The 60,948-nt window shown below is 39.0% G+C and overlaps 5 protein-coding genes across 10 annotated transcripts in view; 1 reads left to right on the forward strand and 4 right to left on the reverse strand.

Moving 5' to 3' along the window:
* The window catches only part of snx27a (sorting nexin 27a), a 17,891-nt gene extending 13,105 nt beyond the window's left edge, over positions 1 to 4,786 (reverse strand). The window contains exon 1 of the mRNA XM_084738503.1: positions 4,277 to 4,786. Coding sequence (XP_084594629.1) covers positions 4,277 to 4,587 — 311 coding nt within the window. The 5' untranslated portion in view covers positions 4,588 to 4,786. The remainder of the gene's footprint in view (positions 1 to 4,276) is intronic.
* A 3,768-nt stretch (positions 4,787 to 8,554) lies between these two features.
* On the reverse strand, positions 8,555 to 10,671 carry LOC146313352 (ictacalcin-like). Of its 2 annotated transcripts, XM_084738698.1 has the most exons (4): positions 10,569 to 10,611; positions 10,081 to 10,121; positions 9,046 to 9,191; positions 8,555 to 8,877 (listed from the first exon to the last, which is right to left on the reverse strand). In XM_084738698.1, the coding sequence occupies exons 3-4, from the start codon at positions 9,181 to 9,183 to the stop codon at positions 8,737 to 8,739; spliced, it is 279 nt and encodes a 92-aa protein (XP_084594824.1). In that variant the 5' UTR covers positions 9,184 to 9,191; positions 10,081 to 10,121; positions 10,569 to 10,611; the 3' UTR covers positions 8,555 to 8,736. The 2 variants fall into 2 exon arrangements, with proteins under 2 accessions (XP_084594824.1, XP_084594823.1); XM_084738697.1 differs by lacking the exon at positions 10,081 to 10,121 and having other exon boundaries at positions 10,569 to 10,671.
* A 6,051-nt stretch (positions 10,672 to 16,722) lies between these two features.
* Positions 16,723 to 19,632, reverse strand: LOC146313353 (protein S100-A1-like). Its single transcript, XM_084739213.1, has 3 exons — positions 19,474 to 19,632; positions 17,086 to 17,245; positions 16,723 to 16,980 (listed from the first exon to the last, which is right to left on the reverse strand). The coding sequence occupies exons 2-3, from the start codon at positions 17,224 to 17,226 to the stop codon at positions 16,819 to 16,821; spliced, it is 303 nt and encodes a 100-aa protein (XP_084595339.1). The 5' UTR covers positions 17,227 to 17,245; positions 19,474 to 19,632; the 3' UTR covers positions 16,723 to 16,818.
* A 6,074-nt stretch (positions 19,633 to 25,706) lies between these two features.
* LOC146313354 (polyhomeotic-like protein 1) lies at positions 25,707 to 44,994 on the forward strand. 5 transcript variants are annotated; one of them, XM_084738908.1, is made up of 15 exons: positions 25,707 to 25,990; positions 27,823 to 27,947; positions 30,493 to 30,609; positions 31,808 to 31,879; positions 32,055 to 32,183; positions 32,467 to 32,631; positions 32,741 to 32,822; positions 34,176 to 35,155; positions 36,813 to 36,948; positions 37,102 to 37,274; positions 37,372 to 37,462; positions 38,724 to 38,811; positions 40,374 to 40,587; positions 41,176 to 41,383; positions 42,207 to 44,994. In XM_084738908.1, the coding sequence occupies exons 2-15, from the start codon at positions 27,825 to 27,827 to the stop codon at positions 42,356 to 42,358; spliced, it is 2,730 nt and encodes a 909-aa protein (XP_084595034.1). In that variant the 5' UTR covers positions 25,707 to 25,990; positions 27,823 to 27,824; the 3' UTR covers positions 42,359 to 44,994. The 5 variants fall into 5 exon arrangements, with proteins under 5 accessions (XP_084595034.1, XP_084595033.1, XP_084595036.1 ...); XM_084738907.1 differs by having other exon boundaries at positions 25,708 to 25,990; positions 27,820 to 27,947; XM_084738910.1 differs by having other exon boundaries at positions 25,708 to 25,990; positions 27,820 to 27,947; positions 40,392 to 40,587.
* A 1,277-nt stretch (positions 44,995 to 46,271) lies between these two features.
* styk1a (serine/threonine/tyrosine kinase 1a) lies at positions 46,272 to 59,086 on the reverse strand. The gene is made up of 10 exons (XM_084738949.1): positions 58,836 to 59,086; positions 54,790 to 54,845; positions 51,185 to 51,388; positions 50,810 to 51,046; positions 50,247 to 50,428; positions 48,848 to 48,928; positions 48,216 to 48,430; positions 47,695 to 47,735; positions 47,190 to 47,286; positions 46,272 to 46,657 (listed from the first exon to the last, which is right to left on the reverse strand). The coding sequence occupies exons 2-10, from the start codon at positions 54,842 to 54,844 to the stop codon at positions 46,462 to 46,464; spliced, it is 1,308 nt and encodes a 435-aa protein (XP_084595075.1). The 5' UTR covers position 54,845; positions 58,836 to 59,086; the 3' UTR covers positions 46,272 to 46,461.
* Between the last annotated feature and the right edge of the window lie 1,862 nt (positions 59,087 to 60,948).

The raw sequence follows: 60,948 nt of genomic DNA on the forward strand, positions 1-60,948 counted from the left end.
TATTAATGATTAATAAATTGTTAACATGTTCAACTATCAGCGAGGGAAAAGGCACAACATTTTAGCCAGCTATGATCTAAAATGCAAATTTTTGCCTGAATTGTCTCTGACAGGAAATGCTTGAAGTATGTACGTACAGTTATAAACAATTCAGCAGTCAGTAGCAGTGTTTTATAAAATAAAATAAAAATAAAATAATTAACCACATAATATCACAGTAGATATCATCACAGTCCAGTATGGTATTTTTTTGCGATATTCAATATATTGTTACACCCCCAATAATAATTATGAAACAGTAAGTTCACTGCTGCTGCATCCTGTTCATTTTCCTGTGATGGTGTGTGTGTTAATGTCAGTGCATTTTGTCCTCCATTGATAAACACAGTTTTGGGAGTACTCTGACTAACCAGGTCATTTCTACTGTCTCCCTTTCCTTTGGTGTTGCGAGACACCTCCCTTCTTGGCTTTGCTGAGGCCAGATGGCACCAGCATCAGGTGTCTCAGCTAATCTTCCTATGAGAAACAGCAGGACAGACACAGGAGAGGAGGGAGCGAGCACAGATCTGTCCACTGCATGCCACGTCTCTATTATTGTTTATAAATCTGTACTGTATCATGGATCAAAGTGAGAATGAAGAAATGGATAGAGGCAGCGAAAAAGAAAGTCAACAATTAGAGAATGGGCAGAAATTATCCACTGTAGGAGCAGGGACTGACATGGCAGCACTCCTCTGAGTTGTTCAACTGACCAGCAAAATTGGGGGTAGGAAGTGACCAAAAAGGAAGAGAGAAAGAGAGTTCACATGTCAACACTCTGGTCGCACTATCCTCTAATCAGAGAAACAAGACAAAGCCTGCCAGAAAGACGTCTCAAAGGGGGTTGTATGAATGTGAATTAGGCTAAGACAGAAATTAAACAATATTAACACAGAGGTAGGGCAGCAATTATTTAGTCATCAGCTATTTTCATTATCAATTAATGTAGTGAAAATGTTTTGATGTAATATATATCCCAGATCACATACACTAGCAGGTTCCTGTAATAATTTACCAGAGACTAAAGTGATGCCTAACATAAAAAAATGAAAACATTAATATGAACATGAGATAACAAGCAGCTGTTCACACTGACAGCTTGAAATTTTAAGATACTTTCACTGAATAAAAGGCTTTGTTTATGATGATAAACATGATTAATGGGCTACTACTAACTTCAACCTAACAGCATTATTGTCTCCTGTAGACATGCAAGAGCAAAGCAATTTCATATTTTCATTAAATTTCTTTATAAAGGTGGTAATCTGATATTGTACACAAACTATACTCAGGCAGCAGTCAGTCATAACACGTATCACCAATGAGGAAGCATTCTTCCCTTGCTCATAAAACTTTGAAGTAAAATGCTGACATACAGCATACTTAACAGGATGATGCTTTTGAGGTTTTGCGAAATGGTCAAGCTGGTTAATAAGTCACATGATTAGCAGTGGTCCTGCCATATGACCAGAGAGTGATTTCAAATGGAGAAAAAACAGGTTAAGTAAAACTTTTTTGATGCCTCAGCAAGTAGAAGCAGGCAAGTGTTGTTCCTGATTTTGTGTTTCTCTTCTCCCTTATTCCAACTTTAACCTAGATTTAAGCACACAGAAGTCTGTGATCATGTTTTAATGCTCTAATCCTGACCATACGGCTTCAGCTAGGACACAAATATACATGGAAATCTAAGACAGATTCCTACATAACTGTAGAAATTGTGCTTTTAAAAAAACCCAAAAACTAATAAGGCTTGATTCCTTTTGGTTTCCAGTATTTACCCTTTACTAGGACCAAGGCTTACAGCCATGGTGGCAGAATAATCACAGATATTACATTATTAGAAATCTGCAACATTGATTCCCAAAAACCTTGTGAGGATGTGTAAAACGTAAATAAGAGAATTCTGTTAGTTGAACATCCTTTCAACTTATATTCAATTATATACAGACAAGACAAGATATTTAATGTTCAAACTGATAAATGTAATTGCTTATTGTAAATAAACACTCATTCTGAATTTGATGCATTCTGTTTTTAATAACATTTAACACAGTGTTGCAACTTTTTTGGATTTGGGGTTGTATCTATCTACAGATCTGAACTCTGTGGAAAATTCCTCTCTCTTGAAACTGACTGTTATATCAGCGAAAAGTTAAGGGCTAAAATGGACTTTTGATAATTAAGTTATTTTCAACAAACTCTCTCTGGGGGACGGACTGGCTGTTCCGTTTGTCCCCAACTTTTCCTGACATGACAGAAAGAGTCTGACCAGACAAAAAAACAATTCTACAAGATATCTCCGGAACTGAGCAATATATCAAAACCACTCAAGTGCACTGATCAAGATACAGGGCAAATACAACAGACAGCACCCAATACTGTCCCATGTAAACAACTGTTGTGAAGGACAGTCTGTCTCTTTAAGACAACAAGTGCACACACTCACACTATAAGATATTGAATTCAGGTGGCAACACATGGCTTTCCACTGTCTTTGGGGCGAGTCAAAATACACATCCCTACTATTATGCTTACAACAATGCAATGTCAACAAGGATGTTGATTCAATTCTGTCCTCACAACCATGCTGAAGAAGTCACTGTGCAACGAGCCAGCTCAGAGGCGTCTAATGTACAGCCCACAGGCCAGAAGCAGCCCTCGGGTCCAGTGAAAACTTACTGTGATCATATTCAAATATAATGAACAATAACAGCTTGCAAAATATTGTCAATCAGCAGCAAATGCAAAATAAGGTTGTCAAAAGTATCAAAATGTCAATACTTTTTAACACGTTTAAAACAATACAACACTAACATTTGATAGAACTGAATATACTGATGCTCTAAAAAAGAAAATAGTCAAGTGCTCATTCAAGACCTCAGCTCAGTTTAGCCTCCATTTTCCTACCTGAAATTTGTCTCAAAGCATATCAAAACCAGACAGTGTTCGGTGACTTTTTCCTGTACTAGCACTGTGTGCAAGTTGTTAATAAAAAAAAAAAAAAAAAAAGAAGAAGAAGCTTTCTGTGTGCCTAGGGCATCTTTCTGTTTGCTGTGGTATCAAGTATTGTTTTATTACACTAGTATGGTACCAAAGTTTAAAATGCTGGTATTGTGACAACCCTAGTACAAAATAATCTTTTACAGACTCGTTCTTGGCTGATTCCTGTTACAAAGGCGCTGCCAAAACGTTTCATTTTACATGGTTTGTAAGGGATAACTTCAACTTCTTCCTCATTAAGTTGGCGCTGTGTGGAAATGTTGGGAAAATTATAAGAATTTCTAGATCTCGCCAAGTTGTTTGAATCATAATTAAGTAAAATACCATATTGTTCAGTTCGAAAACGTGCAATTGAAGATCCGCTGTATTTTGTATGTTATGAACATGTAATGACAGTGGACTGACTGAGATGATGATGAAACTGAAGTTATATCTCAGGCTGTTCATCATCTGTTTTGGTCATTGATTGTGAACGTTTGGGGAATGTACTTCCTTTCACTAAATTTCGAGTTGCTGTTATTTATAGGTTGTTATGCAATGTTTTTACCGCTCCGGCCCACTTGAAATCAAATTAGGCAGTATGTGGCCCGTGAACACTCATGGGCCAGCAATACAAGACGTTAGCTACCTGGCTAGCTTGCTAGCTAAAGCTAATCAACATGCACAGGCTGTTGTCCAACTTATGTAAGCTGGTTAGCTTTCTAGTTATAGCTAACTCACTAGCGTTAGCTTGAGGTAGCTAGCTACATCATCAAATGTTTAGATAGGAGCAATTATCATAAACTGGTCAAATAACTAGCTAGCTAGATAAACGGCCACTTTTGTTTTCATAACAGACAGGTGACGTAGCGTTACATCTTTAAGATGGCTAATGACAACACATGCTTGAAATTAGATCAACAAGGGCTAAACGAGATAGCTAATGGTCGTGTCTGGAAGGGAACCCGACACGCGCGACAGACCACGCGAGAATGATTATTAAAAACAAAACCACACTCTTTCCCTAATCCTAACAAAGTATTTTCTGTCCCTAAAGATACCCTAAACGTAAACACAGCGATGTCACATTGCAAAACATATTTTTTCGTACAAGGTGCACGTCGAAAATAAAACAAAAATTAAAAAGCATGCAAATCTCGCGAGAGTTCCTCAAATCAAGGGTTCCCCTGAAGACAAGACCAAGCTAGCCGTTGTTGCTAACTTCCTGGCTCACTTGAACGGATAGAAGCGTACTTACACTTCAAGGATCCTGTCGCCTTTTGCTATCCCAGCTCGGTCTGCCGCGCCGCCGGGCAGAACGGCGCTGACATGCTGAAGAGGAGCGTATAGTTCCCCGTTGATGCTCCGGAGTTGTCCTCCTTCGCTAACTTGACCGCGAACATTGAAACCGTAGCCGCTCTCCGACTTGACGATCCTGACCATCCGTGGACCTGACGTTACCATAGGTGCGTTCTGGCCCGCGGTGCTCGCAGACGAACCGACAACCGGACCGTTACGGGATGCCGAAGGGAGAGTCGACCGAGTTTCATCGTCTCCTACATCCGCCATCTTATCCACAGGCCCGAGCCCCCACTTCCAGTCGGTGTCTTCTAGCAAATTCAAAACAACACTTGTGCAGTGTCCCTCCGTAACGTTAGCCCCACAGACCGACTCTGTTGTTGATAACCCGCCCCTCGGTAGCGTCACGAGACACGGACACACAACGTGACCTCCCGGAGGCGTCACCCAAAGTCTAGTCTGTTTTGTAGAAGTGTCTAGAAGGGAACCCTCGATTTGTAGAATTCTCGCGAGATTTATAAGCGGTGTTTCTTTATTGTGCATGTTGAATAAAATAATCATGCGAGAAGGCTGTGCGTAAGATCTAAGTAGGTTTAGGGACATAAAATACTCGGTTAATGTAAGAGAAAAGTCATGGTTTGGGTTAAAATTTTCATTATCACGACATCTTTCGCAGGTCTGGGGTTACCTTCTAGCCACAACCTGTTGTATGTGATGAGAAGTAACTTGTCAACGTCAAATTACTTGGCATTCGTTGTTGCTTTAATTATCTACCTGACACAATTTTATCCATGAGCAACTTCTAATTTTAACTTTTAAAAATTTAAGAGGTTACAGAAAATGTAGTATACCCTAAAATCATTTTAATAGTGTAGAATTACATATTTTAAAATGGTAGAATATTAGAAATATTTAAATAAAATACTTAACTAAAATGGCATTCTGTTCTTCTCTACAGATAGTGTTAAATGTATCCATCTAGATTGTCGTAATAAGCAGTTTCATGTAGGAATGATTTTCTTCCCCAACTGTGACATACTTAATGGATATTTCATGTTACATTCAATGGTTAATAGTTACAATACACAATAACTGATAAACTGTTCGATTAACCCAAATGGTGAATGCAATAACTGCAGGAAGTTTGATTTGGGTGAAATTTGACTGACTTCTTATTGCATCAGAGGTGAGTTTTCCTGATATTTTTTAACAACTTTTTATACAATTATCTGTCTATATTCTGCATTTTTTATTTTTATTATTTTTTTTAAATATATATATTAAGTATAATTATAGCTGGGGGTGCTCCAGAGGTTTTAAACTACTCTCTGTCTGTTGTTCTCTCTTTCTTATTTTCCTCACTGATTTGCTACCTTGTGACACTGTTTAGAAATGATGCCAAACACTGGTATTATTGTGCCTCGTTTAATCTATCTACAGTAAACAGGGAAGGGCAATCATGTGTGGTGGAGATACTGATTGCTAATTTTAAATCCAAGAGGTTCGAAGTAAGCTGTGAAGTGTTTGTTTGGAATGAAAACTTGCAGGTTGTCAGCCCCTGAGGCGCATGATGACTCATTAAGCCCGTCACTGCCACAGTGACACACGTCTCCAACATGGAACCCAGATCAGCGTCCAAAAAAAAAAAAAAATTATGCTGATTAAAGGAGCTGCAAGGACAAAAGTGATCAGTAAAATTTTTAAATCGGTGGAAACTCTTTTTAAACTAAATACTCAATTTAAAGCTAGTCTCATTCATGAAAACTATAGCAGGAAACTACAGCACCTTTAATAAAGGTTCCACTTGCAACACTTTCTGAGAGTTCTACCAAGAACCCAGTATAAAGGGTTATGCCTAAGAGCTTCTATGAAAAGTTTCACCCAGAACCCCTTATGAGAGGTTCTATGGAGAACCTTTCTATGGTGTAATGGTTTCACCCAAGAGTTTTATGTAGAAATCATGCAGGGGGGTTCAACTGAGAATCCTTCTATTTTCCAAGGATTTTTACCCAGAAATGACCCAGGGGGTTCTACCAAGATCTCTTATATATATTTCAAAGCTTTTACCTAGAACCCACCCTGGGGGTTCTATTGAGAACCCTTTTATATTCCATGGGTTTTACCTTGAACCCACCCTGGAAGTTCTATTGAGAACCCTTTTATATTCCAAGGGTTTTACCTTGAACCCACCCTGGAAGTTCTATTGAGAACCCTTTTATATTCCAAGGGTTTTATCTTGTCTGCATCCATTTCAACAATCCTTGAAGAACTCTCTGTCAAAAATGTTCTTTGGATGAAAAGGATTATAAATCAAACCCTTAGTTTTACAAAGATCCCTCAATGAACCTTTTCTTCAAAAAAAAAAAAGGGTTCTTCAGAAGCAGCTGGCTCTGGGTAGAGCTTTAGCCCTTCAGGAAGAACCTTTGTGGAACCCTTATTTCTAAGAGCGCAGGCTCACGAGGTTAACACATACAGACAACTACATTCACAGTCACACCCAAAGGCGATTTAGAAATAGCAGTTTATCTAACCTGCATGTCTTTAGACTGTGCACAGAAAGTCACACACAGAAAACATGCAGACAGAAAAAGTCCAGTCCAGTTCAGGTTTGAACCAACAGGATCTTCCTCAGCTGTGGGATGTAAGAGCCAACCGACGAGCCATGCAGCTCACCCAACACATCATATTTGATTTATTTGTATTGTTTATTCTACGTTTTGCTTGTAAAAACTCATTTTGCAAAATAGCTACCAAAAAGCCATTATATGAATGTAGTAATGTCTAACAAAACACAAACATTTAGGAAAACAAGGTTTTCTTTCCTTGGTACAAAATCTAACATTTAAAGCAGGAGTCTTAAACAGAAATGAGCCCCTCTCCCCGTCCCTCCAGCCCATGACATAATATCAAAAATATAACATAAACCTGCCAGCAAAATTACTTTATTGATTTATTTTTTCTACTTGTTTCATGTCAATTTAAACTACCCCTCAACTAAATACATCTGAAACTAGCCAGACAGCAGATAGTGAAGCACCTGCTGCAATGCCACAACAACTGCCAGATGCAGCTAGTGGAGATTTGTAAAGTTCTGCCAACACTAACATGACCTCCACAAACGTTGTCCCGAGCTGGAACAAGATTTCAAACTGAAGCAGTTGTTGATCACTTGTGGCCCCTAGTGGCCAGTTAAGAAGAGTGAGAAGTGAGCTGTCAGTGGTTGTATAAAACAGAGCCTTCAAAAAATAGAAGTACTGCCTCACAGTTGTTTTTCTCCACCAACCAGTCAAGTTACAGTTTACATCCATGTCTGTCCACACTCATATAATGTCTGTAGTGAAGATTTTCAAATAATTTAACATGGATCTTATCAATATATGGATCTGTAACTTTGAACAAATTTAATATAAGGTATTCAATGTTTTTTCTTTTTCTGGATCTGACAGACAGCTGAACATTATGATTTCACAGTGAAAGTTACCTTTGACCTCTTGGATATAAAATTTCATCACCTCATCATTTTATCCTATTAGATATTTGTGTGAAATTAACATATGAGATCTTGAGTTACGGCAAAAAAAGTGTTTAGTAAGGTCACTGTGACCTTTGACCCCCAAAATGTAATCAGTTCATCTTTGAGTCCAAGTTAACATTTTTGTCAAGCTTGAAGAGATTCCCTCGAGTTGTTCTTGAGATATCGCTTTCACAAGAAAGGGAAGACCTGAAAACATCATGCGTCATTTTCATTTGCATCATGCAATCAAAATAAATGTTTTCATTGTTCTATTATATTATTATATTATTCTGAAACACACATTGCACAGATGAAAGCTAGCTATTTAATGACTAAAGTCAAAGTGACAGAAGAGTTGCTGAGTTTGTGTCCAGTGAATGCTTATAAATAGAAATATAAAACTGCTGTTTATGGGTTTTATTAAGTATGAAAATATTGTAATGAAAACAAAAAAAGTAAATCTTCAGAAATATTGCACTTTCTTGCAGTGCTTGAATGTAGAAATGCCTCCCCTATGAAATGACAATTTGAGTCTGAGACCCCTGATCTAAAGTACGTTTACATTGTCCACCATCATAACCTGCATTAAAGCTTAGGGTCAACAAATCTTAACCACTTCAAGTGTTACTGAGAAACATTACAGGTATCATAAGCGCACTATGGTGCTGACATGGCTATAATCATCCAATATTGCTCCCCTTCATCAAAATGAACAAATCGAGCTTTTTTCAAACAACAAGAACTTTATTTCATTGTGCGTTAGAATATAATTTGTTGTGACTTCGTAGTAATTTAGTAAGTAGTAGTAAATATTCACTCCTTCTTCAGAAGAGCTGTCTTGAGACACTCTTCTCATTCACAGGAAGGCAGCACTCCTTTGTGGCCTCAAGGTGGCGCCTGTATTCCTACTTTTGGGTGAAAAAGTCGTTACACACCATAGTGAGGGATGCAACCAAACGGATGTACTCATTGAAGTCCACAGTGCCGTCCGCATTTGCATCCAGCTCGTTGAAGATTTTGTCCACGGCTGTCTTATCAGTGGCTTTCTGCAGGCGAGAAAATTTTTTTAGTAAACATGCAGACTTTGGCTACACAACTTTGAGACACTGCACAAGATTATGTTTTGTAGGTGGTCATTTTAAGACATTTGTTGTAGTTCAGCTCTCATAAATTCAAAGGACTGGCGTCAGAGAGAGAGGTCAGACATCACTCACCCCAAACAGAGCTCCAAGTTCACTCTGAAGCAGCTCTTTTAGCTCTGCCTTAGTCAGGGTGAACTTGTCCCCCTCTTTGCCAGAGTAGTTATGGAAGGCTGTGATGAGCATGCACATAGCCTTCTCGACGTCAGTCATGATGATAGCTGTTCAAGAGGACAGAAAGAAAAATATTGACAAACTAATTTTTTCCTTGCAATAGTTCTCATCAGAGCATTTATACATTTTGACTGAATGAGTTCAGGTCAGACTGGCCTTGTGTTTTCATGAAATACCTTCAGGTGACTAAGTAAAGAAGTTTAATACTGCTGTGACTCCATCTAGAGGCAAAGTCTATCACTGTCGGTCTGTTAACTTTCACTGGTGCATAGTAAACCGGATCATGTGGCATTGTGGTCAGATGTGGCAAAGTTAACAAAGATTTATGTCCACAACTTGAGGGAATAGGTGCAGGCGAAGGAATGGAGAGAGGCATCTGAGTTCACGTCTGAGACGAGTGCAGAGTTTTAGATCATTGAGCATTGATCTTTAAATTCTGGCATTGCAGTTGTAAGTCTGCCTCAGTATTGTGCCAATTGTTTTTTCCTCTTGCTGCAGTTTAGGTGGCTAATTTCTATAAGTCCTGTAATTATAGACACAAAATACATACATATAATTTATACAGAGAGGATCATTAGCAGCTAGCAGTGGCTGACATCATTGCTTTTGTCTCTGCCAGTGTTTTTCTCTGCATTTTCCGTGGAGCAGGAGATAAAAATAAGCCCTGGGTCTCCACCGGGGCTCAGCCACTCTTATTTCCCCCGTCACCGGTCTCTAACGCAGCGTCTCTGCCGAGTGACACAGGGCATTGTTATGGCAACAGTTTAATCTCTCCAGGTAACTCAGTATAACTAGGTAAGGAAGCAGGTCAAGACTTGATTCAAGTCCCAGTAGTGAGGTTCTGTCCTCTTAACGCTGTATATCTGAAATCTATGTTTTTTTTCCACTGACTCCATGAACCCCAAGAGAGTCCGTTCTGGTGGCTCTCTGACTCACATGGTGCTGCTCCCTCTCTGGGGTGTGGTAAGCTGAGGAAACTGGCAGCAGACGTGTTGAAAACAAAAGGAAATTGTGAGGGAAGAGAGCACAAAACTAATACCACACTGCTGTTTTCCGATGAGTAATTTGGTTTTAAAGTAAGAATGAAAGCTTGATGATAACTTCTGAGTGTATAATCCATCAATAAAAGGACACCACAGGCTAAGCTTTGCCAAATAACCGGCATCTGTGCAAAATGAGGAATATCTGCTGCAACATTAAGCTGTGCAATCAGTGACAAGAACTCATAGTTGTCCCAAAAACACAAAATGCACACTGATCTTGTAACTTTGCTGTTGTATTTTACACTAGTAAAACTCACTGAAATGACATTAAAGTTATTGCATTTAAAAGTATTTCCTCTCGGAAAAAGTTTTGGGGCATTTTTTTTTTAAGTCAGTAAGTAAAACGACAAAAAAGTAACAGTTTTCAGATTTTCTACTCACCAAAGTTGATTTGTAGATATTTGAAGAGATAAGAGAGGTGAAGTCAGTAGTGGAGGAGCTGCAGTGATGGAGAAATGGATGCAAAGGATGCTTTATACATCACCACACCCTTCATCCCTCCCTCCATAATGCCCCTTTCATCTCCAACCACTCCTACTTCTCCTCTCGTGACCTGTTAGTTTCTTTTATCCTGCAAGTTATTTTAAAAAAAAAAACATTTGATTTGTGAATTGTTGCCTAGAAAACCATCAACAAACTGCTGATGATTATTCATGCTGGTTGTAAGGAAGTCTGCTGATTCTTTTTTTTTTTTTTTTTGCAGTATAGCCTTTAGTACCTGTGCCTTCAGGAAGGATGTTAAAAATGCTAAAAAAAAAATGTTAATAATGTTATGCATTGCATTTGAACCTTCAGTTATTGCTATTAAGACGGTCGACAGCATGAGACATGAAGAAGAAGTGGAGCAGTGTGCTGTGTCTTTAAGACAACATGCCTTTTTCGAAGCAGTGATATATTTTTGCACTACTTCACGGTTGTTACGGCTGCAATATAATTTAATCCAATGTAGTCATGTAACAGCCTCCTGTTTTCACTCACTGATGGAATGTATTACAGGAGTTTCACTGTTCGTTCATGTTCTGTCTGTGAACATGAAGTAACTTTTAAGGAAATGGTTTAAGGAATGTATGTTGGGGACATCTCCAAAACTATATTTGCATTTCCCTTGTTCACTGAAGGTTGAAGAGGATGTTATCCAACTGATAAAGGGATTGATAAAGCAATTACAATCTGAATGCAATTCTTTGCACATGCCTTGTGAATCAAAATTTCATTTCTCCCTCTCTTTCTGAGTTTACTTTTTTGTCATACTGTTTATGCTTCTGCAGCCGCACTACAGAAACTCCCAATCTCGAGTCTGAAGTTAATAAAGAGTCTATGATAGGATATTCATTCTGTCTTACGTCAGATTACAAAATCATGGGCACTTAATTTCTCGACAGACAAGTCAGAAGTTTGTTTTTATTTTGTTATGTTGTTTTTGGAAAATTTACAACAATGCTAACTTGGGAGATAAGTGGGCTATCATATGCAGCATCCATTGGGTAAAAACAATAAAAGAGCAGCATACGGATTAAACAAGTAAGCTAACATTACAGTTAGCTTCCTTTAGCTAACACTACCATTATCATTAGCTACTGTTAGCAAACAGTACTGTTACTTTCTGTTAGCCAACACTACCATTTGGTACTCATAGTGAACACTACCATCAGTTGCTGGTAGTTAACATTCATTACTGTTAGCTATTTGTAGCTAACACTACTGTGAGCTACTGTTATCGGACAGTACCGTTAGCTTGTTAGTAAGCTACTTAGCTATTACTACAGGTGGAAAAGTAAAAATTAGGACAGCTTAAGGGTTATCTTAAAGGAGCGATATGTAACAACTGCATGCCCAGAATGAGTACAGCTGTCTAAATAGCGAGTGTGAGCCATAGATGGTATATTAAATCACTTGAAATCCTGTTTAATGTACAGTAAATGGTTAAAGTGAGTGAGTTGTTTTCCCTCTACCCACTCCTGCTCAGAGTCGAGGAAGCTCAGGCAGGCTGCAGGAACACAGCGGGAGTGCAAGACGAGCACACCACTGTAATTTGTTGCCAGGATGAGTCCTACACTGTAGACTGATCAGCTGTTTATAACTGATAGTTGTCTGTTGATGTAAAGCTTGTTATCCTGAAAACAAAAGCCCACTGACTGCATTAACATATTGCTCAATTTAACCGTTATAAACATCTTCTACTTGCAAAGCATTATTGATCACTTCTTATAACTCATAAATGGACACTTACTCATTCAGCAAACATTCGGCGTTAATTTAAACTCTAGTTAACACGAAATGGGCAAATTAAAATAGTCATTCTAGCCATAGCATTTCTGTCAAGTTTCAACTTAACATGTTTCAGATGGCATATAATGTTCATTTTATGATTTATGACAGTAATTATGTTACAAACTTCTTTAAAGTTAGGAGAGTTTATTTTAGATTTCAGGAAGTTAGACATTTCCTGTCTTAATCACATCCTAACCCTAATTTTCAGGGTTACCAAACAGTTGAGATAGGATCTGCAGCTTTCGAAGTTTCTTTCCAACGAATAAAAAAAAGATGAAGACCAAATGTAACAAGACTCCTGCTGCAAAACTGAACCGTTGTGTATGTTTTCAATTAAGTGATTTTTATTTTCTGTTCAAATGTGTATCAGAGGACACCTTCACATGTATATTTAACTAACAAATTTCTGTTGTTTTATGTGTATATAATTTACTTTTGATCTTTTTCATTTACTTGTTTGAGATGCACATGACTCTAAACTTTGGACACAGTGACTCAATAAGCGGTGATTGTTATGGTCCTGAGTGGGTCCTCTCTTCTTTGCAATTTTGTGGTGGAGGCTGTGACACAGAGTCATGTCCCTGAAGCTCATGACTCATCCTGCAGGGACCATAAATCAGAGCCATGAAAATCAGCACTGTGGCAACTCTGTGTGCATGTTTGTGTCTATGTGTGCGGTCTGTTGTATGACTTTGACTTAGATATCAAAGGTCTTTTCCTGACTCGCCTCTTTGGGGGTATAATTGTTTTGGTCTCTAATCAACAACTTTGGTCAAAGTCCAGCAAAGGACAGATCATAGGCTAGAAGTCAAGTCACTTTCACCAACATTCATTCTGCATCTGAATTTACAATGTGAATGCAATCTGAGATCTGAGTGGGGTTTTTTTTTCACGATGTGGAAAACATTAGTCAAACTTTTTTCCTGCCTTCTTTCTTCTCCATCTTACTCACTTAGATACACCAAATAAGGGAGGCTGTTTCCATGGAAACCATATTCTGGATTATATCCATCTGTGATTCATATGAAACTATTCACAGTACAGCTGGAGCAGTTTTAACAAACTCATCAAATGGTCACATCCAACATTAAGACTGTAGTTATACTCTTGTGCCATCTAGTGGTCTGGCAGAAGTACAGCAAAAAGAAATCATATTTTCACTTGTTGCAACCAAAACAATTTGATGCTCCAAGCAAACCCCAAACGCCCCATATCACCACCAACAGCGCTTTTCAATTAAACATCCATCCACGGCTGTGTGGCACTCAAGAGTCTCCTCACTACACTGCACACTGCCCTCAGGAAATGTTGAATTTTGACTATACATAATATTTGGATTTCAACTAAGGACAAAAATATTTTTGGCTGCCTTTTATGCTTTTATTAGCAAGACACAGCTGAAAAGTGATGGGGAATGGAGAGAAAATGACAAGCAACAAAAATCCCTAACTGCACACAAAAACTTCAGTTTACCAGTTGGAAACGGTTTTAACTTTTGTAATTAAAAGGCCCATCCGAAGTTACTGTGACCCACCCAAAACTGAAATCCTGGCACCTGCTTGCAGACAGTAAAAACTCTGAGAAATACTGATGCAGATTATCTAACTAGTTAGCTAGAACTTTGCTAACATTAGCTGCCAGATGTAATTAGCTAGCTAATGACTGAAGTAGGTTACTGCTAGCTAGTTAGGTAGTGTTTTGCTCATAGACACCTGACGCAAAGAGGGCGCCCATTCAGTTAAATCAGACTTGCTCGCCTGGTGCATATGCCAAAAACTTTTCTAGCTTCCGGGTTTAGGGGAGAGGGGAGAGTCACCTTAATTGTAATGTGTTACAGTTTGTCTTCAAGGATGGGGCCAAGCCAGGATGGGACCCGATGAAGGGAACCCACCCAAAAATGGTCATTATCTACTCATCCTCATGCCGATTGAGCATCAGCTTTATTTTGTTAGTCTACAAATCAGTGCTGAAGTTTCACAGGAAAACAGTGTTGTAGAATCTCCCAAACAGTTGAAGTGAATTGTGACCAGTTTTCAAATATAAAAAAACAGCAGAATAAAAACATAAAATGCCTTTATAGTGCTCGTCTAGTGTAATTCAACTCTCTTAAAGCCCCGACATGCCCTTTGCACACTGTCACAACACACACCCCCAGTTCAGATGGTGTGCATGTGAACATGGCTCCAAGCTAAGGATCTACACTGAAGATCCAGGCTAAAAACATGGTGTAAATAAAAATTTTTTTTTAGTCAACTTGGCATGTTGGGGCTTTCGGGAGACTTGGACTAATGAGCAGTATGGGGGCATTTTATTTTGGCTCATTTGTTTTTTAATGTTTGAAAACTGGTCACCACTGACTTAAATTGTTCGGGAGATTCTGCAACACTGTTTTCCTGTGAAACTCCAGCAGTGTTTTGTGGACTAAAAAACTAAATCTGACCTTAAGTCAGCACGAGGGTGAGTAGATAATGACTCACTTTTCATTTCCAGTTGAACTATCCCTTTTAACTGTTACACGGTGGGGGAAAGAAAACACTGTGCATATCCTCTCAGCTGTGACAACTAACAAAGCGTTGGCTTGCATTTACGTGTCAGCAAAAACGAAACAAACAGACATGGAGCACATCAACATTTTTATAAGCTGTATCATCATCTATAACAACATCACAATGGTCTGAGCTCATTTCCCATGGCAACAGCGACAAACCGGATGTTGGAAGGGGTGGTAAGGTCAGATCAACTGTGTTATTATTTAACAACTGAAACTGTGCAAAGACAGGGGCTTTGCTGCCTGTGTGAGCGTGTGTGTGTGTGTGTCCAAGAAAGGTGTGGTGTGTATTAGTGAATGTTTGCTCAAGTCACACCAATTCACTGTGTCCGCTGAGAAATCGTATATTTTGCAGTATGTTGACAAATGTATGTATGATCTCAGGATTAGTAAGACTCCTTACTGAGGGAACAAGCTTTGGTGTGTTCACTGACCTCACAGATCTGTTGCTTCATACTCGGAGACAGTTATTCGTCTTCAAAAATAATGATTGCATTGTTTTAGACCACATGATAAACATACAGTGTGTATATATATCTATGATTGGCGTGATGCCTCCTTCTACTAGAAAAAAAAAATCAACTGAACAAAAGCGATATTGAGGAAACAGTCAGCAAAGTAGGAATTCCCAACTGTAAATTCAGCTGTGGGTCACATGGGTGTGGTGATTGTGTAAACTGAGGGGTGAACACAAACTCTTGCTACCCACACACATACAGACACACACACACACACACACACACACACACACACACTCAGAGCGTCGTAACCTGGCAACTTGAGTGTTTGCACTGTAACCATGAACAGTGGTAGACCACAGAGTGAAGCCCAGCCCGAGGAGGCGTGTCAGAGATCTTCTTTGCCCTGAGTTTACCCTTGCAGGCAGGCCTTCCTCAGTTAAGGATCAGCCTGCTTCACTAGGATTAGCAGACCCTGACCACAAGTGGCTCTGAACCCTGAATTATAGAAATCCCATCTATGCCAGTCACGACTAAAGCATTTGCTTGTGAAGAAGTGCTGCCTTGGAGACTGAATTTTGGAGCAAAAAGAGTGTCTCTTCTGTTCGGGGTGAGTGAGGAGGAGGTTATCCTGTTCAGCCTCTCCTCCCCTGTGTGATCCAACTTTGACCAGACATGAAACACAATGAAAAGAATTTCATGGAAAAACAGTGGTGTGGTCATTCGCTATGCCCTGTGACTTTTTTTTCTCACTGCCAAGGGCTGTCTTGCTTAATGAAATCAAACTAATTTGAATGCAGCAAACTTTATTCAGTTATGAAGCCCCCTGTCACCCAATTTATCTGTTCGTGAATGTGTCATAATTCAGAGTTGCAACATGATTTTCACACAGAGGTGTGTTCGTGCCTGGAACATTCTGCAGATTCCTCACAGCAGTGATAAGCAGGGTTTAATCACAGATAGAGGGAGAGGTTCGTCTGCCCTTTCACACTCAGGGAAGCATAAAATACAGGTGGGGATTACATCATAATACCTAATCTTGGTGGTAAACCTGCCAAGGGAGTGAGTGCACTGTGATCTGGACAGAAATTAGCACAAACTAATGGCTGGGAAATAGCTTTGATTTGTCGCTTTGTGTCCATTTTAATATTTATACAAGTAAATACTCAATGAATCAGAGGTGCTTTTATGTTTAATTGAGAGAAAATGTATGATAACTTGCAGGCAAACACAGGCAATAACCAGCAGACACAGCAGGTTTGAAATTCATCAGTGTATTTAATGGACAAAACTATGTTTATTACAAAAATTGAAATGCTTTTTGGTCTCTTCTAGTCTCCTCTGCGGTCATCTTTTACTTCTTTCCAGTCTTCTTCATGTGCATCTGATAGCACTGCTCACAGGCAATGGAAAGTCCAACAACCAGAGAAACAAACTCCTCGAAGTCCACCTGGCCATCGCCATTGGTGTCCAGGTCCTTCATGATTTTGTCCACGGCAGCGGGATCCTTCTGAGACTGTGGGGAGTTCGGGAGAACAAGAAAACTTTAGGTTCAACTGTATTATGTGATAAGTGATGCATACACTGTGATTGCAAACTTGACGTGTTGCTCTCGTCTCACCATAAGGAAGCCGGACAGCTCGTTCTCCATCAGCTCTCTGAGCTCTCGTCGGCTGAGTGTGCCGCTCCGGCCCTCTTTAGAGGCATAACGGTGGAACACCTTGATGAGTGACTCCATGGCGGTCTCCAGTTCTGAAGGCATGATTGCTGAGGTCTTTAGACTGAAAAACAAAGTTCACAAAGAGAATAAATTATTGAGTATAATAACTGAAAGCCTACAGTTTATCTTAATTAACCTTTCCCAAGTCCTGCCTGTTTTTGCTCTGGGCTCCAATTCACCATATTCATGTGGCAGCTATTTTCCTCTGATGTCTCCAGGATGACCTCCTGGATGTAAGTCTTACAAATGTACGAAATCTGTCCAGTTGTTATCATTTCGCTGACTCCCTTTTCAGCAACTTAAAAGACAATGGATAGTGAAAATCTGGAGGGACATATTTTTAAGAAAATAACATATTTGATAACCCATTAGCAACCATGAGACAACAGCTAACATTAGCATTCAACCACCTCCTAGCTAACAGTACTGTTCTACAGTGTTACAAAATGCAATGGTTAAGGTGTAAATTAATTCTTCTGTTGATATTACAGAATTCATTTACATCTTTCCTATTGTATCATGTGACACTATCCGACAATAATGTCAGGTAGGAGGTGGCTAATGCTAATGTTAGCTGTCGTCTGAGATTGGGTTATCCTCCAGATTTTCACTATCCATTGTTTGCTGATCAATGAGGAGTCAGTGAAATGATAACAATTTGTCAGATTCAGTACATTAATATGATTTGAACAACCTGGAACACAGCAATACAAAATTATTTGTATGATAACAGCGTCTGACCTAACCACCCTGAGCGAGTGTCGTCAGAGGAAAATGGACGTCTTATGGATATGGTGAATAACAGATAAGTGAGCTTGGTATCCAGTGGAACATTTGTCAACTTTCTTTTTGACTGTTTCCTGATATGCTACAAGCTAGTCTCGTCTATGTTGAAAAGAAAACCAAATTCCTCAGATGTGCAAAAGATGTTGCTGGAGTACGTCGCATCTTCAGTTAACTAATGTAAGCAAAGCACTAGCTAACTAGCTAGCTAGTGATTGACACACACACACACACATATACACACTAATAATGCTATTTTGGAACAACTAACTTGCACCTGTATAGGCTACTTGTTCGAGTAATAAAATTAAAGTTCACCTTATGTATGTGACTTTTTCAAGGTACACTGAAGTAAAGCTTAAACTGATATTAAAGTGCATTTTTAAGCATGACTACACTTTTAATGAAGTGAAATAAAACCACACTTAATAAAAAACATGAACAGTGCATTATAAATGTCTTAGTATAGTTTACAATACATTTACATTTAAGTGCACTTATAGATTGCAGATTTACATTTATATATATTTTTGTACACTGAAGTACAGTTTTTAAAAGTATTCATATACAGTAAATTATGCAAAAAAAAGTACAAGTACATTTTAAAATAACTTTTACACTAAAGCATACTACTTTTTTATGTGGGTTGGATGAAAAGGGGTGTGGTATAGGGCAGCAACACTCTGCTCTCCGCTCCAACTGATGATTTATACTCATGAGAAGTGTCATGAGAAGTGAGAGACGTCTGTTATTAGCTTGTTAGAGAAAAGACAATGAAGAAAATCACAGAAATCAAGCATTTCTAAACAAACTGTGCGCTGTCACTGTGGCGTTGCAACAGTTAAAAAGAAAAGGAGAAGTGGGAGGGAAAACAGGGGTTGTGTGTTATTTGAGCAAGAGGGAATGGAAAACTTGAGCTGAATGATGAGGGAAAAAAATGTACAGAGGTCTGAAATGGTGGAATGTGATGAAGTCAATGAGAGAGAAAAACTAAGGCAGCAGAGGAGACCACATGTGTGCATGCTCACAGTCCAACCACACCCTATGTCCTGTACCTACAGATTATATGGACTCAACCGTGTTGACAATACTAGAAAGAGAGTATCTAGTGGAATAAAATGTGATAAACTGGAGCTGGTGTTAAATGTGTACATCTTAAAGTTCTTGCACAGAAGTAGTCCTTATTACTTTCAATAAAAATAGTCATTCAAAATTGTGAAAGTGTGAGTTTAAAAGTTGGAAAAAAAAGAAGGAGAAGATGAATACAATATAATTCTTCATAAGAGCTGCATAAAAACACTGAACAGTTGAAGAACTTCCTGTAAAACGGTCTTTAAAAACATTAACCACTGACATGCTTCCATTCAGAAAAGGTTTGACTGGCAGATAAAAAGTAAATAATCGACTATAATCAGCCAACCTGTTATACCTGCAGACTGTTTTGGGTTTGTGAGGGTCCTGACAAAGCCACAGCAGTTAGAGAGCGGCAGTGCCGTTGGTTCTTACCGTGCAGCGCTGGGATGTGGTCTGCAGACGAGAGGTGGGAAAGTTCAGGAGTCTGGAAGAACAGAGGCGCAGAATTTATAGACCGGCGCCGCCCTGAACGCTGTGCATTATGAGTCAGGCTGTGTGGACCGGTGATGGGCGGTGACACCACGGTTACACACTCATCTTTATGTCTGGGAGTTGTTCCACTTCCTCCAGGTCAGTGAAGTTATCAAACAAGTGAAATAAATGCGTAGACCACAACTTTACTGCTAACGGTACAGATAATAATAAATAAAAAACACAGAACATCTTCGGCTGGTCGTTCGAGTGTACAGAAAGTTCATGCAGACGAATGTGATCAAATGTGATTTTTAAAAAAACATCCTGTAAGTCATTATAACGGGAAACTTTATCTAAATAATGGGTTAGGATCTCAAAATAACTCAGTATCTCAAAATACTCACAAACTTTCTCAAAATGATAACTTCGTAAAATAATGTCTTAGTATCTGAAAAAAAAACTTGGTATCTCAAAATAATGTCTTAGTATCTCAAAATAATGAGAAATTTTCTCAAAATAATGCCTTAGTATCGTAATGTCTTAGTATCTCAAAATAATTAAATGCTGTCTCAAAATAATGACTTAGTGTCTCAATAATGTATTATTATTTAAAAATAATGACTTAGTATTGTCAAATAACGTCTTAGTATCTCAAAATAATGAGAATTTTTCTCAAAATAATGATTTAGAATCGTAACATAATGTCTTAGTATCTCAAAAAATGTCTTAGAATCTCAAAATAATTGACTTAGTGTCTCAATAATGTCGTATTAGTTCAAACTAATGACTTAGTATTGCAAAATTATGTCTTATTATCTCAAAATAATGTCTTATATAAAAAAAAATACTTGGTAAAAGTAAAAAAATATCTTTGTTTCTCAGAATAATGCCTTAGTATCTGAAAAAATAACTTAGTATCTCAAAATAATTAAATACTTTCTCAAAATACTGACAAACCTAAAAATAATGAGAAACTTTATGGTCATTTTTCTTTCATAAATTCCCTTATTTTTTAAGATAGAGGTCATTATTTTGAGATAGTAAATCTTTATTCTGAGAAAGTTTCTCATTATTTTGAGATACTGAATCATTCATTCTCATTATAATGTGTTAGAGGATCCTTGGGCTTCCACAGAGGCAAAAATATGACCATGACATGATTAATAATCGATTAATCGTCTTACAAATGAAATGTTCTTGTGTGTTGTAAGTAAATTTCTGCCACCTTTGACACTGCTGGTATCTGCGAGACCAGACCAGTCCCTTCAGCTATTTGTTGAGTCTTTGTGGACAGAGGAGAGACTGTTGGACCTCTGATAACAAAACATGATGGAGTCAATGAACGGTGTTCACTCAGGAGTAAACAAGATCAATAATTCCTCAGTGACTGCACAAGTGATTGGATTTAGGCTAAATCATCAAAAACCACTGTTAACATTTTTATTATTTTGCTATGAGATGCTTATATCGTGCACAACAGTCAACACTGAGTTTACATTTGGTGTTGTCTTTCATAAATCTACAGTGTCAAGGGTTGGGAAGATTACTCTAAAACTAAGGTAATCAAAGTATCATGAAATTAAAGTAATGTCACTTGAATACTTCCCGTTACTTTTTCATTACCTCAGTATAAAATATGGTGAAAAGGTTTAACCTAATACAGAGTTTTTAGGGCTGCAACTAGTGATTATTTTCATTGATAAATCCATCGGTTATTTTCTCAATTAATCGATTCAATGGTTGGTCTATGAAATGTCTGAAAATTGTGAAAATTGTTGATCACAGCTCAAGACGACGTCCTCAAATGTCTTGTTTTGTTTACTGAATATAAAGAAACCAGACAATATTCACATTTAAGAAGCTGCAGTCAGAGAATTTTTACATTGTTTTAATTTAAAAATGACTCAAAACAGATTAATCATTGCAATGTATTATGTTGGTTGTTACGTTTATTAGTTTGTCCAGATCTTCTTTTCTTTGTTGTCCCAAATTTATTGATTAATTGATTGATTTACAGACAAAAAATGGCAAAATTTCCACCCAGTGAAGCATTTTTTTTTGTTCACGGCCGTGATAATGAATTGGTGCATGGTAGTATTTTGTTTTAAAACTGTAATCCTACTAATAATCCCCATTTTTACTAAATCTGTAATCTGATTCTGTCTTTTTTTTTTCTTATCTATAACTGTAATGAAAAACAGTTACCTTTTTTGTATCCAAATTACATAATCCTGTTACATGTAATCTGTTCCTCCCCAAACCTGCTGGTAGTCTAGTGAGGCTGCTGGTTTTATTCTTGCCTCTTTAACCCTACTGTCAAAGTGGTAGAAGCCAATCACAGCACAGTAGGACGGGACTAGGCAGAACAGTCTTAGGAAAAAAAAAAAAACCTAGGTAGCACGGGAGCCTCCCAGACTGGTACTGGTTCAGGCCAGATTGATCCAGTTTATTCTCATAAATATATCTACATAGAATAATCATTAAGAATAACAATCAGCACATTTTTTAAATTGAAAGTAAATAAGTCTTTCAGTGCATGAGGATAACTGAGGTTCGGTGCGTGCAGAGACAACGTCTCCCGAGTCCTCCAGAGCTTCAACACTGTCGATCACTCGGCTGGAGGAGTGGTGGCTTCACCTCCCTCAACATTCATGCAGCGGAGGCCGAGGAGAACTTGCTCAAACTCCGCCTGAACAGCTGTAGAACCAGAATCCTTCATATGACAGAGAAAGAAAAGACAATTGCATTTTAGGTATTTTTTTTTTTACATAATTTTATTAAACCTTAGAGATATAATTGTATATGATCAAACGTACATTCAGTAAACACATATAAATGAGCAGCTCTGCCATAATATTTTGCTTTTACTAAGACATGTTGTGTTTATTTTGCCATCCTCATATATGTTAATGAGATAAACACAATATGAGGAACACTTTTCTCCAGTACACCATCATCACCTGGTATCGATCTCAGAAATAAAAGTGTTTTTTCCTCTTGCTGAGGCTATGATGAAGAGTTTACACAGACTTTACAACTGGGTTCTTAGTTTCATGGGCCTCCATATTTCTTAGCAATACAACTGGTTGCCTGACTTACACTCACAGTAACTTAACAGTTCTGCCCAACTTCTGCTAACTGTTTTCTTCTGTAAACATGTATAATCACAATCATTTTTATTTTTAACAGAATATTTCTGGAGTTTGGCACTGCAGTTTTTACTGAGGTAAAACATCTGAGTGCCTCTTTTGCCTGTTAATAAATAATGTGCCCTCTTGTGGTCAAAACTACAAACTGCCACTGCATCACATGGGGATTTTATGTGTTAAAATAAAATTTGAATAATTTGTTTTTCATTAAAAAGCTTTGTTTTCTCTTTTGTTAAATGAGTCTTACTCTCCTCTCATGCTCATTAACTAACTGAGCGATGGGTGGTTGGGAAAATGTGGACTTTAGAAGTGATGGAAGATTTTTCCAGATCCTTGCAAAAGTAGCAAAACTGCCACATGAAAATAATAAAAGTCATGCATTTAAAGTCTACTCTCATAAAGGTCTATTAGCAGTACAGCTGTAAAAGTTTTAATAACTTATCAAATACTCATGTCCAACATTATGATTTCTGTTATACTCTTTGGCCATCTAGTGGTCGAGCAGAGTGCACACCACAACAGCCTCTGGAAATTTTGACCACAAACCAAACAGAAGGTTATTAATTTTTTCAAAATATTATTTGGATTTCAACTAAAATGAAAAGTATTTTGGGGGCTTTATTATAGAGACACGGTGGAGAGATGACAGGAAATGAGGAGAGAAAAAGATGGGACACGATGTGGAGGACGTTGATGTCTCTGCCTTTTAGTGGGCAGCCAAAATTTTTGCTATTTTATTAATTCAGTTGATGATCCAGTGATTAAGATTTACATGGGTTTGTTGGCAGGATATGTATTTTGGTTAATTAATGTTTCTATTATTTCACAATCACCAGATCAATCACCAAAAATCAATGTGATTTTTGTTACTTTAGAATGAGCCTTTTATATCTGCAGATGGCACCGAGTCTGACACGTTACTGTTTGAGCTGAATGGAACAGAACCTTAAGTCTTATCCTTGGTAATACCTGTGTTTACTCTGCTATTTCATGTTTAAATGGCTGCTGTGAAACGGTGCCTAACAAAGCCATGGCCGTGTACCCACCCTTCAAAGGTCGGGCAGATGGCATCCGATAAAGAAGAGTGTTCACTCAGCGTTCAAAAGAAAAAAAAAAAAGTGCACATATCCCTGAAGCTGTGAATATGACGAGCAAAGAGTTTGATCACATCAAGTGACAGCTAACAAAACAAAAAACATGCATCAGTAAAAACTCAAAGGGACAGAGCTGCTTTTATATCTACATGAGAAAAAATGTGTAATATTGTGCCAAATTCTTCTGTGTATTTAATGGGCAAAACTTTCTATTCTAAAAAAAAAATCTGAAATGCTTTTTGGTCCCTTCTAGTCTCCTCTGCAGTCATCTTTTACTTCTTTCCCATCTTTGTCTCTGCTCACAAACAATGGAAAGTCCAACAACCGGAGAAACAAACTCCTCAGAGTCCACCTGGTCATTGGCGTCCAGGGCCTTCATGGTTTCGTCCACAGCATCAGGGTCCTTCTGCAACTGTGGGGAGTTCAGGAGAACAAGAAAGCTTTGGGTTCAACTGTATTATGTGATAGGTGATGTATAAATTGTAAACTCTGTGATTGTAAACTTTACGTTGCTCTCGTCTCATCTTAACAAAGACAGACAGCTCGTGTGCCGCTCCGGCCCTCTTTAGAGGCGGAACGGTGGAACGGTGATTGCTGAGGACTTTAGACTGAAAAGCAAAGTTTAAACAGATGAAATTGTTGAATATGATCACTGATATCATACATTTTAGCTTAATTTTGTAGACAAGAAACACATTACATTCCAGAAAAATGGAAAAGACTCTTGTTTTGAAGGATTTGCTGGGACAAGTTGGAGTTGGAAAGTGCTACAGTGTGTTATTTGTGTAAGACAGAATGAAAAGCGTCAGCTGAATGAGGAAAAAAATGTGCGTTAAGCCCAAAATGCAGCAGATACAATAGCAGCAGAGTGCATGTGTGTTCATGCCCACAGTCAAACCACACCCTCTGCAGTGTACCTATACACAATCATGGATTCAACTGTGTCAACAATACAAGACAGAGAGTCTCCAGTGGAGTAAAATGTGATTAAATTTTGATCAGGGCTGCCCAAACTGGGGCGCCCGGACCAAAGTTGGCTAACCATAATGTTTGATTCGGCCCACCAGATGTTTCTAGCTTTAATTAAGAATGAATATATACATTTTTATTTATGACGGGTTTTTTTTGTCTGTCGTCTCCTTTGTCTCTCTCACCTTTCCAGTCTACCTTCAATAGAGACAAAAGCCCTCAAAATAATATAAACACCTCTTTAAATAGGATCCTATATTATGAATTAGTTTTCATAAACTGAGCAGACGGATAGAGCAACTCCTTGCACAGGAAGTTAATGGAACTTTGGATCTTAGTATAATTTTGTATCTGTACAACACATCAGGTTTGTGCTTTTGTCTCGTGGCCCAACAGTAAGTTTCAGTTTTGCCTCTTGAAGGGAAAAAGTTTGTCCAGCCCTGATTTAGATATTACAAACAGTCCATGTTCCCTCACAAACAGCAGTGAGCACAACTTAAATCTGCCTGTTGGACGTCCTGGAGCAGCTCGAATCCTCCACCCTGTGATCCACAACGAGGTAAATATGAATATTGTAAAATAAAGCTAAATTTTGAATTAAAACAGTTTAAAACAGTGTTTTAGTTTAGAATTAATTATGGACCTTTTCATGTTTACTTATTTTTCTGGTAAATAAAGAAATTAATAATGCTTGTTTATTAACTGGCCCCTAAAATATGAAAATAAAAGATTTACAAGTGAAAATAAAGAAATAAAGGAGAATAAAATATTACTAAAATTTAAAAAATATATAAAGACACTCAGATATGTGATATCTGATGTTTTTCTTTATTTAAATTCTTTATGAAGAAATGTACTGACACTTTATTCATTGTAGGTCCTCAGCAAAGTTTCCTGAGATGATTGTTTGTACATTTTTTTTTTTTTTTGTCAGTTGAGGAGATACCCTCTAACATGAGAAAAATCTGGGGGTGGAGAGTGTGTCCCCCCTCTCTCCCTCCGTCATCCCGTTGCGCCGGAAAAGGCAGAGCAGTGGAAAAAGGAGGCGTTGCCCTCCAACAACACATCAGCTGCAAATTTATGCAAAACAGTAAAAGCTCCAGTGCTGCTGCTGCTGCTGCTGCTGCCGCGGCCGTCCTGACCTGCACACAGAGACGAGAAAAAGCGCACCACCAGCAGCCCCGCAGGCCGCTCCGCCGCTCCGAGTCGTTCTGCAGCGGCCAGCCGGTGCAGGAGGACGCTGAGAAACCCCCACCGGTGACGGTAAGGACGGAGCCAGAACACCCCCCTCCTCCTCCTCCTCCTCCTCCTCCTCCTGCTCCTCCACCTCAGTTAACGAGCCAGACAGCAGCAGCGGTTAGCGGGATGCTAGGAGGAGTAGCCTCCAGTCCGGTGGATCCATCCAGTGTTAACTGGTCTGAAACATGGAGGAGAGCTAACTGCTAGCTAACATTAGCTCTGTGTGTGTTTGACTGAGGGCTGATGGAGCTACAGAGGCTGCAGGGAGCAGACTGTTCGTGCTGGGACAGGATGGTGTGTGTGTGTGTGTGTGTGTGTGTGTGTGTTTGTGTGTGTGTGTGTTTATATACAGAGGAGGGGGGTGGACTATTGCAAAGATCAAATGAATAGGTCCAGCAGATGATAAACTTGTACAATAGATAATTAAATAAATAAATAAATTGTAGTAGATGATGATATATGTTTTTGTAGAAAAAGAAAAAGCTCAGAGTTTGTTTTTTTTAAAAAAAAAAAAAAGATGCTGGAGGACCTCTGGACCAGACTCTGACCAAGTTTTTGGATGTTTTGGTTTGTGCCGGTTCGATATCTGGTTTTTGGGGCCGATGCCGATACCGATATTAGGGAGTAAACTTCCAGTATCGATATATTGGCCAGGGCTGCACAATTAATTGAAATTTTATCAAAATTGCGATATGGCTTTCGGTAATTTTCAAATTGCAGGAGGTGCAATATTTGTCAAAGGTAAAACGTGTCTCAAAAAACTTTTAAATTAATGAATAATTTTTGTTGTTGTTGATTTACAGCTCGTTAGTAACCAAATTTAAGAGATCCTTATTAAAAATGTTTGTTTACTGTAAGTTTATTTAAACAATTAAATATAAGATGAAACAATTTAAATGTCAGCTGATATGTGATGGATTTTTTTAAGCATTCATATAATCTTGAAATATCTTGTATTGGTCGGGCTGCAATTAAAAATGGATATTATGCAGTAAATGTGGAACGCCTTTGATATTTTAGAGGGAAATCAGTTTCCATACTCGTGGCAAATGCATTTTTATTATCCACAAATTAAATCCAGATTAACAAATGTAAATAAAAAATTGAAATTACGGTGATCCTCTCTGCATCTTCTGAGCCACAAATACCAAGCATGAAAAAACACCAAGTACTCAACTTGTATTTGTAATGCTCCCTGTTAGTGTCTAAAAACATTTGTGAAGTTGTCTTCGTTTTATCTACAGGCTGCAGATTCTGTGTACAGCTGGTGTGCATTTATTAACATTTCATTTTTGTTTAGTGTTGCAAGTTTCCTCAAATGAATGTTGGTGCTTATTGAAAAAATTGACTATTCTGTGCACTCTTTATTTAACAGATTTGCTTGTACAATGTTTAGAGATGCTGCAAAGACGTTTTGATTTTCTTAGCATATTTTATCAATTAATTGGTAAGTTATTCTTTTAAGTTCTAATTGAACTTTATTTAAAAAGCTTTCCTTGTCCATGTCCAGTGGGTAAATATGTATTTATTGAATCTTTTCTGCAAGAAAACTGTCATTTTTAAGACTCTGAACTATTGTGATATGATGCCAAAAACTGATCAAATTAAAAAATGTTGAAAGTGTCAGAAGAAAACATCAGTCTGTAAGTATTTACATCTGTCTGACCATGACTACTGTATATCAGTCAGTGTTAAAATCATCCACCCAGTGAAATATGGATTCAGTTTTGCGCAGCGTCTCAGCTCAGTGAAGTATTGTGTTAGTCAGGAACAGTGATGGGCGGTTTCTCACAAAGTGTAATGTGTTTTTTCTCTCCGTGTTTGACTGATGGACGACTCCTCTGTCTCCTCAGCAGCCATGGAGACGGATGGAGAGCAGAACCAGCAGGGGGCCTCGACCAATGGGAGCCCTGCATCTGGGACGAGCTCCCGCCCCTCTCCAATGAATTCCATGTCTCTGTATGAAAGACAGGCTGTGCAGGTAGGTGTGCGTGCGTGAGTGTGTGTGTGTGTGTGGGTGCCTGTCAGAGGTTTGTTTACAGTTTACAGGCTTCCATTCTGCCCAGATTTGTGCCAAAATTCCTTTGAGTTCTGGATGAATCAAAAGCCTCAACCTCGCTTCTAATATCTACTTTTTATTTATTATGAATGTAATTATTTTTTCTTAAATGATTCTCCTTTGACTTGACAGGTTAAAACAATGATTACAATAAAATGTATTAAATCCATGAAGGGGTTACAGTTTTGAAGTGTGTGCAACACATAAAATATTAAAATCTGTTGTTTATTTTACATTTTGGCTTATTATTTCCTGAGATTGACGTAAGATTCATTTAAAACTCTTGTGAACTAAACCTTTTAAACTATAGCTGGAACCAGTCTGATGCGTTATCAGTTTTTTTCCATGTGTTTTGTGTTTCTAAACGCTATGCTCAGCAGCGTGCAGGGAGAGCTGAATAGTGCTTTTCATCTCTACTCTCCATATGTGTGTAATATAAGAGAAACTCGTTCCAAATCACTGTGTTACAGTACAGCTGGATTGAAGAAATGTACTCGCCACCTCACTCATAGTGTAATAATAAACCACTGTATTCTGAACAAACACATTTCAAACAGTAAAATTTGCATTTTTTAACATGCACTGTATCAAAAAATATGCAAATGAGGGGTGTCTCTCTCAGCATATTAGCTGCACATGTCATCAGAGACAGTGTCCCACAAAGGTTGAAAGACGCCATTACATAACTTGCTTTAAACAAACTACACAAGCTTTCCAGACTTGAGTTCACTTTCAGCCTCATGCAATCCTACTACCACTACTAGGGCTGCACAATTAATCGCAATAAAATCCCAACACGGCCAAATGTAATATCCACATCGCAAAACCAAATCACAATTTTTCTGAAAGAGCAAGAATGTGTGAGAAAACAGCATTATAATGAGGTACTGTAGTGCTGCAATGATGACTTGGCCTAAAAATCTTGTTCTCTAGATGAAAAATGTTAAATTGGTACAGACCTCAATAAATATTGCACCATCACGATTTTAAGTTTAATGCAAAACTGATCATTTCCACTAATTGTATGGCACATCAAATTTCAGTCAAAATAGTTGAAATAAGACTTTTTTTTTAGCAAATTGTGCAGTCCTTACTACTACTACTACTACTGCTACTACTACTAATAATAAACATCAAATAAAAAGAGTGCTGGTAGCGATATGGTTTCGGCTGATGTCCTAATTCAGATATTGGAATCAGAACTGAAAAAAAGTGGATTGGTACATCTCTCAGTACATAGACTATAGACCCATCTTTAAATACTGAAGTCACACAATAACGAAAACAAACTAGAGACCAAGGCAGCGGTAGACCAGCAAGCAGGTAAACTGACAGATTTTGGCAGTGGAGTCCCAAGTATCCCGTTAAATTACGTCTTCAGCGTTTCGTCTGCTGCTGTTTTGCTCTCAAATATGCGCCTAGCTGAGAGGCAAAGTTGAGGATTATAAATAAACAAAAATGAAAAAGATACAGCCTGTGTTGTTGTTGCAGGACTTCACAAACGTTCTCACAGATTTCTAAGTGGAGCATTCAATACGACCACAAGTAGGCTGCCTGCCTGGGGATCAGACGGCACATAACCATGAAATGATTCAGGTCTCAATTTAACAAAAATGAGACTTTGGGAAGCTTTCGGCTGCTCGCAGAGATGAAAAAAGTGATTAAAAAAATAAATCTACCACCAATAGATAATTGAAAAATGAAATTAAATACACTTATTCATTTTAATGTGGCATTTCTTACATTTCTAGTAGTAAAAATCTGGCTAATGTTGTTTTAGGGAAGGTGTAAGCGTAAGGCACAGTGTCGAACATGTGAACGGAGCTTGTTTGTGTGTCTAAGTGAGATCAGGAGGATGCACTTTGTTTTCGTATTTTATGATTTATGTTTGAGCTGATGGGCAGGAAGTGATGGAGAGCGACTGAAGCAGGGAGGTGAGGAGAGAGATTGAGTCATGGAGGGCTGATGGAGGTTCTGTATAATTTTCTCAGGCTTCTGTCACCGTGCACAGCCATCTGTCTTTGTCACCCTGCACACACTAATCCAGCCCGCCGCGCTCGCTTTCATCCCGCAACTTATTACTGTACGAGCCTCTGCTCATACATCAGGCAGCTGGCAGCAGGAGGCTTTACGCTCTGCTACAGCGTCCCTCCCTCTCTGCTTCCTCTGCCCTCCTTTCTCTTACTCCTGCTTCCTTCCTATTCTCTCATTTTTCATGCCTCTGTACTTCCCTTTTTTCCAAGTCTTCACATTTTTCTCCTTCTTCCTTCTGTCCTCCTTTCCTCCTCGCTGTTTGCCATCTCCCTTTCTCAACTTTCATCATCTTTCAGTACAACCTCCTTGCTTCCTCTCTGTCTCTTCTTCAAACATGTTCTCTGTTTCTCTGCTTCATTCTTATCTCTTTTCCCATTTGCTTTGTTTGCTTGTGCCCCTTGATTTGTCATTTCTCCTCTCCTCCTCTCTCCAGGCCCTGCAGGCGTTACAGAGGCAGCCTAATGCAGCCCAGTACTTCCAGCAGCTGATGCTTCAGCAGCAGATCAGTAACGCCCAGTTGCAGAACCTGGCCGCTGTGCAACAGGTAAAGGTGTGTGTGTTATGTCATTCATCATTTTTCCTGAATGTATGCTGTGGCAAGCCCAATTTTAAAATCCTTATGATGAGACATTCACAAAGGATTTTGCAGAGACAGAAAAGAACATAAGAGAAAGTCAGAATTAAAGACATCAGACACTTGATCTAATAAATCAGGAAACAGAACAAAATGAAATGGCATCATCCTAATAAAACAGACAAAAGAGAAACAAAATAAAAGAAAAATCTAATTTGCTGTGCACCCACATGGTCAGAATATTAAGTTTGAGACTATAAAAAAGAGCCATGTTTGGCTGTGATCACAGAAAAACACCGTCATGCACACCATCACCTGTAAATTCCAATTTACAGATTGATTGATTTTCATGATCAATGATAAAGCGATCAATTGCTGTTAAGAATTTAACATATTAAAAATTCAGTAACTGAAAATGTGTTGTGTGCCATGTCTCCACAGCTCACAGTCTGCTTTGTTATTTTGTATCTTTCTAATTGTTAATGATTAATCAATTTCAAGTAAGTTAAATATAATCCTGTTCAATCATCACTTATGACCAGCTAGAAGTGTGCAGTGGTATCTGTATCTGCAGAGACCCTACAGCCCTCTGCATGTATTTTTAAAAATTTTTTCTTCATTATTCCGCTGCCCTCAGGTCGTTTCATCAACCCAAAATGTTGGTATTTGATATCCTGGAAATAAGACTGAACAATCGGCCATCTTTATGCTCGGATGAATCCCACTGATTCTAACTTTGATGAACTCTTAAGTTTCGTCAACATGAATGTAATTTCTGGGTCTGTTACTGCCCTGTTAATACAGGTGTGTGCCTCCTGGCAAGTGGGGAAGAAAACAGTTGCAGGAATGTTGCGTTCAAACAGAATGAATAAATATGTAATAATAATAAAAAAGCAAGGAAGCATTTGAATGTTAATTTAGAATTTCAATGTCAAAGTTACAAATGAAGCTTCAAAGCTTCTAACTACTCAGTAGAGCCCAGGATCTTTGTCTGTTGGAATAACAAGGATTTATTCTGCAGCCTGACAGCCTTTGCACACATTCAGCTTTTGATTTTGTTTGTAATAGACTTCTCTTCTCTTCTCTTCTCTTCTCTTCTCTTCTCTTCTCTTCTCTTCTCTTCTCTTCTCTTCTCTTCTCTTCCTCTTCCTCTTCCTCTTCCTCTTCCTCTCAGGCTACGTTAGCTGCCAGTCGTCAGTCCAGTCCCTCCAGCAGCAGCTCTTCTCAGACCACCAGCACCACAGCTGTACGTACTGTTTCCGTGGTTACACCAAAATGGCTGCTCTCTGTCACGGAGAAGCTAAGAATTTTGTTGCAGGATTTCCAGTATCACTTTTTTACATTTTCTCCTTACTGACTCGTTTAAGTCATAATGACAACATTAATTCTGCATATTGATGTAACTGGTTATCATTTTGCAGGCCAGTGTAACATCTGGATCAGGGTCTACAACCAGCAGCCGTCCTATGGGAGCCTCAGCAACGTCCACAATCAGCCAATCAGTGCTGCTGAGTGGGACGGCAGGGGGGCAGGGACAAATGTACCTGAGGGTAAGTTTTACCATGAATGTCATATATCACTTTTAATACACTGTAGCAAGAATGTAGTACTTTTATACGTTTTCAAGGAAGATTATTTTATTAAATCATCCAGTCATTTTCGTGTCAAAACCTTACAAGCATTTAAACCTGTTAAACAGGCTGAAGTCTGCATTACATATTTTATAGCAGTGAAGTGTATCAGTGTATCTGTCATATGTACATGCAGATTATACTTACACACCAGTGCTAACTTGTTTTCTGAGTGTATGATGGTTGTCCTGTCGTCCTGCAGGTCAACCGCTCCCTGAGGGCCCCCATCTCCTCACAGCTCATTTTTATGCCGGGCAGCACAGCAACTGCTGCCGTGGCAACCGTCACCCAGCAGCCACAGGCTCAGCAACAGCAACAGGAAGTGACACCAACTTCCTCCTCCAGTAGCCAATCAGATAACGACCAGGTTTGTGGAACAATGATTTGAGGAAAACCTGATGTCTTTTCAGATTAATTCACATTATACTGATTCCTTGCCCTTTATATTTGTTCTCTCTCTTGCTCCCGGTCTCCAGGTGCAGAATCTGGCCATGCGAGGTGTGTCCGGTACCAAAGGCGTCGGTGTTAAAACTGAAGCCCCAGAGAGGAGTGACTCAGGTAGGCAAACTAAAACCTGCTTTCACTCCAGTGTCTGTGGCTGCTAGTTGTTGTAAGATTGCAAATTGGCTCAAACATAATCTGAATTAATGTATTTGTTGTTAAAGACACAATAAAAATGTTTTCCTTTTAAAGGGACAGTTCATCATAAAATCAGAATTCCATATTTTTCCTCTGGCTTATGGTGCCGTTTATCCGTATGGATAGTTTTGATGTGAGTAGCAGAGTTTTGGAGATATCAGCTGTAGAGATGTCTGCCTTCACTCCAACATAACAGGACTGAGTGGCACTCAGCTTGTGGGGCTTAAAGTGACAAAAAAGTTGAAAAACAGTCAAAAACAGTCGTTCCATTATATTCAGGAGAAGGCAGACTTCGCTTCAGCTGATATCGACTGATTAATAGCATGATATATATTTTCGATTTTGGTGTGAACTGTCCCTTTGACACCGGATCAAATGATTGTGTACATGAAAGCAGTCACTCATACTGAAGAACCCAAAGAGAATGATCATTTTTCTGCAGTTCTCCTTCACATCTTTCATCTTATTTTGCTCATTATTTTTCCAGCTCACAGCTTTACTATTTTGTTTGACTCTTACTGCTCTCATTACCCAAGTTTCAGCTGCTGCAGGGAGTTTTTTTGTTCCAGAAAAAAATCTCTGATACCCCTTTTGCACCACAAGAGAACATGTTTCGTTTTTGTTCGGCCACCTGATTTTGAAACATTCAGAACATTTCTACCAAAAATAAATTGGATTGGAACCTTTTAGTTCCTATCTGGAACTAAAAGACAGCAGGCTTTTTTTTTTTTTACCTGAAGTGTGAACCTATGTGGTCATATTCTACAGGTCCTTCTGCATTGTGCAACATCCTCTGTCGATGATGCATCCTTGATTACACTGGTTTGCTAGATAGCACCAAGGTTCCAAGAATCTTGATCTGGTTCAAGAACTAGATCTAATTTGGTGGAAAAGTGGTATGATAAACCCACTGTACACTGACCTGCTCAGCTTCAAAGAATCATGCTGGTGAACACAGTGGAACATCTTTCACCATATGAACCAGGTAATTAAGCAATAATTAAGGAATTGGTCGGGAGCAAACTAGAACAACTCGAAGGAAAGTGAAAATTGGACAGAAAATTGATAATAATTTTGCTCCGTATCTGTTGAATTTGTAAATAAGCCTCCATTTGCAAAGAGTTTCCCCATATCAAATTTATAAGGTGTTAATATGTTGGTGTTGCGTTCACAGCTTGTATTCGCTGCCCACAAGTTATCAAAAATTCTGTTAATTCCAGTGTAAATAGTTTAAATGTTGGTGTGTAACTAGTTTTTTCCCTCCCTTTTCAGCAGCATATTCCCTGGTCCAGCCCTCCCACCAGTCAAACTCCCAGTCACCCCCAAAGCCAAGCCAGCCTCAGCCGCAGCCGCCCCACATCAAAATCCCCACGTACCCTCAGCCCACCAACCTCAAAGCCCACCCGTCCTCCTCCTCTGGTGCTTCCTCTTCGTCCTCCACCTCCTCCATCCCTCTGTCCCAGCTCCTGCTTCACGGAACCCGGACTCTCACCACAGGCACCACAGCTCCCACAGCAGCACACACTCTGGTCCTCACGTCCAGTGCAGCGTCGCAGCCCCACGGGTATCCTGTCGGCACGGCGACGATCAAACCAGCGGTTAACGCTCAGACTCTGGTGGTGCAGCCCCTGCAGAAAACCTCGCTCAGTGCGGAGAAATCCGGCCACGGTAATGGACCCATCCCCATCCAACCCAAAACTCTGCAGGGGCTCCGCCTGCCCCTCCAGCTGCCTTCCAGGAACCCCCCTCCCATCCTGCCTGCCCCTCCGCCTGCCAGCAGCTCCGCCCAGCCCCCGCAGCCGCCGCACATCCCGGTCCAGATCGTGGGGGCAAGGCAGAGCACGCTTGGAAACACCCAGGCTCTGGCTCTGGCGCGGGGCAGCTGCTGCCAGGACGGAGCCGCTGTCCTCAGCAGCTCGTCCAGCCTGCTCACCATGGTGGCGTCCATCGCGTCCAGGGAGGGCGGGGTTGTAGGCCGAGGGGTGGGGCTTAAGACGCTTCAGTCGCCCCAGGAGGCCCCCCCATTGGCGCAAGTCTCTCAGGTGCACCCGCAGGCCAATCAGAGCTCTGGACAGAGTCAGAATGGACCCCTGGCTTCAAGCCCCGCCTCCTCCCAATCCCCCACTGTTTCGTCCCCTCCCACCTCCATGTCTCGCTCCTCCCTCTCCCTCCCTCTGGCAACAGAAGAGCAGAGAGGAGCGTCAGCTGCTGTGACCACTAATGGAGACTCATCGGGAAGTCAGACGCCACAGGTCAGCTGATTACTGTCAACTAACAGGGCTGTTGTGGTGAAGAAATTTAGGATTTAGGATTTAGGTTGGCTCAGTGCATTGTGCAATATTACTGCCATTTGCTGTTTGTTTTTTAGTGATAGATTAAGTAATTTGGTGCTTTTTTGTTGGCTTCAAATGAGGCTTCACATTCACAGTTTCTTTTAACTGTCCCTTAATATTACGGCATTAGACAACATACAACTGCTCCTAATGCCAACTTTGACAGGTTAACCTACAAAATATACCCTATAACACCTAAAACCTGGGTCCCAAACAGCTGGTGTTGTTCCATCTTTGAGACCGAACTGGTACTGGGCCTCGTATTGCTTCCTGAAAAAACATTGATTCATTTCTTTAACACACAGTCAAGGAGTCGAGTGTAAAATAAGACAGGCCTAGGCTCAGGGAAAAACAACAAACAAAGCATGAACATGGTAGTTGCTTGCCATCCCCCGCAGTTGGCTTGTCAATAACATGTTAGTACAACAGCGCCTTTAATTATTCAAGATTAAGTTAAGATTAAGTTTATTTTATAACATTTTATTTACTTGCAGTTACACAATTAGAGGTTGGATTTAAAGGACTATTTTGAGCACAGTACGCACAGTTTCTCCTACTACATTTTTCTTTCATTCCCAGTACTTTGTACTGGTTTGTAGTTCTTTGTCTGCTGTCTGTCTGCTCTGTGCCTGTTAAAGTGTTATTTCTTATCCAAATGGAGGTTTCTTAATAGCGGGTATCATACACCAGTCCTCCTCTGGTGCAAATATGATTTTGGGCTGCGTAAATAAAAATGAAAAAAAACAAACATCCTTTTGTATATAGTAGAGAAGCTGTGAAGTTTTTTTTTTTTAAATCTAAATCTGAAGTCTGATCTGATTTTTCTTCTTTGCTGTTTATGACTGAAGCTGTGTAGGAGTCGTGTTAAGTTACTGCTAATGAAAGCAAGAATGAAAACATTTTTTGATTGTGCTGCTTCATGATAAAAATGTTTAAATAACAAAACAACAGGGAACTTTTTGTGCAAAGAATTTAAGGAAGGTATGTTTTTTTTCCCAGAGACGTATACGAATGGTCTGTGCACCGCTTTACAGCCGCTCGACTTGAGCTTCGTCGAGCGCGTCTTCAGTTAAAAGACACACCTTCAGCTGGGTAGTCCTGTATGTAAGGGAAATGCCAATTCAGCAGTGCTGGGCTGACGTGACGTCAAGCCAGGCCAGCTCATGTGAATGGAAAACGACCATAGGTTCTCCTACACACTTGGAAGCGGAGGGTGCAGCAAGGTGTTTGCAGCCTGCAAGCTCACGGCTAGATTCCAATAAATCCTACACACTGGGCTTTTAAGTCATAAACACAGGAGAGAAAACAGTTTTGGGCAGACTCAGAAAATGGATCACCAGATTGTTTTTTTCTCATTTTCCTCTCATGGCTTCCAAAGAGTTGCAACAATTTAACCCTAAACAATTCTGATTCTGACGATGACTTTTGGAAACAAAATGTTTTTTAAGAAATTCTGCCTTAACTGCTCATGAATTGTATATTTATCTGATTTATCAGATCGACCAACTCTTCCTGCAGTTATTCTGTTCTCTTTTCATCTGTTCATCTGTTTTGTTTTTTTTTTGTTTGTTTTTAGGGAAAGCAGTTGACTGGTTCACTAAAAAGAAAATCAGACTCTAATTCAGCCAATGACGAGGATGGCCCCTCCCCTCCACGGCTCCAGCCAGTCAGAGATCACACCTCAGCGCTCCCGACCAATCCCGTCAAAGCAGGTAACAACATAGAAACCAGTCAATCAGAAACAGTTCATGAATTATTAGCTATGAATTGTTCTCAGCAGGCTCACTTGCTGCTGCTGCTGCTGTAACACAATATAAACTTTTTTTTACTGCTCCTCTCTTTTCTCCTCCTCACCTCCCTGCCAGCCTCCGGCGCTCCTCCTCCCGCCTCATCCTCTCCCTCCCCAGTGCTGACAGTGTCCCGTGGGGTCTGCGGTCAGGGAGACAGAGCTCCTCCCCCCCAAGCTGTGGTTAAACCGAGCGTCCTTACACACCTCATCGAAGGCTTTGTCATCCAGGAAGGGGCAGAGCCTTTCCCTGTGAGTACATGGGAGTTGTAGTTTCTATTATCATGTATGACTTTGTTCTACTGGTCACCAGACGTGTCTTTTACTGCTGTTTCTGTTTGACTGACAGGTCTGTGGTTCAGTAAAGGACTCGACTGGAGAGGATTTAACCAATGACAGTCCGGACACGAACCAATCAGAGACTGTTACGACAGCGACAGGTAACAGCCAGACTGCTCTGACAGTCCTGCTGCCTTCCAGACATGTTTGAGGGCAGAAAATTGCCTGTTTGCTTTAAGCCAGAATTCCAAGTGAGAAACATGGTTGAGATTTCTCATCTGTGAAGTTTTGGAGTTGCAGTTATCACTTACCACAGCTTTAAAATATTTACAATCCTCATACTACACTGAAATTTGATTGTGTGCAACATCTTTGTAGTTGTGGAAGGGCAAGGACATAAAATTTGCACTTAAAACTGACTGTCGATGCTAATTTTGTAATTTAAGAGATAGTTTGGGTTATTTGAAGTGGAGTTGTATGAGGTACAAACCCACAGTCAGTGCATTACCTACAGTAGATGGTGGCTGACATGCTCCCAGTTTGGAGAAGCAGGAGGAGTATGGATGTAGGAAGCTAAGCAATGGACTTCTGTGGACAGGATCAGCAGAAAACGTAATATTTTCAATTCTTTAACTTTAACTAGCCTTTCGGTGCAGCAAGTGTTTTACGAGGTGAAATTATTCTTTTTGCCCATGGAGTTTGGTTGGTTTGGAGAGAGTGATATGTGGCTTATATAGTGCCAAAAAGACTGGTTGATGACAAGGTAAAACTGTGAAAATATTTTAAATATAGCTTGCACTTAACCTGATATTGATTTTTTCAGAGGAGCTTTATGAAATGTTTATAAATTGCTTAGCTTTCAACCATCATCTACTGTAGGTAACACACTGACTACAGATCAGTATCTCATACAACCCCACTTCAAATAAGTTGAACTATCCCTTTAAAGAATAAGGGCATACATTTTAAGAGTTGATTTGCACTTCAAGCTGTCTTAAACTGTCCATGATAATTTGCTAGTGCACCTTGCCAAATATAATTAACATGGACACAGAGGGCAGGGTTTTACTTTGTGCAACAGAATGAGCCTTGTTGGACCGTTGTTTGTTTGAGCTGGGCCACAGGAACGCACTGAGTTTTAATTACAACCTTTGAGCTGGGAATTTCCCACCTCTTGACTTTGTCTGTTGGCTGCATAACAACACAGTGAAATATTACAGTCCTCTTTTCTCATTGTGCTGTGACGATACAGAGGACCGAGACTGTGAAGCTTTTTGAGGGCATTTTCACCCGTGTGTTTGTTCAGATTTTCTGATGTAACATTATGGCAGCTTAACACATTCATTTATGTACATAATTGCAAAAATGATATATTTACCATCTGTCTGTCTCCTCTGTTTTTCCTCCAAACTGTCCCCTCAGTGCTGAAGTGTGAGTACTGTAAAAACTTTGCTCCTGCCAGCCAGTTCAGAGGCACCAAAAGGTTCTGCTCCATGTCTTGTGCCAAGAGGTACTTCAACATGCATGAAATATAATGTATGCAGCAGAAGCCATCTTAGATTAAAAGAAAAACTGTACTGCTGAGAGCTGCAGCCACTGTAGCCTTATCTCGCTCACATTTTAAAGGAACAGTTCACCCCAAAAAAAAAACTCATATTATTCCTTTTACCTGTAGTGATATTTATCCATCTAAATTGTTTTGTGTGAGCTGTTTCTCTTTCCAGAAATCATGACCCGGTTACTGAAGATTTTCTTTTAACTACTGTCTTTCTAACGAACTACACCCACCAACTGTAGCATGCACTTGTGGACGAGAGGCTTGTGCTTGTGACAGTGCAGGAAGTAAAAATTTATGGTGTCTTCCTTAGCTGAGCTGTAACCTCTTGTCCGTGAGTAGATGCGTGCTTCCCTCTGCGTGCTGATATGGTTGGCTGTCGTAGCTCGGTAGAAAGGAAATAGTTCCTAAATGAAACTGCTTCAATGTGCTTCGCATGATAATAAAACTACAGAGAAGGTAAAAGAGTTCCAATTTAAATACAGGCAAGTGATACAAGAAATAAAGAAAGATTTAAAAGTGAAATAGTGCAGTTCAAGTGACAATAAAAAGATAAAAGAGTGCAGGAAATACTTACACATTTAAGTACTGTTAAATTAATTTAAAAAAAAATTCTGAATGCATGAAAATGAAGGCTAAGCTAAGCTAAGAAGATAGGTTTTTAGCCATTTTTAGGTAGACCGGGCAGTGTAGATAGAAAAGTTTTTAGGTTTAGAATTAATAATGGTCAGAGTCTGGGGCTTGTCTGATATCATCTGGGAGGTTATCACATGATAACAGAATGATGCTTTGCTTTTTGAGGTGTGACTGGTCAGTGTTGAAGGTTGAAGCCAGAGTAATCGATGGAGTTAATAATGTGAAGTCAGCAGCTGTTATTTGTTCCCACAGATCAGACAAATTATATATCTTAAACTTTGAGCGATGACTGATACCTCCAAAACTCTGAGACACCAAAACTATCTAGGTGGATAAATAGCACTACTGGTAAGAAGAGAAACGTGTGGTTTTGATTTTGTGGTGAAACATCCCTTTAAAAAGGAACAAAGTTATTGTAACTTTGTTCAAAAATGATGATGGACTGAAACAGCGTGACAGCACAGTGTGAATTCTCAGGTGGCTACAGCTGCATATTTCACAGCATGTATGTTTTCTGTTCTCATGTTTGATTCGTATGTTTGAATACTGTGATAATACCACTTCATCCACTTATCTATACACATACAGCATGTAAATTTATGTCTGTTTTCATGTCAAATTCTGTTAATTTCTATTTTGAATTTGCTCCACATAAAAATGTATGTTGTATTTGTTGTGTTTCTCTGTATAAACAATGCCAAGTCTGCATTGTTTGAATCAGTGTATGATTTGACATTTTCTGCTTCTGCTTTGCATTTGTCCCTTTGCCCACTACGTGTGTATGGATTATATACCGCGTATGGTGCAAAGAGATAAAAACTGTTATGTGTTGCTCGTCTTGGCTTCAGTACCGTATATGTCACTCTTTGTCTACGATACAGTATGTATTGGTTCCCCAGGTACAACGTCAGCTTCAGGCAGCACTTCTGCATGCGGCAGGGTCAAGGTCAAGGTCACGCTCCGGATCAGGATCCAGGCCAAGGTCACCTCTCCAACTCGGACGAGGAGGGAGGAATCGCCAGGCGGAGGGTTCCCCGCAGGACCAGCTCTGAAATAGCCAGTGCCAAGATAGCAGGGAGACCCCTACCTGTCAAGGTGAGGAGGAACAGTGCATTTCATTCATGATGGATCTAAAGAAATTATGGAAAATTTATTTGGTTTTTCCAAGTTTTGAACGATTAGGGATTGTGGAAAATCGACCTAGATATACGGGTCAGTGTTTCACTGCTCAGTGCACATGACTTGATTTTAAAATATATGGTAATAAAACTGTGGCAGGTACCTTCACACAAAGATGATGCCATGTAAAAGCCAGAGATTGCCATTTCCATCCAACCCATTGCAAACAAAGAAATAAAAGTCCACACACTTTTGGCCACATAGTGTGAAGCGTGCACTCTGCCCTCTAGTGGCTGCAAGTAGGCATTGCAGGCTTTAATACCAAAGTACATAAATAGAATCACTCTCACCTTCTCTCTGTTATCCTTCCTGTTTTAGCATATTTATTTCTATGATCACACTTTTCATGTGCATCTGCAAGATTTTATAGTGTATTTATTAGTCTCACACGTAATCAGTCTGTGAAACAATCCACCACCAGCTTCCCCTGTCGACCGTTGAGCCTTTTGTAAATCTTTGCTCGCGGGTTCCCCTGCCCCTCCTCCTCTCCTCTCCTACCCACAGTGCCGTTCAGAGTCCAGCCATTCAGAGGAGGAGTCCAGCGGAGAGGAGGATGAAGATGACCCCATGTCCCTCTCGCCCGCCTCCTCGGCCTCCTGCCACCAGCCGCCTCCTCCGCTCCCGACGGAGAGTTCTGCACCCAGCTGCCTGCCCACCAGCCCCGGCCAGTGGAGCGTGGAGGAAGTGTCACAGTTTATTTCTTCACTACAAGGTGAGAGGATCTTTACAGTAAAATATTGATAATTAGTGCATATGTTTTCAGCATATGTCAGTCCATCCATCTGTCTCATTAGTCACAGAGACCTTGAGGAACAAAACAGAAAAACTCATGCTGCAATCTGGTTTCTAAAACTTCTGACATTTCTAAGGTCTCTGGAAGAGTTGCATTTTTCTGTGATTGGATGGTTGCCACTTCTGTTCCGGGAATTTCTCTAAACCCCCCCTTACTGTCAACATTCCTCATCCTCTGAATGCCCCAGTTTGTTTGTGGTTGTGATGTTTCTTGAGGCTGTGATCATCCTAGAAGTCACAATAAGTCACTTTATACAGTGAGGTCAAATTTTAAAAGGCTGCTATGGGCACTGACATGATCACACATGAATACAAGTGGGCTCATTGAACTCACAAGAGTCTCAGCTTTCCAGTCAAACCCAATTTATGCAACTCCATTGTTGTTTAGGGGCCCCAGTATGCAGAAATGTTCAGATAGAATAGGTGAAAATAACACTCACTGAAAACTAGATGTGTGTAAAGAGGAGGTGATGTATTATTGTATTATAGACTAAACAATTTATCAATGAATGGAGGCAATAATCAGCAGATTAATCTTTTAATTTGCAGCACTAGTCCTTCATTAATCAACTAAAATACATAAATTCCTGCTCTTTTCTTGTTTTCTGAATCTTCCCCACTTTTTTGTTCCTCACTCACTGACTTTGTTGTTCTTTCCTTCGTCAACTTTGTTTTCTCTTTTGTCCTCCTTCCTATTTTTTTCTTTCTGTTTATGTTTGTCTTCTTCCTCCTCTTTCTGCCAGGCTGCGAGGAGCTTGCCTCCCAGTTCCTGTCGCAGGAGATTGATGGACAGGCTCTGCTGCTGCTGAAGGAGGAGCATCTCATGTCCACCATGAACATCAAGCTTGGTCCTGCCCTCAAGATCTGTGCCCACATTAACAACCTGAGAGACTGATGTCAGTGTTTCCATAAATCCACCGTGTTCAAAGTCAAGCCCTGGGCATTTACCCCAAAACTCCTGGTCTGCATCCAGTTCGGATACGGGACTGGTTCCAGAGGATTTAGAGTTGTGCACGTGAATGTATGAGGTATAGTTCAATTTTAAAACAAAGCCAAGGCTCTTTAGCTCTGAATAGGGCTGCAGCACTTGAATCTGTTGTTGATTTGTCCACTCTTGACCACATCTTCAAATGTCGTTCCTGCAAAGTACTGTTCAAAGCAATTCTGTCATGTTTTTGAGTTAAAAATAGTGCAGATAACCAACTTTATTTTGTTGAAAATACATGTTCCCTAAAATGCTATTTCTGTGCAGCACTGTGCCGCCAGAAAAAGTTTTTACTGAGTGATTTCATGTTGCTTTTTAGATGCATCATTTCAGTCTTGTGCCTATGTTGTAAAATGCAGAAATGAAGGTTTTGAATGTAATTTCAATGCAGAAATCACTCGTGTAATAAGGGTTAGTACTTGCACAGGATTCCCTCGTTTTATAAGTTATGAAAAAGTAGGGCTGCCCTTTTTACAGGATCTGACCAAGGCTGTGTTAATCTTGTTTCAACTTTTTTTTACATTTCTTATTTCTGCTTAAGTTCAACAAAACATTCAAAAGGAAAGAAATTAGGGACGTTTACAAATGAAGACACTACTTTTCATTCATTGTATCATATTGTACAGGAGAGGTATTTTTGAAAGGTTTGCTCACTTCTTTGGCCTTGAAATTTATTTAGGTTTCTTTTTTCTTGTCTTTGAGAACAGTGCTGGTTCTCATCTAGTCGAATAGTCATGGCCTTCACATGTCCCTTTAAATCTTCAAATAGTTTAATAAGAAGAGCGGAAGTCCCAGGACGCCTCCCTGGGCAACCTCACATGTTATTGAACACGCAATCAGCACAGAATTAGGACAGAAATACAATGCAGAATTTAATTAAAAATCCACCTAGAAGTATTTTGTAAGGAAAGCACTCAGATGATTTGTAACTTTAATGTTATGTTTGTAAAAACATACAAATTTTGTAAGAATAGGCTTCATCGGTTTTAAATGGTGGCACTTTTATTTTGGAGGTGACCTATTCTACACTTTACAGGGTACAGTTAAAGTACAGGGTACTGGCTGCAGAAATGAAACCCAAATCCCCAAAAGGTTCAGAGAACATTTCAGATTTCGCGTGAGGCAAAAGAATGCTGATGTTGCATTTAGTTTTGAGCCTACTTTTACACACAGAAGACATCAACAGCAAAATGCTTTTCCTAAACCTTTTTCATATTTATAATTTTTTCATTCAGTATTTCTAGGAGTATCCAGCTTTTTAATTTTATTTTTTTCAAAACTTATTTTTGACTCTGCTCTTTAAAAGGAGTATAATCTGCAAAATCTGTGTTGGTTTTGTTCCTCCAGGCAAATTCACAATAATTCACTTTTGTCAAATGGTACAACCAGCTGCTCCTGATCGATACAGAAGTGTGTGTGTGAGTGAAGGGTAACGTCACGGGCTTGATTTTGTGAAGCGACGTAAAATTTGAAAAAAAAAAAAATGCTGTAACAGATGAAGAATGAAAGCGAGCGGCAAATATCACGATAAGCTGTTAATTTGAAGTATCTTGAAGCTACATCCATGAGCAAAACCAGAAAGTCTGTGAAGGAAAATAAGCTGGCAGCCACATATGGACCTACGTTTATGATCATAGCTGAATGAATGAGTGTGTGAATGAGAAAACCTTGAACTATACTGTAATACGTGTAAAAATTGCCTTTATATTTAAATGCACATTTGTTTGCTGGACTGCCTTGTTTAAGCTTTTTACTGTAGGAGTTTTCTCATGTTATCTCTTTGTGAACCTTGTGGCCTTTCTCACTAGTCTCTACAATAGGTTTAGATGAGGGCTGTCTGTTTTTTAACTGCTTTTCATATCATTCCTTGTTTTATATTAGTGCTTACTTTTTTACGATTGTTATTTCAAGCAATGACATCTGTTGCCTTTCCCAAAAAGCGTGACTGACTAGTAGCTACCTTTTATCAAGGAAACTTGCTGTCTTCCTCATAGCTTTGTCACATAGCGTGTAACTACCAACAGTATTTACCTTTCTAGCTAGCTATGTTTGGCTTTATTGTTAGTGACTGTGGCTATTACAGTATTTTCTTTAAAAAAAAAGGGTAATAATCTTTGATAGCTGTGTGTTTATATGTCATGGTCACCCCAGGATTTTGGAGTGTTTAAATCAGCAGATCCCTCGGCATATTTTGAAGACCAAAAAAAAAAAAAAAAAAGCACTTGTGCTGCATTTCAAGTGATGTTAGCCTCAATTTCTTAGTCAAATCATTGCAGATCCGCAGTGATTACTGGTGGAACATTTGTTAACAGGCAGACGGCCGTAACTTTGTTCATTTGAATCGTTGTTCTCCCAAAAAGTAGCACTTTTTTCACAAAATGATTCAGCAAAAGGCCCCCTTTTTTAATAAAGAAGCTACTTCAGAATCAAAATGTTTGCTTGCAATAATCAGAAAAACTGCAAAATCTTGGAGGGACTGAGTTTGACGTGGAGAGGCTGACAATACTATCATGCAAATAAATAATCAAGGAACTGTTTTAAAACTGTTATACCTGTGTTTTATTCCTGAAATGGAACCAAAGATGGAGTTATAGGATCAATCAACCATCAACTGGGAACTGGAGGGCCTTTCTGCCCTGGTTATTATTTATTTCTCTTTATATCTCAACATTTTTTAATTTCCTGATTTATTCTTTTATCTATACCTCCTTACATTTCGCTATTTACTTTTTTATGGCGCTCCTGGGACTCCATACTGAACTCACCTACAAAGGTCACCTCAGCCGAAGGGGTGATTAACTATGTGGCTATACTTTGATTTTATATTTGCATATCAAACTTTGCATGGATTGATTTCAATCTGTAGCATTAGCTTCTGTGTTTGACAGAGAATAGATCAGTACAGGTCTTCACTAATATCAAATACAAGTTGATCTTACTTTTAAAAAATCCAAGGAACCAATTGCCTTGAAAAAGATGAGTAAATATAACTATTAGTCTTAAGTTCTGTTTACTTTATATGTACTTGTTAAGTTTGCCTAAAATTTAATTGTAAGTATTGGATTGTAAAGTTGTTCAAACTCAGTTTTAAGTGAAAATAGCTTTTTGTTATAACTTAAAATTGTGTAGGGCAAGATTTCTTTTAGCAGGGTTATTTTCAGCTCTACAGTGTCTAAAGTGTACTACTTATTAGGCCCCACAACTACCTTAAGTCACTGTTGCTGTAACACTGACATATTTGCCAATCATAAATCTTGATTTCTAACAGAAGTAGATCAAACTTGATTGACCGTTGATTGATGACAGAAGTCACTGGCATATTTTAATATCATTATTTATTTATTATGATTTATTATTAATGTTAGTTACTTACCAAGCCAGATAAGGTTTGGTAAGCCTTCAGTTGGGCACCTTCATAGTTCATTTGTTCAGGCATGTGCTCCATGTACAGTTCTGACCTGCAGGCTTTTGCTGCATGACGTCCACTCACTCTCTCAACCCCTTCCTGGTTAATCTGTGGCTCTCCTATCAAAAATAATGGCACAAAAGCCCACCCAAAATAATAATAAAAAGTTGCAGCTGACAAAGCCCTAGTTTTATAATGCAGTAGTATGGTCCCTTCACAAACCCTTTGACCCCAGAAGCTTTGCACATAGAGACACTTTCGTTAGGGTCAAAAAGTGCAGAAAACATGCATTGTTCTCCTTAATTATATTATATTATAGTCTCTTCGATGAACATAGTTACAGTTTACAGAAATTTACAATCTAGATACTGGTCTTCAAACGTATAAAGTGACATGCATTTGCAAACAAATTGTTTCATAAACAGCAATATATGGCATGTTATAGTGCACTATTCTGTTGAAGTTTTTTTTCGTTAATTCTTCATTCTTGCAGCAGCAGTCATCATTCCTCAGTCCTTTGAGTGTAAAAAAAAATAAGACAAATCTTCTGACCAAAGCACGGAAACAACAGCGCCATGTAATTCTGACCGAAGGCTCTCTCAGCCAATCAGAGCACAGCATAGTTGTATGCCTCTCCATATCCCGCCTCCCTCAGGTATTTCTCAATGTGCAGTGGTTCCGGGACTCTGAGAACTGTCCTCCCATTGGCTGATTTCTCTCCCGCCTCAAGTTTTCTAATCAGCTCCGACATCGACAGACGTTGTTGGGGGTTAAAGTGACAGCAAGACTTGATGATGGAGTACCTGCAGACCAGGGTTAAACAGTTATATCAAACGAAAAAAAAATATTTATCATTTTACCGAGTCTAGAAACATAGTTAGCACGGTATTACAACATTTTAAACGTGTTGACCTTCATGAGCTGGAGGTTGGAATTGTTAGCTTACAAGTTAGCACAGACGTACGGTTAACCGTTAATGTTAGCTAGCTGTTGATATAAATATTATCTACCATTAGCTGCTGTATAAAAAGTATATCGGAAGCATTCATGAAAGATTTTGGTATTTGGTATTTTTGATACTTGTGATATGGGCTCAAGTTAATTGGAAAACAACATTTTATTAGCCGAAATCAGGAAGTGAAGTTGATCTCTGCTAGCTAGCTACTTCAGGCATTAGTAATGGTGGTGAATCAAGGCTGTCTGTGTGCTGAGCCAGTGATGGCTGCACAGAATGGGGGGGATGAATAAAAACACATTTTTTTTAAGGTAAGTAGTCTACGTGCTTGCACGGTGTGATTTGTGTCTGATAAACAGTTTTTCTGATATTTGTCTTACAGTGAGTTGGAGCAGTTGGCTGGTCGTTTGAGATGCTTTCCTCTTTGTAGATACTGCAGAAGTTCAGTTGCCATGAGCTGAGAAAATGGTGGATCACCTGTAGACATGGGAGTATTATAAATTAGATTTAAGTCTCAAATCTCAAGTCTCAAATATGGACTGAAAGGATTTTATGGTCCTGCGCAACTAGAGTGCCAAAATAACAGACGTTTAGGAAATATTCACTCACATTTCTTAAAAACTTATTCTATGCCTAGTTTGGCTATGTAATTAGCTCATCATTAACTTGTCCTTGTTGTATGTGTTTTAAGAATGTCTCAAAGTGATGTGTCTGCCACAGTGGGTCTCAGTGTAAGCTTTATTATTTCACAAAGGGATTTTATGTTTATTCAATGCTGGCAATAATGGTCATAAAACTTCAACATTTTACTCATGTAGTCTAATTCTGTGATTCATTAAATACAAACCTCTCTTGGAGGTATGCCTAGAATTTCAAAACACCTACCCAGTGTGACCATTTCATAGAGCAGGATACCAAAGGACCATCTGTGAAAAAGAGAAAAAAAATATGTCAATAAAAGGGGTTTTGGTCTCAGATTAAACCGTATGCAGCGGGTGCAAATCTGAACAGAAGTGCATACTTAATATCTTTGTAAGAGCCAATATTTATGGATGAGACATTGCAATCCACATTTGTGCACATTGTCAAAAACACGTATTTCATTAATCCAATTTGCGCACCAGAAATGTGAAAGTTTCTGATTAAAAACATCTGTTTGTTCATATAAAGAAATCCAGCCGATCTCCATGTGTGAAGAAGATTGTGAACTGTTGATGTGGTATAGTTATGTTGGCAGTTATTCAAATATGTTATTAAACATCCTGACATGATCTGGGATAATAATCAGGCTGCAACATCAAGTTCCCTATTTGATATCTGTAGCTGGGTCATTTCAATGACACACTGTATATTTAGTCATCTTCATTGCATCATTTAATATTTTTATAGAGGACTTGGACACTCACACATCACTGCTCTGACTGTTGGCTCTTCTGCCCAGCACTTCAGGTGCCTGCCACTTCCTCATCTCCATGTCCTCTACTGCCCCCGGTGAAGCAGCCTGTGTTTTCCTGCGGTACGCTGAGCCCAATCCCCACAGCTTCGCTGTCAGATCTCCACCAACCAGAACGCTGCGAGCTCCCATGTTGCCATGGATGCAGCGCTGACTGTGCAGGTACTCCTAGATGTTCAGATAAAAACTGTTATAGGAAGAATGTTGGAAATGAGGACTTTTAGGACTGGGCTGTGGTAGAAAAAATCTGCACTACAGGGGTACTACAAAACATGCAATATGAACATCAACCAATCTTATTTGTTAATTTATATTGGTTTACCATGTATTCAGACTTTTGCAGAAATCACATTACATTTAGTTTAATCTGATAGCATAACAACTTAACCTCAGCCTGTGGAGTGAAGGTACTGTTCAGACTCTTTTTGCTTTATAATTCATCAGCAGAAAACTGAGAGAAAGACAGAAATAAACTGCCACCAAATAACAAATCAGGATATAGACAGACTAGGAGACAGAATGAGGTCTTTCTCCCAATAATTCCAACAAGAGATAGATGGACAATAGTCCAGCAGTTTAACCAACCAGAGCAGAGGCCACTTGTCCTGCCATGGTGAAGATTTTCTTTTCTGTCATGTCACAGGACGACTCTGAACCTGAGTTATCCTTCAGTGAGAAAGAAGGAAGAAAAGAGAAAACATGTAGATGTTTTTGTCAGTCTCCTTATTGTTGGATAGCAGTCTTTTGAGACAGACTGCAAGACCTGTATTTTGTGATATATGATATTTATACTTTCTGTTCGCACATACGAGTTGCTGATAAATGGCTAAAACTAACGTTGCAGACTGTAATTAATTTCAGTTGGCAGAAAAATGACGAAAGTATCGTCTTTGCCCCACACTCATGCAAAAATACACTGCCAGCGATTAGCTTACCTGCATATGACTCCATGAAATAACTTCATGTCATAAGTAGTTTTAAGTCAAAATACTGATCATCCAGTTCAGTGAAGGGTTGACACAGTGATAAGTTGTCATATAACATTCATCATAGTTCCTTTTGAATTTGAGGTCCAGTATTTATCAGGTCAGGCATTGACAAAATATGTTATTACTGTCATTACTCTAACGTGTCTAATCTTGCAGGATTCTGATTGAATAAAATATTTAAATATTAATGAGACAAGATTTTGAAAAATATGTTGGGTAAATTAATGTTTATATAATTGAATAATAAAAAAAATATTGTTAGATTAATCGAGAAATCAACTGAAAGATTAATAGATTAATTGAAAAATATAAACAATGGATTAATTGTTTAAAAAATAATCTCTAGGTGCAGCTCTAATAATATGTGTGTCAGGTGAGTATACCTGTGTCTTATTAACAGCTGGACATACTGTACCTGCCACTGTCAAGTAACTATGGATACTGTCTTTTTCATATTTTTTAAAATCTGGGTTGTTGATTTTGGGGGGTAACGTATATATTGTGATCAGAAATCGGGGCCGTTCACGTGATTTCCAAATGATTGGAATCGGGTGGAAATTATTGGATTTAACCTTATAAAACAACAAGCATGGCCATGTTCACGTTTTAAATTCATCCTGAGGTACAAAGAGATTGTCAAATGGAATGACAATGGCTTAGTTTTAATGTTAATATGTTCCACAACATCAGTATTCATTGTTGCACAGACGGAAACAACACCATAAACGTCACAATTTACGGCAGGCGGGGAATTCAGACAACATAATAGTAGTGAGCTGGTAGTTAGTAGGCTAACGCAGGGCAAACGTGTCACCTCGGGACAGTGAAAATGTCTGCAGTTTGGAGGTATTTTAAACTGGACAGCGAATCAACTAACCGTTCATCTCTAAAATACTGCCCTCTGAAATTAACTTGCACTGTGCAATTTTTAATGTAAACCACTTTGTGAACCAGTCACTGAAACTTTTGTTTTGGTAATAAACAGATTATTATACCTGTCGACATCTCCACAGGAATCCCAACAGGTCTCGGTGCTGCAGCTCCTCCATGACCATCATTACGGGCGACTGCACTGAAACCACACCCAGCAGCGCTGGTAGGAAAGGGTGCGGACCCAGTCCTGACACGAAGGAAGCAAAACCCAAAAAGTGCTGCTTGTCATTGTTGGTTGCTGTTTCTGAGGAAGAGGTTAGACAACAGAATAACATTTTAAATTTCATTTTACCATAGAAGTTTCTTTCTTGCACCCTGCTTCATATTTACATAGTAACTGTACTACATATTTTCAGAAGATTTGATGATGATTTTTTCATTTGACAAGTGTGAAGAAAATAAGGGATATATGCCACCAATCATTTATTATTATTATTTTTTATTTATTTATTTTTTGAACTTCGAAAGTCACTAAAAAACCTCCCATTTGGTGTTTGGATACTGTGGAATTGTGTACAAACTCCAGTATAAAAGTATTTGTTGGATCTCCTAGTTGCTGAGAAGAGAGCAAAACAAAACATTTCTCTGCGCTTCTTCAGCAGACATAGTAATCAGCTCACCGTACCTTTCAGCACCCTCAGGATGACATTCCTGTTGTCCATGCGGGCTCTATAAAGACTGACTGTGTCATTAGGCTTGATGGAGAAGGACAGTGGCAGGACGGTGACCTGGCTGAAGCCTCCATGATGCCTCTCTGTGGAATTTTGTGGTACTGCAGGCAGAGTTGGCCTGACATTCTGGTGCACTTGTTGAACTGACATTGGCAGCTCTTCATGTTCCAGTGGGTTTATCCCTGGGGGTGCTATTGAGAAAGAGAGAGAGTGAGAGATAGAGAATAATTAATCCATATGTGTAGTTCTTTAGAAAATTGAGTGACAATGACAAATATTACAAGAATAAGACGAAGAACACACACAAAGACTTATACATGCTTTCTCACCATCAATGCCCTGTAGGTGATGTCTGTGGCTGTGCCTTTGTGTGTGTCTGTGTGATGAGCTGTGGTAGCGCTGAGGGGCTGTGATCCGTGTCCGCCTTCGTTCAGGACAATACCTCATTAACAACAGGGCCAGTAAGGTGACCAGGGTGCCCAAGAGGAGCAGTGTAGGGACAATGATCACTGCCTGCTCATGTTCCCTTACAACTGAGAGAGGAAGAGAGAAGTTCATGTGTAAATGTCAGGTCATAGAGGAGGCAGCGCATTTTTAAGACCAAGCCTGTAGTACCAGGTTATTTGCATGCAAAATGACAAGTTGGTCTGATTTAAAAAGACCGTCACTTGACCAGAAATGTCCTAAACTCCTGCTTCTTCTACTGAAGTTAGGGCAGTACAGAGATGCCTCTCCAGTCCTCGACCCTCTGGTGAATTGTTTGCATACATTTAGGTCAGTTCAGTCATAGTACAAAAGTTCACTTTCACACTGTGCTTATAGTCGTGCAGATCTGGTTTCACTGCTTTTCTCAGGGCACTTTGACAGGATGAATTCGTTGGCTGTTAAAAAGATTGCACCTCTCAAGTGTTGACATGATGTTCTATCGTAACATTACATCATTCTCCATTTACACCAGTGTTGATGTGCTGATATATATTTAGATGATGCTGTAATTTAGAGAGGCATTTCAAGTATTTGAGTGTAACTATCATGCTTACTCTGTATTGTTAAAGAAAAGAAAATTAACTAAAAAAAAATTATGTCAGCATTAAAACGATCACTTCTTGGTCAAACACAGGAGAACTGCAGGAATTCATACTGTCTATTCAGTTATAACCTAATGATGCATTTGTACACAACAACTAGCCATTTTTGATCCTGTGATTTTATTTCTGTACTTTTTGTCACTATGGTAATAAGTCTACATAACTGGAAGGCATGTGGACAACATTTATCACAGTAGCTCATTATTGTCATGTTCATTACATTGCTCACAGCCTCTGCTGTTCTTGGCTGACAATGAAACAACTTTTGTCCTGCTGCACCGTCAACATAACACAATTAGGCTGTAATTGGATAGTAAAACTGGCCCGGACGCTCCCAGATGAGTCATGCATTGACATTCAGAGAATAAGATTCAGACAGATAACATGCATTTCCCTGTTGAGCCACTGAACCACTCTTGATACCTGTGCCTGATTTTCCACCCAACTGAAATGGTTTATTTGCACATTATTAAGTAGGGAATATGTAAATGTTTTCCTGATTACAGGAAGTTTTAGTCATTATCAGATTGTGCTCATTTTAACTCTTTCATGGATTTACCTGAATCAGTTTGTGGTTTTTCTTTTTATGGCTTTCATTTGGTTATGTCTACCCTCCATGTTGACCCTTCATTGACTGTTTTTTTAATACCATACTCTGGGTGTAGACCAGCGCACCCTTACATAACAATACTACAGTTATAAAGTGCATGTTAGCCGTTAGCCATCAAATCCATCATCTAGACACCTCCTTTTGTTAAAATCCTGATGTGAATCCAGTGTTGTTAGAGGGAAGAAACTGGATTGTAAAGCCCCTGGTCTGTGTAAACATTGTGTTCTGGTTGTGGCACATTCTTAGGCGTGGTGAGGGATTTGCAGAATATCACAAATCATTTCTTGATGTCATTAAAGGTTTGATTTGAGTTTGAACTTTATCACCTCTTTTCCACAGAGACTTAATACAAGTCTAACACAAAAGGCTTTTAAACTCAATTTCATGTTTGTAACCTAAGAGATCTTTTTATAGCTGAGCAAATATTTAACTAGCCTTTAACTAAGCTAACGAACTTTGAGTGATTATGACTAAAGACTCATACATTTTTGTAGGTGACTGTGTAATTTGTCATGTATTTAAGGTTCCTGGCAGCTTTGTACTTAAACTAAAAAACAAACAAACATAAATCCAATTAATGTGGTGGAAAAAGGCATGTGGACAGTTTAAAAGGTGCTAAAAACGACAAAATGCCTGCATAGAAACTTTGCAAAAGTTACCCCAAATTCAGAGAATAAAGTATAAATCTAAATATCAGTAATAACTTTTAAAAAGGCATTTTTTCTGCATAACTCGATGTTGTAACTCAACACAGGATTCATAATCTGTGTGACCTCAGAAACAGTATTATCTTGTTTTGATGCAGTTGAAAGTACAGATAAATTTAAAAAGTCTGCATTTTGACTACATTAAATGTAACTTAAACATGACAACAGAGTTATTAGAAGAAACAATTTACTGCATGGATGACAGAAAAAAACACGCTGAGGTATCCTAAACATTACGGTATATTTAATAAAGCAATAGTTATGTAAAATAAATGTGGTATATAGTACAGCTTAGAATGTGCAAAATACTGATATGGTTGTTGAAAAGCTTATCTGATCACAAAGACTTCCCAGCAGTATCTGTGAGTCAGCAGTTATGTCATTTGGTGGTGTAATCACACATCAATGGAGCTGCGGTATTTCATGTGACATTGTCTGGAAGCTGGATTGTTGCAACATCATTGTGCTCAGCGATAGTCAGTTTCGTAGTTAAAGGTACTACAAGGAAATACAAGGAATTTTTGGTTGGTTTGGAGGTCCTTGCAGACAAAACCGTTAGTTTTTTCACTGCAGTAACCACAAAATTTGAAGTAAAAAATAGAATGGTCTAAATAAAAATCTATTGCTTTTGTTTAAGTGGTTAACATACTTTTGACTGTGACTTTGTCTGGATAAATTAAAACACAGCCTTGTTTCATCTGAGTTCATTGAGAATCCGACCAAGTGGCAGGCAAAAAAAAATAACTATACAGAAATGGCCGATTCTTCTTGCGAATGGTCGTGTTAACACATAAAGGCACTGGTATTAACTTGAGACTGTTTCTTAACCAGTTAAAACTCATTGTAGTGGCATTAAACAGATAGATTTATTGATATATTCTGATGTTGTCAAATACCAAGACATCGTCAGACTGGAGAGTTGATTTCTGTTCATTTCAGCTCATCGACTTTGACCAAACCGTTTACTAAGCCAAAATGAGGCAGCTGCATGCTTGTATAATGAAAATACACAGTAGGCATAGAACTGACAATGAGATGATACATAGAGAGACAAATAACCAATTAACCTGCTGGTTATTTTTTTCAAATTACCGCCTAATGTACAAGATTAGAAAAATGAACCCTGGCAGCAGTTGAATTCAGCTTTATGGCAGGAGAGAGTGGTGAATTTTAATGAAGAAACAAAGAAAAGAGGCTGATAAGAGGCCAGTAATAATGCAGGAGGACTGAGAACAAGGTCATGGAGAAGGAAAGGAATAGTGAATAGTGAAAGAGTAAAGGGCCAGAAGGATGGAATCAGAAGAAAGTGGAGGATATAGTTTAGTATATATTTCAGGTTTGTAGAAAAAGCATAGATGAGAGGAGGAATCTGAAGAAGGGAAGAAAAGTAAAGGAAAAAGGGAGGTGACATGACATGCGACAGCGACATGAATGGAGATGGGCTGAGGAGGAAAGATAGGGAGGTAGAACGTGTAGGAGATGATGATGATGACTAAGAGACAGATAAAGCGTGGCTGTTGTGTCCTTACTGCAGAGGTTGTCGTCCGGTGCACACAGATTATCGGCCGTGGAGTTGGATGACATGCTGGAGAGGAAGAGAGGAACATGGATAGATCAACATTACCTCTGCTCAGCAGCCACCCTAAATCCCCTAAGATTAGACACAGCATATGACTCTCTAATAACTCTACATACAGGAGTAGCTGAATGAAGTAGCTCCTTCAGAGTTTAACTGCTTTATAAGAGCTATAAAAGAAGTTACAGCAACTTTTAGAAAATAATGTTAATATTTACTATGGCCTGGTTTTTATCTGTACTCACATAGCAAACATAAACTGTGACCTTTTTTATCTTCACTCGCACAGCAAATATAAAAAGGAGTGCTCGATATTTTGTTTTCTGTTTGTACAGTTAACCTGCTATCAGTTACATGGATAATAGAGGAGCAGAGATCACCATTACCATCGCTCAGCTGTGACCCAAAATCCATAAAAGCCATGAAAGGATAACCTGGCATTCAGCAGCCCATTAAACTTCTCAAATACACGGTTGATATACCAGACAAATTTTTATCCTAACATTTCCCTAGAACTATTATGTTCTTCATTTCAAAGGTCTCAAAACAGTTATAATTTTGGTTAAATGACCCCTTTTTTTATAAGGAGTAGCTGATCAGTTGGTTGTGAAATTTGAGGAGAGTTGTTTGTCAGTAAAATGTTTTAGTATCTTCAGAGAGAGTTTAGGATCACTTCTTAATTGTTTGTACTAATTTAAAAAAGGCAGCCATAAGGAAGCTCTAAGGACCGCTACATGGTAACTACAGACATATTTAGGTGAAAGTTCCCTGCTAAAAGGGACACAAGTTGTCCTTTATAGAGTGCTCCAGGAATGAGCTCTGTTCCTCATTTCCTTGTTTTGATGTTGTTTTTGGTTAGATGCCTGAAGTAAGGTCTGTGGTTAATAGCAAAAACTTTCCCGAGACTTTCCTGTTTTGTTCTATGACATGAAATAGGTCAGTAAATAACAATAGCTTTTCTTTGGCTTAAAAAAAGCAGTTCCTAACAAATGGCTAAATGAGACTACAGAGGTTGTCACAGACATTAAAGGCACAATATGCAGTATTTTCCAAAAAAGAAAACAACAACATCCCAATAGCCTTATACATTATCCCTTTCAATCACCACTTGTGGTGGTGGCTGTATCAGCAGAGACCCTGCCCTCTGCCCATATTTCCTTAATTTTTCATTATTTTGCTGTGTTCGGGATGTTTGCCAACACACAGTGTCTGTATTTGATGTCCAGGGAATGAGATTCAACAATGTGTTTACTAATAATAATGATGATAATAATCCTGTTTGCTTTGTGTCGAGGAGAACCAGTTAAGTTTTGGGTTGGCCTGCCAGTTATCTCCACGCAGCACTTTACTGCCCTTGCTGTTTTTGATGTCAGTGACCAGTGATTCTCTATGCAGGAAAACAGTAACAAAATACAGTATCAAATGAAGTAACTGTAAAGCAAACTTGGTGGCAGAACACGTTAATACCAAGGGAAGTGAAATACATTAAAACATTAATGGAGAACTTGATGTTACAGGGGAAGTGAGGATGTGTACTGAATGGGAGGGTTTCTGTGTCTGTGTGCTTGTGTGCTATGCAAATTTCCCCTGAGTACATTTGTTCCTGTAAACTTGAACTTGTTTCCCAGGTCTTTTCAAACACCCATATTTTACACAAGTAGTTAATCACATAATCAAAACAGGAGGTTAAAAGGAAGAACACCCACTTTGCACTGAGGACTGTGTTTGGCACGTACACTGTTGTCCTCATATTAATCTAATTTCCTAAACAAATGTAGGCAAGAGTGAGGTTTCTCTGTTGGTCAGGTAGAATCAAAACACTGCATGCCTGTGATTATGGCTGCACGATATGGAAAAAGAAAATCCCATTGTGATTATTTTGACAGATGTTCTGTTATGATAAATTACAATTAGTAGGAGTGATTTGAATGATTGGTGCATCTAATTTTTTTCATTTTCACTGGGGCCTCTGTGGCCAGTTGCACCAAAACTCACTGTTATCCTAGTACTCACAAAGTACTCAGATAGTACTAATACACAGTCGATGATGAAACAGGATTGAATTGTAATCTAACTGAATAAAACAAACACAGCTTTTAAAAAAAAATTTAATAATAATAATAATAATAATAATAATAATAATAATAATTATTATTATTATTAATAAATATTTAATTTAATTTCATGTTCCTTACAATGAATATGAAGGTGTATGTAGTTTTATATAAATATGTGCATATGTAGAGTGGCAAGGATTGGTCGATAATTATTTGATTATTAATTGATTATTAAATTAATTGCCAACTATTTTGATAATAGATTAATTGGTTTGAGTCATTTCTTTGGAGAAAAAGTCACAATTCTCTGATTTCAGCTTCTTAAATGTGAATATTGTTTGGTTTCTTCACTCCTCTCTGAGAGTAAACGTAATATTATTGGGTTGTGAGTAACGTAAGCAAGCTATGTGTAGTTATGTTAATACTCTTCTACTGCTGTGTTGCTCATTGTATATCTACACCTCTTCAAATGATAATCAATATTTGATCACAAACAAAACATGACCAACGACCAAAAAACATGACTCCAAGTTTCACCCCCATACTGCACGTCTTTGCCATCACAGTGTCACAGTTCCACAAGCATCCTGATTCCTTTGCGTTTTTAGTTCAACATTTTATGAAAACACCAAACAGCACTCGTCCCTGGCTAGCTATCGATATGTTGGGGCTACTGAGTGTTGGGTTTACTATGCTTACCCAAACTGCTAATGTGATCCTTAAGAAGAAGAAGAAGATGAACTAGATGCACAAAAGGCAGACTATAAAAAACAGCAACAACAATTTAGGATTGAATGGACGCAGGAGTTTTATGTGGCTAGAATGTGACAAATGTAAGGACGTAATGTACTTAAGTGTGTGCCACTAGTTTCCTCAACAAGCCAAGAAGTGTAGCTTGTTTTTCATCAGAAACGATGTCTTCAGGAAACACCACATCACAACATTCATGGAGAATGAGGACAACACAGTTGTCACTGTAAAATGTTAACGTCTGTCTCTGTGAAATACAAAGCACTTAATGTTTAGTCCCTTACCTGACTAATTGCTTTGTGGTAAGAAGGATTTATCTACTTTTACCTTTGTCTATGAGCAGCTTATATCTTGTCAGTGAAATAATTCTTAAGAAATTATTCTCATGCCTACCTTTTCTTCTTCTGTCATCCGAAGAACTGTTTCACCAAATGCAGTTAAAGTTATGTAATGTACACAACAGTTCGTTGTTGCGATATATTGGTTGTTAGCCCCGGAATGAAGACACTCATTCTCAACACACACAGATACAAAGTGTTTGTAACTTCGTCAGTCATGTGGTAATAATGCAGCATCATCATTACCAAAAAATCTTATTATAGTGTGTACTCTCTCAGTGTGACACATACACGCACACACCCTTACGGAGTCACATTGGTATGCAGTAAGCATTTTTTAAGGCAAAACATACACAGACACTGACACTGTCATTTACACTTTAGAAAGGATGGATGTTAGTGAACCTGTTTGTCTGCATTGTTCTCTCACACATATGCACCAATAGCTCTCCTGCATCAACACACACTTGCATGCACAACAAAAGACTGGGTCATCTCACAACACACCAGGGGAACAGAAACTGAAATATGCTGTTAAAGACACACAGACATACTATGTCAGTGTGTGTAAATGCGCATACAAACAACATGGTGCGTCAAAACACACATTTGCATTAGTGTGTGAAGATTCACATGATGATGACACCAAAAAGTCATACAGAGATACTGGCTACATGCACATTTGTACACACAAAACATAACACCAGAACACATGCAGCATGTACATGTATATACAATAGCAAATAGCAAATATGTGGAAACCACATCACAAATGAGGGATTTAGCCACTGTAAAGTTGTTTCAATCACACATCCAAAGTATTTAATTTGACTCAGTTTTATTTTTCATCTTACCTGGCCAACTTCAGGTATCCAGATCTGTGTACTCCTCATATCCAAAACACGCAGTTTGCTGTCCTTGCCAGTCATATGAGTGCAGACAAATTAAAGTCCACCTTCTCAGTGTTCATGTTTTCATAGTCAGTCTGCTGGCTATAGTGATGTCCACAGGTGAACACATTTCCATTGAAGTAACTGGTGATGTTAGAATCTCTCTTTCTATTTTGCTGTCACCAGCACAGCGTGTTTTCTCAGTTGTGTCTTTCCCCCAGTCTCTCTCTGTCTCTCTCTCAGGTTGGCCACACCCCCTCCCTTCAGCACTTTTTCCTTATCAACCTTATCACCTGCACACACCTTGCAGTCAGTATTGTATTTGCTATGTGCATGTTATTTGTGTACCACTGTTCATGTGTTTTTGTGTGTATGTGTCAAGTTTCCTGACAGCTGCCTGTATTTGTCAGCTTGACAGACTCTGGGTTACTGAGTCGAGGGTAGGGTTGTGCACTGAAATCCGGTGCCAACATGGCACTGGTTCTCATATGCCCAGTACCTACTGGACAGAATCACACCACAGAATACGGTGTTTCATTTCGATGCCACATGCCTGAGCTAATTGAAATAGTTGCCTTCTGTGCAGACCTTTCAGATGCATCACCAAACATGCCTATTTAACATTACACTTACAGCTTAGCCGGAAGGCAAAGCTCTTGATCTACCGGTCAATCTTCGCTCCTACTCTCACCTATGGTCGTGAAGGGTGGGTCATGACCGAAAAACGAGATCGCGGATACAAGAAATGGGTTTTCTCGGCAGGGTGGATGACATCATGCTTAGGGATAGGGTGAGAAGCTCAGTCATCCGTGAGGATCTTGGAGTTGAGCCGCTGCGCCTTTGCGTAGAAAGTAGCCAGTTGAGGTGGTTTGGGCATCTTGTAAGCATGCCACCTGGTCGCCTCCCTAGAGAGGTGTTCCAGGCATGTCCAGCTGGGAGGAGGCCATGAGGCAGACCGAGGACTAGGTGGAGGGATTAAATCTCTGCCCTGGCCTGGGAATGCCTCGGGATCCCCCAGTCAAAGCTGGTTAATGTAGCCGGGGAAAGGGATGCCCGGGGTCCCCTGCTGGAACTGTTACATCCGTGACCCAATTTTGGATAAGCGGTTGAAGCTGGATGGATGGATGGATGGATGGATGGATGGGCTGTTGGGTTGCAAATTTTGTGCATTTTCCTCAGTTGATAGTTGAAAACGCTAACAATCCATTAATGAATCATTAATTAATATGATACATAACACATTTTTTCTCATTTTTATATACATACATATATATATATATATATATATATATATATATATATATATATATATATATATATATATATATATATATATATGTATATATATATATTCTCTTTTTTTAAAATCTTTTTTCATTTTTTTCCATTTGTTTTCCAGTTTTAAATTTAATTTAAGGTTTCCTTAATCAGTGGCTCTACCAGATAAAAACTATGTCAAATGAGGGACGATTACTGTATTTACTAGACTATCAATTAATTATCAATAAATACATTTTAATCTGTTCAATTCTTTATGGTGATCAGTTAATTAATGATTAATCATTACCATCCATAGTTGGCTATGCCCCAAGGAAATGTGGAAAGAGAAATTTTGCTAAAGTAGCAAAGAAGAAGATGTTGACAATTGCAAATATATTATCAGACATATATATATCTTGGCTCAAAGAAAGGTTTTTGAAATGCTGTTGTCTAAATTCTAGATCTTCCAGATAAAATGTAGCAATATGCTATCATGTTAGAAACACACAATGAGTTTTATTTATTATTTTTTTTTATTCTGGCAAGATGTCAAAGAAACAGACTCCAATGCATTTATCACTTTTATTTGAGCAGAAAGGCGTGTCGCCAGCTCTGGTGTGTGCGTGTGTCGACAGAACTGGTATTGAATAATCATGGCTTTTCATCTGCTGGGTCACCTCCACCCTCTTCTCTTTAAACAGTCAAGCTGGAGTGCTGACACACCCGCAGACACTGATATCACGTTTGTCAGGTTTCACCATAGCCACTGTATTTATCTTTATCCATCTATATCTTCAGTGTGTTCATTAGCTTAATG

This window comes from Lutjanus erythropterus, chromosome 16 (assembly GCF_056507025.1).
Source record: "Lutjanus erythropterus isolate fLutEry1 chromosome 16, fLutEry1.hap2, whole genome shotgun sequence".
Taxonomy (NCBI): Eukaryota; Metazoa; Chordata; class Actinopteri; order Lutjaniformes; family Lutjanidae; genus Lutjanus; species Lutjanus erythropterus.

Coding starts and splice junctions, on each gene's coding strand:
- LOC146313352 (XM_084738697.1), bottom strand. CDS start 9,183: ATGACTGACGTCGAGAAGGCTATGTGCATGCTCATCACAGCCTTCCAT. Junction 8,878..9,045: donor AACTTGGAGCTCTGTTTGGG/GTGAGTGATGTC, acceptor TCTCGCCTGCAG/AAAGCCACTGATAAGACAGC.
- LOC146313353 (XM_084739213.1), bottom strand. CDS start 17,226: ATGCCTTCAGAACTGGAGACCGCCATGGAGTCACTCATCAAGGTGTTC. Junction 16,981..17,085: donor AGCTGTCCGGCTTCCTTATG/GTGAGACGAGAG, acceptor AACTCCCCACAG/TCTCAGAAGGATCCCGCTGC.
- LOC146313354 (XM_084738908.1), top strand. CDS start 27,825: ATGGAGACGGATGGAGAGCAGAACCAGCAGGGGGCCTCGACCAATGGG. Junction 30,610..31,807: donor CCGCTGTGCAACAGGTAAAG/GTGTGTGTGTTA, acceptor TCTTCCTCTCAG/GCTACGTTAGCTGCCAGTCG. Junction 37,275..37,371: donor AAGGGGCAGAGCCTTTCCCT/GTGAGTACATGG, acceptor TTTGACTGACAG/GTCTGTGGTTCAGTAAAGGA.
- styk1a (XM_084738949.1), bottom strand. CDS start 54,844: ATGTCATCCAACTCCACGGCCGATAATCTGTGTGCACCGGACGACAAC. Junction 48,431..48,847: donor GACAAGTGGCCTCTGCTCTG/GTTGGTTAAACT, acceptor CTGAACATCTAG/GAGTACCTGCACAGTCAGCG. Junction 47,736..48,215: donor AACAGTCAGAGCAGTGATGT/GTGAGTGTCCAA, acceptor TCTTTTTCACAG/ATGGTCCTTTGGTATCCTGC.